Source organism: Castor canadensis, chromosome 2 (assembly GCF_047511655.1).
Source record: "Castor canadensis chromosome 2, mCasCan1.hap1v2, whole genome shotgun sequence".
In the NCBI taxonomy this organism is placed as follows: domain Eukaryota; kingdom Metazoa; phylum Chordata; class Mammalia; order Rodentia; family Castoridae; genus Castor; species Castor canadensis.
The window spans coordinates 177,380,051-177,450,756 of NC_133387.1; the positions used below are offsets into that span (position 1 = coordinate 177,380,051).

At 34.2% G+C, this 70,706-nt stretch overlaps 1 protein-coding gene and 2 pseudogenes across 1 annotated transcript; all 3 read right to left on the reverse strand.

Annotated features, from left to right (window-relative positions):
* Positions 1-17,736: 17,736 nt before the first annotated feature.
* Positions 17,737-18,665, reverse strand: LOC109678192 (olfactory receptor 8G1-like; annotated as a pseudogene).
* A 16,374-nt stretch (positions 18,666-35,039) lies between these two features.
* Positions 35,040-40,073, reverse strand: LOC109678194 (olfactory receptor 8G50-like; annotated as a pseudogene).
* Positions 40,074-48,412: 8,339 nt separating this feature from the next.
* LOC109678191 (olfactory receptor 8G50-like) lies at positions 48,413-49,348 on the reverse strand. Its single transcript, XM_020153837.2, has one exon. The coding sequence runs from the start codon at positions 49,346-49,348 to the stop codon at positions 48,413-48,415; it is 936 nt and encodes a 311-aa protein (XP_020009426.1).
* Between the last annotated feature and the right edge of the window lie 21,358 nt (positions 49,349-70,706).

Below are 70,706 nucleotides of genomic sequence, written 5' to 3' on the forward strand. Positions count from 1 at the left end.
TATTCATGTAGATATTGGGTAGAGTTTGTCTTCTCACTCCTTTTGATCACAGTGAAGGTAAAGATCAATTTGGGAGTGTTGCCATCTTCAGACTACTGAAGTGTCTAACCCAGAGATCTGGTATACCACAACATTTATTTATTTAGACTTTCTTTTAGTCATATTTTATGCTATCAATGCAGATGTCTTCTTTTTCTTGACTTACTGCAATGTGTGGAACCTCCACTAAAATGCTGAATTAAAGTGACAAAAGCAGACATTTTTGTTGTTATTGATGTTAGGGAAAACCATTCAGTCTTTCACAATTAAGTATGGCATTAGCAGAAGGTTTTTCTTTGTCAAATTGAGGAATTTCTAGTTTGTTGTAAGGTTAGTTAATCAGAAAAGATAGAGTATAGGAGGGTGAATATGGTGGAAATATTATGTACACATGTACAGAAATGGAAAAATGAGACCGTTTGAAACTATTCCAGAAATTGGGGTGGGATGAACAGGGTGAATTCAACTATGATATATTTTAAGAACTTTTGTAAATTCACAATGTAGCCCCAGTACCATACTAAAATAAATAAATTAATAAATAAAATAAATTTTTCAATGCTTTTTCTGAAACAATTAAAACAATACTTTCTGGTTTTCATTTTATATTTTTGATTACAATGATAAATATTCAAAACTTAAACCAATATTGAATTCTTGGAACAAGCCCTACTTTGACATAACATACTGTTTTCATAACATGTTGAGTTTGTTTGGTTTTGATTTTGCATCTATTTTGAAATCACACCAAATAAGGGGAGCTGCACCCAGAAAATATAGGGAAAGTAAAACAGATCATGACACAAAGCTTACTCTCCACAACAGAGTCAATTTTACCTCCTTACTTCTCAAGAAATATATCAAAGGATTCAGGAAAGAGGTGATAACCTTATTCAACTCCTGAACCACAGAATCCGGCCAATTACCAGAGGCATGTTGAATGGAAACGAGGACCACTGGGCCATAGAAGAGCAGGACAGGTGTCAGGTGGGTTAACATGTGGTTCATATCCTGATTAGCCTGTCATAGCTACCGTAGCATATGTCACCCTCAATACAACATGAGAAAAAAACAAATCCAAATGAGACCTTTGAGAGGAATCCTGAAGACTGGAATAAAGGAAATCAAACGCACTTGCTAAGGAAAAGATAACACAGTATAATTGGCTGCAAATCTAAGTCATATTCTTTAATTTAGTAATTATATAACTTAGTTATCAATAATTAAATTACCTTTTTGATACAATCAGACACTATGGTTTTACCTTAATTGCTTTTGGACATAGGAGAGAAATACAGGGCATCTTTGTATTGGTCCCTTTAAATATCGGTAAGTTAAAAATAATATCACATTTGGTAATTATATAAGAAATGTATCAAATTCTGGGCTTTTCCAGGGCAGAGAAATGAATGAACATATAAGAGGAATTTGTGGACACTTCTGAGTGACAGTGAGTTTATTTATGAGCTTCATGATGTGTGACTGTACAGGCTGGCATAAAGGATTTTATCTCAGGCTGACATAATGGAAGGGAGTCTCTAGTTATGGGTTGCAGAGGTAATTGTGACTTGTGAATCCTTTGATAGGCTAAATAGAGCCAAGTGTACCTTAGGACAGACAAAATGCTTTTCCCTATCCTGATCCAGAGACAGCTGGCATTAGATCTATCACTGGATTTAATGGTGATAGGATTCCTAAAGGTTACAGCAGATTACAAAGAACATTGTGTGAAGTAAATTAAAACAATGAATGTATATTCTGCATATTTTTTGACAACAGAAAGATAGCAGAGTAGTTGAAACATTGAATAACCTTTAAAAACCATTAAAATATTTGTTATTTTATATTTTAAGGAAAATTATTCCTAACCATGAAGTCACTGTCAACAGACAGCCTTCTTCCTATAAAATGAGCCCTCAGTAACAGGTCACTGTGATACTGAGCACTCTCGAGTATCTTACTACTATGTTCATCAGAGTTCATTTCTTAAGGAGTCATTTCACTCATTTCAAAAGTGCCATTTCACTTCATCTCACAATACCAGCTAGAAGGTTCAAGGGTGTTGAAGTCATACAAGTTTGACATTCAGAAGCAGAACTGGAATGATGTGTGCGATGCTTCTCATGTTTAAGAAAGCACTTTGGGCTTGCTCCGATGCCTATTTTCTGGGATCCTTCTTTCCTTGGCATTGGGATGCTTTTGCCCCATCCTTGCTGTTTGTTTCATGTCTACATTCTCCAATATCTTTTACTTCGTAAGTGCAGAGATCTTATACATCCTACTTACTACTATATCTTGTTTGGCTAACCCAGTGACTTATAAATAGTAAACTTCCAATAAATATTTGATGCTACTCTAATTACTGACTGAGCCACTCCACCAGCCCTTTTTTTTTGTTGTTTTTTTTTGTTTTTGCGGTGCTAGGAATTGAACCCAGGACTTCAAGCATGCTAGGCAAGCACTCTACCATGAGACTATATCCCAGCCCCAGTCTGACTTTCTGACTTACCTGTGTTGTAGAACAGTCAGTGCCTAAAATGTTAAATAACAATTTGGGATTTATGTAAAAATCCATTATAATGATAAAAAGTATTGTAATTTGTTCTATTTTTCAAGCAGTTAGCACTTATTATTTTTTACCATTGTACTGGATGTACACTGTGACATTTGCAAAACTTCTTATAATATATCATAGTTGAATTCACCTCCTCCATCATTCTCCTTTCTCTTTCTTCCCCCCATTCTGGACTGGTTTCAACAGGTCAAACTTATCCACTTTCATACATGAGTATGTAATATTTCCAACATATCAACCTACCTATACTCTTAAGTATTGAAATTTGTATTTCTTAATGACAAAATGGTTAATTTAAGCAATGAAAACTTTTAGGATACAAGAAAGATTATTGGAGGTTCAGTGGAAATGATAGGTGATGCACAAATATCCGAAGGTATTTGTAATACTCCCAAAGGCAGAGAGAATTATAGTAAACAAGTGTTACTAGCTTGTATGACTCTAGCATACCCAATAAGGCAAAAGACAGGGAGTATCCCTATATGTAAAATGCTTACATAAGGTAGAACTATATTTGAGGTGGTTGGAATGTGTTGACAAATTTTATGACACTCCCTCAACAAGAGGAGGGAATTCTTCTCCCACTGAATATGGAATAAACTTAGTGATCCACTTCCTAGAAATACAAAGAAAAGCAGGAGAGTAGTATGTGAAGCAGGAGACCATATGATAAAATTTTTGCATGTTTCTGCTCATATTTTCTCTATTATTTAAATTTTTATTATCATCTATTAATTGTATGAACTATGGATTTCATTATAACATTTTAATGCATGTATATCATATACTTTGATCATATTCACACCACATCACCCTCTTTTGTTCTCTCCATTATTCCTGCTGGTCCCCTTTCTCTTCACTAGTAATCCCCCTCTACTTTCATGGGTTTTCTGTGTTTTTAATCTAGATTCCCCCTATGAGAGAAACATACTTTTTTGAGAATCTGGTTTATTTTACTTAGCATGATATTCTCTCATTCTACCCATTGTCATGTAAGTGACATTATTCTGTTCTTTATGATTAAGTCATTTGTGTATGCACATATACATCACATTTTCTTTATGCATCCTCAGTTGATGTATAAATAGGCTGATTCTATGACTTGGCTATTTTAAATAGTGCCACAATAAACATGGATGTGAAGGTAAATTTATTGTATGTAGGCTTTGATTCCTTAAGGTGTATATGAAAGAGTAGTATAACTGGATCACAAAATAATTCTATTTTCAGTTTTGGGAGGAACTTCCACAATAAGTTCCATAGTTACTACAATAATTTGCATTCCCACCAGCAATGTATAAGGGTTCTGCCCCCTCCCCCCCCCACACACACACATCAGGCATCCTCACCAGCACTTGTAGTTTGTTTCCTTGATGATTGCCATTCTGACTGTGGTAGGCAGAGTTTCAAGGTAGATTTGACATGCGTTTATGTGATGTTGAATTTTTATGTATTTTTTGATCATTGCACTTTTTGTTTCAAAGACTGTATTCAATTCATTTGCACATTTGTTGATTGAATATTTTGGTGTTAAATATAAAGAACTCAAAAGTTCTTTATATATTCATGATATTACTCCCTTGTCAGATGAATAGCTAACTAAGATTTTCTCCTACTCTATAAACTGTCACTTTACTCTGCTGATTGTTTCCTTTGTTGTCCAGAAACTTTTAATATGATGTAATCCTATTTTTCAGTTTCTGCCCTTACTTCCTCAGCTATTTGGAGTCCTAGTCAGAAAGTCATTGTCTATGCATATAGCTTAGAGTGCTTTCTCTACATTTTCCTGTTTTGGTTTCAAAGATTCAAGTCTTAAATTAAGGTCTTTGATTCAATTTGGTTTGATTTGTGTGTAGGGTGAGAAGCAGAGATCTAGTTTTAGTCTCCTACATGCAAATATCCATTTTTTTTCAGTAGCGTTTGTTAAACAGGTTGTCTTTCCCAAAGCATTTGTTCTTGGCACCTTTGTTAAGAATCAGATGGCTTTACCTGTGTGTGTGTATTTCCACTTCTTCTGCTCTGTTCCAATGATCTACATGTCTGTTTTTGTGCCAGTACCATGCTGCTTTTGTTACTATGGCTCTGTAGCAAGGCTTGAAGTCACACATTGTGATAGCTACAACATAGCTCTTGCTGCTCAGGACTGATTTGGCTATTAAGGGTCTTTTGTGCTTCAATGTGAACTTGAGGATTTTTTTTTCTATTTCTATGAAGAATGTCATTGAAATTTTGATGAAGATTGAAGTGAATCTATGTAAGGTTTCAGTAGTGTGGATATTTTCACAATGTTAATTCTTCCAATCAACAAACATGGAAGATCTTTCCATTTTCTAGTGGATTCTTTGATTTCTTTTTTCAGTGTTCTTTCGCGTCATTGTAGAGATTTTTCAACTCCTTGGTTAAGCTTATTCCTATATATTTTCTTTTGTGAGACAATTGTGGATTAGATTGTTTTGATAATTAATTTCTCAGCATGTTTGTTATTGGTATGTAAAAATTATTAATTTTATATATTAATTGTGTATCCTGCTACTTTGCTGAAAGTGTTTAAATATCTAAGTATTTTCTAATAAAGTCTTCAGGGTCTTTTAAATATAGGACCATATCATTTATAAATAGGGAAATTTTTACTTTCTTCCATTTCTGTACATATTTTTTATTTATTCCTTTCTTTCTCTTTCTCATTTTTTTCTCCTTCTTACTGCTCTGGCTAAGAATTAAAGTATGATATTGAATAAAAATGGGAAAGTGGACACCCTTGTCTCATTCCTGATTTTAGGGAGAAAATGCTTTCTGTTTTTCCCCATTCAGTATAATATTGTCCATATAGTCTCCAATATATTGAAGTGTTATCCTTCAATTCCTAGGTTCTTCAGCACCTTTAACATGGAGAGATGTTGAATCTTCTGAGTCCTTTTCTGCATCTATTGAGATGATTATGTGATGTGCTTTATTCCGTTTATGTGTTGTATTTGTTTACTGATTTTGTGTATGTTGAACCATCATTGAATCCCAAGAATGAGTTCAACTTGATCATGGCAAACATATTGTTTTATTCATTGTTTTAGGGTGTTGCTGAATTGGGTTTGCAATACTGTACTGAGGGTTTCTGTACCATTGTTTACCGTGGAAATTGATGGACAGTTTTCTTGTTCATTTTTTATATCTTTATCAGCTTGCATTACCAGTGTAATAATGAATTTGAAAGTGTTTCTTCCCTTTATATTTATGGACTACTTTGAGGAGTGTTTGGTAGAATTCAGCAGTAAGTCTGGCTGCTCCCTGGGCTTTTCTTTGTTAAAAGACATTTTTATTACTGTTCAATTTCATTGCTGTTTATTACTCTGTTTAGGTTGTTTTAATGTCCTGGTTCAATTTTGGTAGATCATATGTTTTGTTTCATTTGTTTTAAATTTTCCATTCTACTGGAATATAAGTTCTCAAAATAGACCCAAAGAACCTCTGAGATTCAGTGGTATCTTTTGTGTTACTTTTTAACTCTAATTTTATTAACTTGCATCTTCTCTCTCTGTTTTGTATGTATATATCAATTTTGTTTTTCTTTTCAAAGAACCAACATTTTGTAATTTACCTTTTTTATTTCTTTTAGTCTGCTGTTCATTATTTATTGCCCAGGTCTCTTGCTTTTTAGTTTTTACTAATTTGGGGTTTGATTGTTTTTGCTTTTCTAACACTTTGAGGTGCATTGATACATTAGGTATTTACTAGAAATAGTTCTGAATTTTTAGTGTAGGCACTGATAACTATACACTTCCCTCTGGTACTTTATACACAGCATTCCACTGGTACTTTATACACAGCATTCCACATGTTCTGGTAAGATGTATTTCCATTTTCATTTGATTCTAGGAAATGTTTTAATTTCTCCATTGACCCACTGATCATTTAAAAATATAATGTTCAATTAGCATATGTTTGTTTCATTTCTGTTGCTTTTTTAATTTTGATTTCTAGTTTTATTCCTTTATGATCATAGAAACAAACAAAAAAGTAAGTTACATAATAACATAAATAATAATAATATCACTTTTGTTAAGTGATGGATAAATATCATAAACATATTTTCACATTGTATAGATATGTATAGCTATATCCTTATAAACATATAATTCTTGCTTTAACATAATTATAAAGTTTTTTCTTCTTTATAATTCCTGAATTATCTAAATTCGTAATGGTTTAATAAATTCTTTATCTTCATTGAAGAAGTAGTTCTGTTTGCTTCTGTTCTTGCCAAATCTGGTGTGGACCTGTACTTTATTGAATATGATGAAAATGAATTGCAAACAAAGAACTAAAAATAAGACACGAAATATATAACTTAATTTTTATTTTAGATCAAACAGATATAATAGTTCTGTTTTGAATTACTGTATTTCTAAATGTTTACTCTCTTTTTCTGTACTTATGTCATCCTGGGTTGTTAATTAACAGAATGGCACTGTGTAGCCCCAGTGCTATGATTAAAGACTCAAACTCTGGACCTCAGTTTTCTCATTTGTAAAATAAGCATGAAAATAATAGCTCTTATTGTGACTATTAAAAGAAATATCAGAGGTACAGAACTTATACCATTATCTGTAACATAGTAATCATTGTTTTAATATCTGCATATATTATCACTAGTATTTATTTTACTCAAAGAAATACAGAGTTAATAAAGCCAGTGACATAGCAAACAACCTTGAAACACTTTTCTAAAATGCAGAGGTGAAAAAAATCAGACACCATAATAGATATGAAAAAGAGATGAAAGATGCAATTTAAGAATTATTTTAAGAAAGAAAATCTGCAGATGAAATGGGACCAGTAATCAAAGATATAGCTGAAGAAAATTTTCTAAGTTGGAAAAAAGATAACTGAATATGCAAACAAAAGAAATTACCTTCAACACACTGGGAATACTAGCTGCAGGAGAAATGTGCATTTCCTACAAGCCTTAAATCCAGTGTGGGGTTTTGGTAGGACAGTGACTCTTCTTGCATGGCAGGCCTGCATGGAGAAAAAATGCATTGTGCTGCTCCCCATATGTTGGAGTGCTGTGGTGGTGCAGTCTTGAGAAGAGGCCTATTATTTGTGACTGAGTTTCTCTTTGGACCTGAAAACGGGGAATAACCACAAGTCAGGAAACCTGGGGACAGCCAGTCACAGTGTGTGGGTGGGAGATGGCCACAAGAGACAGTCTGGAGAGGAGTAGGGTTGGACAAAGACCCACTGAGAAGTTTAGGAAAAAAACAAGTTACTTTTTTCCAGGCAGCATATGTAAACAGAACATAGCTAGACTCATGGTAGCAATAATTTTAGATTACAAGAAATAAAAAATACTATATACTTTAGGAAAAGAAATAAATGTCAATACAAGATATTACTTTAAATTATATCTGGGTTCATGAAAAATACTACACTTTTTTCTCTGCATCATAAGTGCCAGCAGGTAGATAGAGAGCTATGGATTTACAGTGAAAATGATTATGTCCCAAGAAATGTATACTCAACCACATGCATTTACAGTAAAAACACTTTCTTAGCTATTCATGAGCCCAGAAAAGATACCGTATACATATGCTCTTTTTGAAAAAGTTATCTGAAAGTAGATGCTAGGAAACTGAAAGATGAATAAGGAAAAAAAAAGAGCAAAAGGATCAAATATTATGCAAAAGGATTTGTCACTTGACCTCTGTGAATATAACTAAACACAGCCCTTATCTCATAGTAAGTGTTATAAAATAACAGATCTTAATGCTGAGAATGGGGAGGGTTTTAAAGATTCTTTCTTAATGAAACTTCAGAGTAAACTTCATTTTGAGCTGTTATCTTACTATAGAAATCAACGTATGATTTGACAGGGAAAATCCTTATGGCAAACTGTTTCCCTAGGATAGGTTTCACAGGGTTTTTACCATCCAAAAACCCAGTTGAATATAATTACAATTACTCTAAAGAAGAAAAGAAAGCAATCAAGGGATAAAATGAAAAACACCTAAATCTTAATGTGATTCATTTTTTGTTATTATGTTATTGTTGTGCTGGGGGTACATTGTGACATTTACAAAAGTGCCTACACTATGTTAGTTAAAATCACCCCCTCCATCATTCTCCCATTTCCCCCTCCCCATTCTTAGCATACTTTCAACAGTTCCCATTTCCAAACATCAGTAAAAATTTACTAAGAGCTCATTATTGGCACCCATGTAGTTGTAAAACAGAGATTGCATGTGCTATTGATGCAGTTTCTCCTGGGGCACCATCATGGGTTTTTTTTTATTCATTTATTCACATGTGCATACATTGTTTGGGTCATTTCTCCCTCCTGCTCTTGCCCCAGCCCCCACCCTCTCCCCCCCTCCCCAGTCCTTTCCAGGCAGAGCCTGTTCTGTGCTTTTCTTCAGTTCTATTGAAGAGTAGAAATAAGTAATAATAAGAAAGGCATAGCATTTTTGCTAGTTGAGATAAGGACAGCTATATAGGGAGATTCTTAGCATTGCTTTCATGTACAAATGTGTTATAAACCAGTTTGATTCATCTCTAACTGATCTTTACACTGGTTCCTGATCTCCTTCTTGTGTTGACCTCTGTCGCTTTAAGGTTTCTGTATTAATTTCTCTGGCATGGGGATCTCGAATGCTTTCATGTTGTGGGATTTCTATCTAACCCCATACGTCCCACATATTTTCTTCCCTTGTCATGTAACCCAAGTCCTACAACATTGCTGTATTTGTCCTAGATCTAAAGACCGCATATGAGGGAGAACATATGGTTTTTGGTCTTCTGAGTCTGGCTAACAATACTCTAATGATGATCTCCAGTTCCATCTATTTACTTGCAAATGATAAGATTTCATTTTTCTTCATGGCTGAGTAAAATTCCATTGTGTATAAATACCACATTTTCTTGATCCATTCATCAGTAGTGAGGCATCTTGGTTGTTTCCATAACTTGGCTATTATGAATAGTGCTGCAATAAACATGGGTGTGCAAGTGCCTCTGGAGTAACCTGTGTTGCATTGCTTTGGGTATATCCCCAGGAGTGGGATTGCTGGATCATATGGCAGATCTATGTTTAGATTTTTAAGAAGTCTCCAAATTTCTTTCCAGAGTGGTTGCACCAGCTTGCATTCCCACCAGCAGTGTATGAGGATTCCTTTTTCCCCACATCCTTTCAAACACTTATTGGTCATGTTTTTGATGATGGCTCTTCTAACAGGGGTAAGGTGTAATCTTAGTGTGGTTTTGATTTGCATTTCCATTATGGCTAGAGATGATGAGCATTTTTTCATGTGTTTTTGGCCATTTGAATTTTTTCTTTTGAGAAAGTTCTATTTAGTTCAGTTGTCCATTCCATTAGAGACCATTTCTTTTGTTCTGCAGAAGCTTTTTAATTTTATGAAGTCTCATTTGTTCATTCTTACTCTTAGTTGCTGGGCTGCTGGGGTTCTATTCAGGAAGTCCTTGCCTATAATTATTAGTTCTAGAGGGTTTCTTGCTCCTTCTTGTACTAACATCAGAGTTTTGGGTCTGACATTTAGGCTCTTCATCCATTTTGAGTTGAGTTGATCCATTTTGCGTGATAGACATGGATCTAGTTTCAGTTTCTTGCAGATGGATAACCACTTTTCCCAGGAGCATTTGTTAGAGTCTGTCTTTTCTCCATCATATATTTTTGGGCCCTTTGTCAAAAATAAGGTGGGTATAGTAGTGTGGATTCACATCCGGGTCCTCTATTCTATTCCACTGGTCTTTAGTCTGTTTTTGTGCCAATACCATACTGTTTTTATTGCTATTGCTTTGTAATATAGTTTGAAGTCGAGTATTGTGATATTGCCAACATTGCTGTTTTTGCTGAGTATTGCCTTGGCTATTTGTGGTCTCCTGTGTTTCCAAATGAACTTTAGGGTAGATTTTTCAATTTCTGTGGTGCTTCCAAATGAACTTTAGGGTAGATTTTTCAATTTCTGTGGTGCTTCCAAATGAACTTTAGGGTAGATTTTTTTCAATTTCTGTGGTGCAAGTCATTGGGATTTTGAAGGGAACTGCATTAAACATGTAGATTGCTTTTGGTAGTATAGCCATTTTTACTATGTTGATTCTTCCAATCCAGGATCATTGGAGATCTTTCCATCTTCTATAGTCTTCCTCGATCTCTTTCTTCAGGGATTTTTAATTCTCGTTGTAGAGGTCATTCACCTCTTTTGTTAAGTTTACTCATAGGTATTTGATTTTTTTTGAGGCTATTGTAAATGGAATTGTTTCCATGTATTCCTTCTTAGTTATTTCACTGTTGGTGTATAGAAAAGCTAATGATTTTTGTAAGTTGATTTTGTGTCCTGCCACCTTGCTATACCTATTTATGGTGTCTAAGAGTTTTTGGGTAGAGTTTTTTGGGTCTTTAATGTATAGGATCATATAATCTGCAAATAGGGATATTTTGACAGTTTCTTTACCTATTTGTATTCCTTTTATTTCTTCTTCTTGCCTAATTGTTCTGGCTAGAAATTCCAGTACTGTGTTGAGAAGAAGTGGGGATATTAGGCACCTATGTCTTGTTCCTGATTTTAGGGGAAATGGTTTCAGTCTATCACTGTTAAGTATGATGTTGGCTGTAGGTTTGTCATATATAGCCTTTATAATGTTGATGTACGTTCCTTCTATTCCTAGTTTTCCTAGAGCTTTTATCATGAAGTGGTGTTGGATCTTTTCAAAGGTTTTTTCTGCATCTATTGAGATGATCATGTGGTTTTTGTGTTTGCTTCTATTAGTGTGTTGTATTACATTTATAGATTTGAGTATATTGAACCACCCCTGCATCCCTGGGATGAAGCCACTTGGTCATGGTGTATGAGCTTTCTGATGTGTTGTTGGATTTGGTTTGCCATTATTTTATTGAGGATTTTTACATTGATATTAATTAAGGAAATTGGCCTATAGTTCTCCTTTTTGGAGTTGTCTTTGTCTGGTTTTGGGATGAGAATAATGTTGGCATCATAAAATGAGTTAGGCAGTGTACCTTCCCTTTCTATTTCATGGAACAGTTTAAGGAGGATTGGTATTAGTTGTTCTTTAAAAGTCTGATAGAACTTAGCTGAGAATCCATCAAGTCATTGACTTCTCTTTTTTGGGAGACTCTTAATTACTGTTTCAATTTCATTTTGTGTTATAGATCTTTTCGGGTGATTAATATCCTCTTGGATCAGTTTTGGATGGTCATAAGTATCTATAAATCTATCTATTTCTTCAAAAATTTCAAATTTCTTACAGTATAGGCTCTCAAAGTAGTCTCTGATGATTTCCTGGATTTCTGTGGTGTTTGTTATTATCTCCTCTTTTGAATTTCTAATTTTACTGATTTGAGTTTTTTCTTTCCCCATTTTAGTTAGGTTTGCCAGGGGTCTGGAGGCTTCCTGTACCTAAATGGGCATAGTTTTGTCTATATTTGGGAAATTTTCTGTTATTTTGTTGAATATATTACAAATTCCTTATGCTTGTCCCTCATCTCCTTCTTCAATGCCCATGATTCTCATGTTTGGTCTTTTGATGGAGTCAGTGAATTATTGCATTTTCTTTTCACAGGTCTTGAGTTGTCTGACTAATAGTTCTTCAGTTTTTCTTTTAATTTCCATTTCATCTTCAAGTTCTGAAATTCTGTCTTCTGCTTGAAGTGGTAGTCTGTTGGAGTGGCCTTCTATTTCATTTTGTATTTCTGTTTCTTTTTTTTTTCTTGAGGTTTTGCATATCTTGGGTCACTTACTCCTTAATATCATCAATTTTTATCCTTAATTCATTTGTCTCTCTACTTATGGTGTTCTGTTGCATTTTGGTGTTTATTTAGGGCTCCTATGAGTTCATTTACTTGTTTTTGTGTTTTCTCATATTCTTTATTTTTATTGTCTTGGAATTTCTTGAGTGCCTCCTGTACGTTTTGGTTGATCATGTCTAGTAACATCTCTCTGAAATTCTTATTGATTACTTGCAAGATTTCTTCTTTCAGAATGTTCTTGTGGGCTTTGTTGGGGTTTTTGGTATAGTTTGTCTTTGTTTTGTTTGATTCTGGATCTGTGTATCCATTTTCTTCATTACCCTCTGAATCCTGTACTAATTTATTTTGGGGGAGAGAATGGTTTATATCCCTTTTATGTCTGCCCATCATTCCACTTGGTCCCATTTCTGTCTCTGGGCTATGTGTAAGTAAGTATTAGCTGAGTTACAATAGTAAAACTAATAAAACCAAGAAAGAAGGAGAAAAAAGAGAAAGAAAGTAAAAAAAGAGAAAAAAATAGTGAACCAAAGAAAACAATAGGGAGAGGTGGTGGATGATCAAACAGAGAAAAAGACAGCCAAACCCTTAAATAAAGTAAAAAAAAAAAATCACCAGTTCAGGAACGGTAGAATTATAGTCTTAGTTGTTCTAGTGTTACTCCTTTAGCATCCAGTCCTCTCTGGCTTTGTCTCCTAGGCAGGTTTGGAGCCAGCTTCTGGTGATGTTGGAGCCATCCTATGGCAGGCAAATGCCTGGCAGTCCAGCTGGCAGCAGTCTGGAGAGTCTATGGGTCTGCAGCCTGTTGGGGCAGAGGCCCAGCAAGCCTTCATGGTAAAGGCCTGGCAGACATGCGTGGCAGGGTCCTGGTGGAGCAGCAGCTTGACAGGCCTGAGGGGCAGCTGGGTGGGCCTGCGGGATGGAAGCCTGGTGGAATGGGGTTGATGGGCCTGTGGAGTAGGTGCCTGGTGGGCTCGAGTGGTGAGAGCCTGGCACAGCAGTGATCTGGCAGGCATGTAGAGTGGGGGCTTGGTGGGCTTCCAGAATGGGGGTCTAAGTAAGTTCTTGAAATACTGTTTACTGTTAATCATTAATTACAATAATTGTTTTAGCAGTTTCTTTTGCTTAGTCTTGTGGATTTTGTCACTACACCTTCACAAATTAGAATTTAGATTTTCATCTGTGGGAATTCTCTAATACTTTGTTACACAATCTCTAGCCACCTTGATGTTTCTGAAGTATGACATCTGTGTTTCCAAGTCTATGAAGTATATGTGCTATGTTTGGATTCACCGTTCCTATGCCCAATTTCAGACATTGTCACAAAACAGAGAGCCAGGGTCTCAGGGATCATAGTCCTTAGCTTCCTTTTAGCATCCAAAGCAATTTTTTTTTCATTTTGTTCAATTTTCTAGTAATTGACAGAGAGTAAGTTCTATCACAGTTAGTCCTCCATTTGTGGATGCCTCATTTTCTTCATGTATGACATCATTGAAATCTAAGTCTGGTGGGAAACCTTTGATGCATTATTTTCATAATTACATCGTTACAGTCTAAGTTTACCCTTTAGATTTTTTAAAAACCCTTCTTTTTAACAATAAATATCTGATCTCATTGAAATTAAAAGAGATGATAATGATGTTTGTGGCCTAGTTTATTTGAAAGGCATTTTGGTTTTAGATAAATCTGAAAGTGTAGTCAACATAGATATACCTACGTGAAAACTGGATTTACACCCCTCAACTTTGAAAATGGTCTTTTAAATATTGTAATTATCTAAATACTGTTGTTTCAATCTTCCAAACTTTGAATAGTATTACTTCATATGCTATTTATGAGAAGTACAGTGGTTAGTAGACTATTTATGAGAATTAGGGTGCTTGATACATTAGCTGGAATAGAGTACTTAACAGGTGGCTGTGTTTATTGACAAAGACCTTGACCAATTTAATTTTATCTTATATCAGTATTTTCTATTCCTGTTGTAAACTGTTAAGAACCTTGACTGCATGAAACTGTGTAGTTAAAACATCATTGTTGAAATCCATGTAATTCTTTTTGACTTCAGCTTTATTTTATTTGTGCACTAGTGTTTCAGGTAGAATCAGAAAAACACAAAAGAAAAGTGTGAATTTGTTATGAGGTAGATTGTACCTTGGGGTTTCTCTGAATTAATATGATCGTGGAGATGTTACTTACCCATAATGGCACTAATGTCCATATTTGAACAAAATGTGTATTCTAACACATGTTTTCAGTGGTTAATATGAGAGTTTAATAAAAAAATTTTATATGAAGTTCATAGAAAGATCATGGCACATAGTCAGGAGCTAAATAATATGACTTTTTTTTCTCCTTTTTCTTATAGAACCGATTATAAAGCTAATTATGATGCTATCATTCTATTTAATGTATTATTTTTACTATTACATATTAAATGAGATTAACAAGTCTCCTTTAAATACTTTTGTTACAGTTAGAATAAGAACTATAATTGGGTGTAAAATAGTGAGTGATTATGTGATCTATTAGTTTGAAGCATGTATTTTAGATAATTTTAGGTGCAATCAACTACAGAGATTTCAATCAGGCAGGTGGTTAATGACAGTGATAATTGGTGGTTCCAAATGGATGTCTGAGAAGAGAGGTGGCAATAGAGTCCAAAGAGTTTGGCTCCAGATGTATAACAAAGTAAGAGTCAGTGTCAGGATGAAATGAAATAATGATGAACAGTAGAATTTATCATTTATCATCATGACAGTAAATGTTAGGGGCTAGTGTGTTAAAATTCTGATGTAGAGAAAAGAAATTACAATTCTGGGCAAAGCCCCAGTTGTAAATGAAGGCAAAACACTTAAGTCTAACAAAAACAAAGATGTGGCATATTTAAAAGAATGTGGGTCTTAGGAATTCACTATCATTATAAGGGATAAGAAGAGTTTGATTACAAAAATTCTTATTTTTTATATCCTGTAATGTTAGGTTCTATAGGTAGAATAATAAACAGGATAGACAGTGTCCTGTCTGGGAAGTTGGTTACAGTGTGAGGGGGAGAATATAAGAAAAGGATGTGTGATGGTAATTATCATGAAAATATTATGTACTTATGTATGTAAATGGAAAAATGAGACCTGTTGAAACTATTCCAACAATTGGAAGAAGGGGAGATAAAGGAGAATGATAGAGGGGGTGAATTCAACTATGATACATTGTAAGAACTTTTGTAAATGTCACAATGTAACCCCAATACAACAAACTAAATAAATAAATACATAAATAAAATACAAAACCTGAATATTGGTGTGAATGTAGGAAAAAGCTACACTTGTACACTGCTTTGGGAAAGTCAGTACAGCAACCATGAAAAACAATATGGAAGTTTTGTAAACTGTTTAAAATAGAGATATGTTGTAGTCCCATACATAAAATTGAGCTCAAAGAACTTTTGTCTTTTTGTGACTAGCTTATTTCATTAATCATCCAGGTCACCCATATTTGTCATAAATGACAGAATTTCTCTTTTAAGGCTGAATAGCATTCCATTGTGTATATGTACACATTTTCTATCTTCATTCATCATTTGATGGATGTCTGGTTGTTACAATGTCTTGGTTTTTGTGAATAGTGCTGCAATAAACATGGGAGTGCAGATGTCTGTTAAAAATGTTTGGGAATTTGTGGAAAGAAAGTGAAAAGGTCATGCTTCAGGCTTTAATTGACATACCCTCAGCAACCTGACTTTACATTTAACTAGATGTGCCTCATGCTTGTTAAATGAGAGTTGATTGAAAGAATATGACATGGGAAAACAGGGGAGTTTGGTATAATCTTGAATTTGTATTTATGAGATTATTCTCTGCCCACTTGGAGCTTAGAGTCCATTGAGGTTAGGGAAATTTTAAAAAATACCATTTAAATTATCATAAATTACCAGAAGAGATACAATCCGAGAAGAGAGTCATTCTCTTCAACAGAGAAGAGAGGGGTTGATACAGAAAATAAATTGAGATGGAGTTTCCAAGATGAGTTTCCTGAGGAAATAATTTTAAGTACCTATGGCTTTGAGAGGTGCATTTTTCTAAGTAGATTCTGCCATATTTTTAATTTATTGTCCCGGAGTACACTAGTCATAGTAAATAAGCAAGTGACTTAGAGAAATCATTTATCTCAGCTTTCAATGGAAAAATAAGATTGTCAGACAAGTCCACTTAGGCTCAGATTCATAGGGCCCATGAATGATTGAGAATTTACTCAGACAAGAAGGCCCAACCTATATTGTATACTCAATATGATAAATGTCATAATTTTAGAGCTATGAACCCTTCACCTAACTTCCTCATAATTGAAGTCCTGGACAACCTACAGCTTGGATGACCAGGAATTTGTGAATAAATAGACATGGCATGTGCTGAAATTTATCAAGAAGGAACCAGGACAAAACTTCTTAAGTTTTGTGTACAAGAGTATAGAATGCCATTACTATCTTACATGTCTCTGAGAAATTCCCCAAAATTAAATTTTATAGCCTTGATGTACAAATTTGATTAAATTAAAACATATATGCAGCTCCTTGGAGATTAATAGATGCAGACTATATAGAATAGTTGAAGTTTTCCTCAAACTATTTCACAAAAGGAAAAATAACAAAATCAGCAAGAATTTATTAGGGGTTATGAACTGTTGTAGACTCTGGAGATGTGGCAGTGAGCCATGTAAATGGAGATCTCAGTCCTGTGCAATTTGCATAAAATATAGAGAAGAATAAACTAGAAAAATAAGGGAAAAGTTGGTATATAGAAATGGGCAAAACCTCAAAAAATACATGTGCTGGTAATGCAGATTTCAAATTAATGATAGTATTCTAAAGAAACAAAAGAAATAAGACAGAGCAGCATGATATGTTGAAAAAAGGGCACAGAGGGGGTTTGTTCAAGAACAAAGTAGCAAAATAACCAGAAATTATAGTCACTATTTTGCTATGTTTTATACAGTTTCAAATAGATAGAAGAAAGGAAGTTGGTAATTAATTACTCTTGGAAGATTTTTGTTTCATTGTAGTTGACAAATGAGTTTTCTTTCATTTTAAGGAAGAGATGTAAGCTGATGGTATTGGCATTAATGACAACATAGATCCACCTCATCCTTTAGCATTTCTTTTTATTATTATCTCTTTGATATATATGAAACAAATATGCAAAGAAAATGGCATCAAAAGACTATAGCAATAAAAATATTCAAAAATCCTAGCAAATGACTAAAAATATTTACAAATAGATTAAATGAATAACATCAATTCCCACCATATTGGTCAATGACTTCAGTCTACTAAATCATCTTTTCATTATGCTGTTTACAGAAATGTTTTTCTCTTTAGCAGTTTCTTTAGAGCATGATTGACATTCTTATTCCTCAGGCTGTAGATAAGGGGTTTAGCATGGGCACAATAATGGTGTAAAACATAGAGGACACTTTCCCTTGGTTCATGGAGCTGACTGAGGATGGCTGCAAATACGTGAATGTGGCAGAGCCAAAGACAGAAACAGCAGAGATGTGGGAGCTGCAGGTGCTGAAGGCTTTGGACCTGCCTTCAGTGGAGTGAATGCGGAGGATGCTGTCAATGATGAAGATGTAAGATCCAAGGATGGTCAGACTTGGGACAAAGATGTTAAATGTACCAAAGCATAGAACCAACAATTCATTGATGTAAGTGCTAGAACAGGATAACTTCAGAAGGGGAGGGAGATCACAAAAATAGTGGTTGATCACATCATTGCAGAAATGAATCTTAATTAAGCAGCCAGTATGAACTGATGCACAAACCACACCTACTATATACACCCCTAAAATCAGAGAAAAGCAGGTTTCATGAGACATAGCTATATTATAAAGCAAGGGGCTACAGATGGCAACATAGCGATCATAGGCCACTGCAGCCAACATGTGACATTCTGAAATAGCAAAATTGAGGAAAAAGTAGAGCTGAGTCAAGCATTCAGGGTAGGAGATGGTGTTCTTCTCTGTCACAAAGTTCACCAGCATTTTGGGGATAATGACAGTGGAATGGCAGAGATCAATGAAGGAGAGACTGGTGAGGAAATAGTACATGGGGGTGTGCAGGTGAGAACTGAGAAGGATAAGGGTGATCATGCCCAGATTCCCCACCACTGTGACCACATAGATTCCTAGAAAAAGAAAGAAGAAGGGCAGCTGGAGTTCTGACTTCTGTGAAAGCCCAGTCAAGATGAACTCAGTCACTGTGGAGTGATTTTCTGGAGCCATGTCCTCTGTTCAGATTCTGCAGGGGGAGAGAACATGATTGTTGGATAGATGTAATTAAGCTGTCTTTTGAAAGTAGTTGCCCCCTTTCTGTACAATCATTTCACTCTGGGTAAATTTACGTAGGTAAAATTTTAATGTCTATTAAAACTTCTTCACAAATATACAAATATTTTATATAAAATTAACTATCTTTATAGTAATTGAAAACCATTAATGTGTCTGTTTTCTAATGGAATTATTTCAATAATTTCAAGTCATTACTTCTAAGATGATACTTTTAAATTCTTAGAAAGGTCAACATACATAACTAAAACTGGCTCAGTGATACTTCAAAGAAAGCAAGCCTCTTCTAAAGAAAGTGAGTTCAATAAGATAAGTGTAATTTCTGCTAGGGGAGAACAGAGATATTATTATGTTTTTATTTACATTTAGAAATAAGAATATCTCTATAAAATCTTCAGTTTATTGCTTATTATTATTAAAATGAAGCAACATTTACAATGACTACTCTGTATAGCACCAGTTGAAGGGGCCCACAGTTAGATGGTGGTTGTTCTAAAAACAAGGACCTTTGCCTTCATGCAGGAAGCAGAATGAATACTGTTAAATGTCCATCCTCAAAGGCAAAATGCCTATGCTGACTCCATCACTTGTTAGCTATCAAGTAAAATCACCTATTTGCATCATATCTTTCAAACCTGTAAAACAGGACAGTATTATGTACCTTCTAATAAAATGGGCAAAAACTTATCAACTTATCAACCAGGAAGTGAGGATGACCACTTTGTGAATTATTCATGCTAATATGCTAATATCTGTTACTATTCTACTAGTTGGAAAATAAGTGATAACTACTGACTTCAAATTATGGGAAAAACTAACTAGTATCTTCCTGTTTCATTTCTTTTTCTTCAACTTCTGTAAATCACAAAGGAATATTGAAGGGGGCGTTGTTTCTCTCCCTCCCTCCCTTGCTGGAGGAAGGTTTTCTCTCTAGGTTCTTGGTTATTATTGGACCTAACTGGGCTTAACTGGGAGCAACTAGAGATTTTAGAGAAGATATAGGACAGACAGACAGTCAGACAGAAAGAAAGAAATTTGGAGTCAGGTGTGTTGTACGCTCGGCTGGAGACCACAATGCTCATTGCTTCTTTTTCTCTATCTTGATTCTTTTTTTTTCTTTTATTATTCATATGTGCATACAAGGCTTGGTTCATTTCACCCCCCCTGCCCCCACCCCCTCCCTTACCACCCACTCCACCCTCTCCCTCTCCCCCCCACCCCCTCAATACCCAGCAGAAACTATTTTGCCCTTATTTCTAATTTTTTTGTAGAGAGAGTATAAGCAATAACAGGAAGGGACAAGGGTTTTTGCTGGTTGGGATCAGGATAGCTATACAGGGTATTGACTCACATTGGTTTCCTTTGCGTGGGTATTACCTTCTAGGTTAATTCTTTTTGATCAAACCTTTTCTCTAGTACCTGTTCCCCTTTTCCTATTGGCCTCAGTTGCATTTAAGGTATCCGCTTTAGTTTCTCTGTGTTAAGGGCAACAAATGCTAGCTAGTTTTTTAGGTGTCTTACCTATCCTCACCCCTCCCTTGTGTGCTCTCGCTTTTATCATGTGCTCATAGTCTAATCCCATTGCTGTGTTTGCCCTTGATCTAATGTCCACATATGAGGGAGAACATATGATTTTTGTCTTTTGGGCCAGGCTAACCTCACTCAGAATGATGTTCTCCATTCCATCCATTTACCAGTGAACGATAACATTTCGTTCTTCTTCATGGCTGCATAAAATTCCATTGTGTATAGATACCACATTTTCTTAATCCATTCGTCAGTGCTGGGGCATCTTGGCTGTTTCCATAACTTGGCTATTGTCAATAGTGCCGCAATAAACATGGGTGTGCAGGTGCCTCTGGAGTAATCTGTGTCACAGTCTTTTGGGTATATCCCCAAGAGTGGTATTGCTGGATCAAATGGTAGATCGATGACTAGCTTTTTAAGTAGCCTCCAAATTTTTTCCAGAGTGGTTGTACTAGTTTACATCCCCACCAACAGTGTAAGAGGGTTCCTTTTTCCCCGCATCCTTGCCAACACCTGTTGGTGGTGGTGTTGCTGATGATGGCTATTCTAACAGGGGTGAGGTGGAATCTTAGTGTGGTTTTAATTTGCATTTCCTTTATTGCTAGAGATGGTGAGCATTTTTTCATGTGTTTTTTGGCCATTTGAATTTCTTCTTTTGAGAAAGTTCTGTTTAGTTCACGTGCCCATTTCTTTATTGGTTCATTAGTTTGGGGAGAATTTAGTTTTTTGAGTTCCCTATATATTCTGGTTATCAGTCCTTTGTCTGATGTATAGCTGGCAAATACTTTCTCCCACTCTGTGGGTGTTCTCTTCAGTTTAGAGACCATTTCTTTTGATGAACAGAAGCTTTTTAGTTTTATGAAGTCCCATTTACCTATACTATCTCTTAGTTACTGTGCTTCTGGGATTCCATTGAGAAAGTTCTTGCCTATACCTACTAACTCCAGAGTATTTCCTACTCTTTCCTGTATCAACTTTAGAGTTTGTGATCTGATATTAAGATCCTTGATCCATTTTGAGTTAATATTGGTATAGGGTGATATACATAAATTCTCAGTGCAGACTTTCTATCAACCCCTCTTTAGCATTTTTTTCCTTTTCCCTTCAATAATTCTTTTCACTTTCAAAAGCTTCCCACACCAAAAAGCCCAAAGTAAAGCCCCAAAAGGCAAAAGCAAAAATCAAAAGCCCCTCTTCCTCCTTCAGGGGTCTTTTATAGCAGCAAACAGGGTGGAGCCACGGGGAGGGGCGTGACATTGCAACAGAAGAAACCTGTGTTCCTGCATCTCTGAAGGCAACTTAGGAGAGGCAGCTATTCTGCCTTTCTTGTTTTGTGGCTGAGGACTGCGCCTACCTCTGCCTACAGGTAAAAGCAATTAAGTGTGTCTCTGCCTTGCTTGTGTTCAGTTTTCATAGGTTTTAATCTGCTCCCCACAAAATATAAGGCACAATTAGGAAACACAACAATAAAAATTTAGTCCACACTTCTGTTGGACAATGAGAAGATTTAACTATTGTATACACTAATGTAAAAGTAAAACAAATTTGATTAAAATTATAAAACTATCAAATATGGGAATCTAAAAATCACTAAAGTTTTAGACCAAAATAAATATGAAATGAATTAAATATGAGCATAAAAGATAAATGATAACCTATCTAGGAAAACCATTGAACAAACTTCTTGAGACCTTGGAATAGTTGAACATTTCTGAGAAAGGACATGCATGCATTTAAAAAGTAACAACAAAACAATAAACAAAACCATTCTAAATAATGGCTGCATTATATTTGATCACAAAATTCAAAGTAAAATTTAAGATTTTGTTAGAAAATAAAAAGGCAAACACAGGGATTTTATCTAAAATATGTAAAGAATATATACTATGTTTACTAGAAGACAACCAACTTAAAAATAAAGGAAATTTCCTATCAGATACCTTACACAGAAAGATAGATGACTGATTAATACATGTATGTATGAAGTATTTCCAGTGCCCTTTGTCACCAAGGAATGAAAATTAACACCATAATGAAATACCACATCAGTATTAGAATGGAAATGAAAAATATTAAAACAAAAACACCTGGAGAGCAAAGGAAAATTGAAAGCAAGGTTGTGAGAAGCAATTGTGTTGGTCAAATAAAGCCACTGTGAAGTTTAAAATCAGTCAATTTGTAATTGGCAAATTACATGGAAATGCCTTGTAAATTTAACAGAAATTTACTGTATATTATAAAAATTCCATTTCATATCATTTACTAAAGAAACATGTAAACAATTGTGTATTCAAAGATGGTACAAAAATGTTCTTGGCAGCTTTATTTATATAAACCAAAAATTAAAAACAATGCAAATATTCATTAAGGATGAATTGATGAATGAGTTGTAGCATCTATCTATCTATCTACCAATATCTATCATCACCTATCTATCTATCCATCTATCAGCTATTTTTCTCTCTCTGGATAATGGGTTATATTACAGTGCTTTTAAGAAGGAATAAATTGTAAATACATAAAGAATCTTGAAACATTGGTTATTTTTAGGACAGATTTCATAATCGAGAATACAAATTTATGGAAATATTAACCAGTCTTGTGCTATACACCTGTAGTTCTCTTTTTTTAGAATTATTTGTAATGGATTATGTTTCTTTAATGGATATCACTTATTTGGATTTTATCTTTCTACTCAGCTTTCCTAATTTAAAATTTGACTGTAATTGCTTACTTTTCAAATGATCAAATGCATTTCATTAAGATTTACTTGTTTTTTGACTAAAAATAATTCATAGTATGTGTGATGATTTCTGTTTCTTCTTTCCTGAAACAATTAAATGAAAGATTCTCTGTATGTCTCAATCCATGTGTCAATTTTATTAATCATTTTAAATTAACTAAATTTCAGCAATGTTAATTTTGAGGTATATGTTCATATATATTTAAATTATTTATAAATGCTTAATTATTTTATTCTCAATTTTTTGATTTCCTATGTTCTTGATGGTCAAGCTTGCATCAATATTTCAAATTTATTCTTTGCTGATTTACATATGAATTATAAATAGCCCTCCAATAGACATTTTAGCATCTCACAAGTTTTAACCTATAAAACTTACAATCTTATTCAATTTAAAATGCTCCATTTCATGCATTCATTTTCTGAAGAAATACATAGAAGTGATTTTTAATTTTTTGGCTTTTACTCTCTATTCCTTTTGTAAAATGTTTCTCTTAATTTCATTGTGGTCAATGGACACACTCTAAATTATATAAATTATTGAACATTTCTGAGATTTTCTTTGAAATTCAGCATACAGTCAGTTTTTAGAAACATGCCCAATGAATCTTAAAACAATATGTCATCTTATTTTGAGGTCATCACATTGTAAATACCTTTAAGTTATGCTCAGTTCACTGAATATGCTTTTGAAGTATTTTATGTGTGTATTGATTTTATTTATCTGTGTGTTCTAACATTTACTGAGTGAAGTATGTCAATGTTAGTAAAATTTCTGGTTTTTGAACTCCCTTTATTTGTTCAAATCTTGGCTCAAATCCTTTATAGTTGTGGAATAATGCCTTTAATGTTTAATAACATGTTTTACCTAACACCTGCCTCTTTTTACTGATATTAGCATATCAAGAGGTTAATTTTTGGTTAGTGTTTGGAAATCATATTACTCTTCATCCTCTTCCATTAGATCTATTTTCTTATATTAATGTTCATTTAGAGAGAAAATACAAATAAAATAAAAACTGAGAGTGTCATGTAAAATAGTAAAAAATTAACATCAAATACTTAAGAATAAATCAAACACAATTTGTGCAATGCTTATGCATTGAAACTTAAAAAATAATTCTCACATAGAGTAGAGAAACCTCTGTAAGGGGAAGGAATCACTATGCTCATGGTTTAGAAGACTCAGCTATTAGATCACTGAAATTTATGTATAGATGCAATATATTATAATTCCTGGATATAACATCTAAACAGAAAATTAATATCTTTCAAAAACAGTAAAACCCTGAAGGGATCATTTACCTGATTCTTTTCATCTTTTAGCATTTAGGGAATATATCAGTTCAGTCCAATATTGGTAAAGATGAAGATGTTGACTCTCAAAAGGTTACAAATATTACAACTCTAGAAACCCATTGTGTCTATGACAGTGTGTGATTGTTCATGCTATATACTGCCTTCAGCATGCATCTGCCATCATCTAACATCCATTTGAAAGATGAGTAAACACCTGACTTTCTAGCATACAGCTGTCTAAGGAAATTCATGTCAAAACCACTATTTCAGTTGCTCAGTATGGACATGACAGAATTTGTCTTCATTTCTTACAGGTGGATGGCACAAGCTATTATAATGTGATTATGGATAAGGTAGAGTTAAGGGAATTTGTTGCTTTGAAATTTAGATGTAGAAGACATTTAAGCACAAAGAGTGCTTATTAATTCAATAATTTCTCAGCGTGGTTGTTCATGAGAGTCATCTATGCAGATTATAGCATCAAACAAAAATGAAATATAATATAACATAAATATAACATAAATAAAAAGAGAACTTCCTGAGTGACCTCCCTGTGGCCTTAATCCATTCTCCAAACACAATTTAATTTCTATAGACAGTTCAAGTAAACTTATTTATCTTTTGGTGGCACTGAGCTTTGAGCTCAGGGCCTGGCACCTGATAGGCAGGGACTCTACCACTTGAATGCCAACATTTTTTCCTTTGGTTATTTTTGAGATAGGGTCTCACTTTATTACTAGGCTGGCCTGGACAACAACCTTCCTATTTACTCTTCCATTTAGCTGGGATTCAAGCATGCACCACCACACCCAACTTATTAGCTAAGGTGGGGGCTGGTAAATTTTTGGCCTGGCTATCCTGAACTTGAAATCTTCCCCATCTCTACCTACTGAGTAGGTAAGATTATAGGCTTGAGCCACTGCATTTGGCCTAAGTTTTTCTTTTCATTTCTCCTAATGACAACCCCCAGAGCTCTAAATACTTTCACCATAGTGGTACTTCTTGAATTGACAATTTTAAACATTGCATCAACTTCCCATATTGTATCTGAGGTTATTTAAGCTGGTATCACTTCTTCTTCTGTTATTTTAATAAACAATAAAAAATATTTTTTCTTCTTTTTTTGTTGTTGTGTTGTTTGGGGGTACATTTTGGTATTTACAAAAGTTCTTATAATATATCAAATGTATCATACTTGAATACACGCCCTCCACCATTCTTCTTCATCCCCCTCACCTCAATTTCTGGAACAGTTTCAACAGGTATATTTTTTCTTGTATTTTTTTTTCAAATGTTCTCAAAAGTCTTTGTTTATTTACTTTCACAATTCTCTTAATACATGTGAAAAGATTCTGTCTGCATATTTTTAAATATAGATTTTCTCCTGTTAACCAGACTAAGTGAAGCAGAACCACTGAGGATGTTTACAAAGTTGAACTCTCTATAAGTAAAGTACAGTTAAAAATAAATTGTCAAGTCTGATAGACATAATGATTAATTAGGTGTTATTAAATAGTTGAAGCACACTAATAAACACTTCAGGGAAGTATTTATTAAATTCTAAACTTAGTTTAAAGTTTTTCTTACACATAGCATAACTGATTTGAGTTCAACTCACAGGAAAACATATTGGCATAATTTCAATTATGCCCATCTAATAATAAATGTTGAATAAAGCAACTGGAGATTCTGAGTTATTTTATAAAAATATTATTTCTAGACTATAAGGGATAATTCTAGATTGTTCTGGTAGATCATGCCTGAACCCCAGCTACTCCAAAGACAGAAATGGGGAGTATCTCAGTTCAAGGCCAGCCGAGGTGAAACACAGTGATCCCTACTTCAATAAAACCAGCCAGGCATGGTGGTGTATGCCTGTCAACCCAGCTCCATGGGAGGCCTTCGGCAGGGGGATCACTGTCCAAGGTCAGTCCAGGGAAAAAAGAAGGCCCAACCTGGGAAATAATCTAAAAGGCAAAAAGAGCTGGAGGTGTGGCTCAAGACATAGAGTGCTTGGTAGGGAAATGCGAAGCTCTGATTTGTCACCTCAGTAGTGGAAAAAAAAATCCCATTAGGATCTGTAGCAGGATTTTCTGAGTCATGTGCCACAGAATTGGGGTATCACCGATGCATAATAGTGGTGCTGATCAGTTTGTCCTTAGCACTTGGTGTAGTACGGAGATGACCATAATCTCCAGAGCCTCTTAGGGGTCGCTGTCCACCACAAACTGAGCTAATCGGTTACCACACATGCTATAAAACTATTGCACTTTTTTCTTTGTGCCTTTACAATTAGGAAGCAATACTATTATGTTACTGTTTGAGCAATGCATTTGGTTCTGGTTTGTCCTTTCTAAGTGGGGACGCTGAGAAGATGAAACATAGAAGTTTTGAAAAGCTTGGAAAATATTTGAAGGAAGTGGGGTAGTTCACATGTATTTCCACTGTCAAAGGAAAACAAAAAGGAAGACATTTTATGTTGCATATGGTATTTCAAAGATTAAAGAATATACTCTTTAATAAATATAAGAAAAGTACTCTATCAATTAGAGATGTTAAAAAAGGAATAACCCATTATTCCTGGTCATGAAATATGTACACAAACTTAATAGTGACTGCCCAGCAAAAACACTACCAAAGAAAATTTCCTTAATTTTCTCTTGTGAAAATATAAATAGGCACTCTCCCTGTTCCACCCTTTTCTTCCTCTTCCTGTATTACAGGCACATTCATTTTACTTTATTTTCTGAAATATATTGTGGTCATTCAGAAATCTACATTTTAATTGCTGTTCAACTTCTAGAAATAGTCTTAACAACCACTTCCTCTCTGTTGTCTTTTAAATATTTATTACCTTTTGTGTCTCATTTAGTATTATAGTCATTGTGATGCTAAACTCCAAAATCTTGCAACTGACTGCCAGGTATAGGGAAAGGTGCTTTTTTGAACAGCACATTAACTTATAAGTTGGGTGAAATTTCAGACTTATGCCCTTCTCTAGTTCCAGTGACTAGCACATGTTTAGTACATCTCAGAAAGCTTAAAATGTGCTATGAATAAATAAAATGAATGAATGAAAGTGTTTGGGAACATTACCTTTACCTTTCATAGTAATTAATTCCAGATATATTAGTCTCAATTCACAAATGTGGAATGAACACACTCACCTTTGTTCTGTCTGAATGCAATATCAAATCTTATTTGTCACATGCAAATTGCACTAATGCTTGTTGAGGGAGTTACAGGTACCCAGTGTTCTGTAATCTTCAGTGCTGACAAGTGAGGGATAGTCCTTAGTCTTGGAGTTATTTTTGAAGGTGGTTTGCAGGTGAGTGTCTCAAATTTTAGCTTTCAAGTTTTGCTTTGTGAGCTGCAGGGTGCAAATAGTCACACTTTCACAGTCCCCTGAACAGTTCTGATTACTCAAACCTTGTCCTGGGTTTTAGATGCCTGGTACCAAATACCACAAAGACAAATACTCTCTATGGACTTTTCATTCCTTTGGGAACAAGCTCCTGAGCAAAAAAACCCAATTACCCCTGACATTTCTCCAACTGCTAAATTTCACTGCAGGTCAATTAGTGGCAATTCTAAATTAGCTAGTTAGAAATATAGATTGGTGCATATGGTTCTGCAACGACTTCGATAAAGTGCACATCTTAATCCAGCAGATCAGAGTGAGATTTTAAATTCTGGGCATTTCTTGTAAGATCCTAGACAATAAAATTGACTCATAGCTTACACTGTGATCAGCAGTTTTTAAGAGGACCAAGGAATGTCTTGTTAGTTTATATCTTACTAACAGAAGGATTATTCATTTTAAAGTAACAAATTAAAATATTGCTCTACAAAGCTCATTCATATGATCACCATCTTTACAAAGAACAAAAGGTTATCTTCCGTTATTTCTAAGGTGAAGATACCAGGAGAGTAATAGAATAGTTTAAACTTAGCTAATGGATGCCACAGCTATAACCAGAGAAGCAAAAGACCATGGTCTATCTATATGACTATTTTTAGCATATATTAATTGTAAAATGTGTTTCACTGTAATATTTCCATACATATAAGCAATGTACATTAATCAAATTCACTTCCACCTTTGTAACCTCTTAAACTATCCATCATCTCCCCTCCCTTGCTTAAAACAGTATTTAGTGGGTTTCATTATGAAATATTCATATATATATACATATATATAAATATACAAATATAAGTCCATGTATTTTATATATATATATAATATATTTTGATCATGTTCACCCCAAAGTACCTTCTTCTTTCTAACCTCACATGATCTACTACTACCAGATGGTTTCCCATTTATACCCATGAACCATTATGACTATAATTATTGTTGGTTTCAAATCTAAATTCCACATATGAGTGAATATATGAAATATCACATATATTCTTTGAGCTTAGATTATCACACTCAATATGTTTGTCTCCAGTTCTACCCACCTTTTTGAGAATCATAAAAATTCTCTCAATATTTATGTAGGAAATGATTTTGTTGATGGCAGCATAGATGAAATTAGGGTCACTATGTTATGAATAATTGTGTTGGTCCAAATTGGGCTATTTAGGACTCAATGATCACACTACCATAACATTTGCTGGGTTAACCCATGAGGTAACAAGTATACTTGGTATTTCTTAATGCTTCTATCACACATGCTCGAAAAATCAAGAAAAATAAATAGTGTATTATGGACTCCTTTGTTATTGAGAAGATTCAATGAAGTAAGAAATCAGGTATCACCAGTTATCACACTTGTACTAGCATTTTTCATAGAAGGCACTTATTCCTCTAATTTCAAAATCTCTGTGTAGATTTGGTCTGAATCCTTCATTATATAACAGATCTTAAAACATTCTCCAAAAGAAGAATTAGTGATTTCAGGTCAAGTAATAAAATTAGATTAAATTTGAAATAACCTTTTAAAAGTGTGTAGCTCTTTGTTAAGAATAATATGACACAAATTGATTCAGATCCTATGCGTTAATTGTGGCTTTCCTCAAAATGTTTCTCAAGAGGAAAGATAAAACAAAATTAAGGAACTGAACAGTATTGGGAACTGTTCTAGGTGTGGAAGCATGAAACTAAGGCACATAGATGTACAGAGGGATCCCTAAGGTCAGGGTATCCCAGTTCTAAGAGAGTAGAAAAGCATGGATATTATAGCCACTAAGTTTTATGTAGTTTCATATATATGGATAAAAAGGAAGTTTTTAATCGTATTAGGAAAATATTATCTTCATTATAGTTGGGGAATAACTTTTGTAAATTTTTAATTAGGATGTATTTATGGTACAGAGGGGATTCATTGTGACAATTCTGAATAGGATTATATTGTACTTTGGCTACATAGCCCTACCATCTCTCCCCCATGATCCTCTTCCACCCCACTTAAAGCAATTGCAAGGGGTTTCATTGCTCTATTTTGTATAAGTAAGTGAATTCCATAAACCATATTCCCTTAGGTTAATCTCCTTTGTTCACTCTACCCCTCCCACAAGTACCTCACACACTGTGAGTATTTTATAGGTTTTCGTCAATTGCATAGAAAAAGTGAAGACAGTGATGGAATACTATTAATTAATGTAATGATCCATGCCATCCTTAGTATTTCACCTAATGTTTGTCTGTATAACATATTGGAAGGACATAAATTACTATATAATGCAACATCAAAAGACCATAGTAATTTGAAATAACATAAAATAAATCTTCACAAATCAATAAAAAGTTCAGAAAATGGATTAAAATGAATAACTTTTGAAACCAATTGTCCTAAACCAACAATGCATACCTAATTTAAAAAATCTCATTTATCTGTACACAGAAATGTTATTTTCTCTAGAATTTTCTTCAGGACAAAACTGACATCCTTACTCCTCAAACTGTAGATCAGAGGGTTCAAATGGGCACGACAATTGTATAAAACACAGAGGGCACTTTGCTCTGGTCCATGGAGCTGACACATGATGACTACAGGTACATGAATGCTAGAGAATGGAGTGAATGTTGATGATGCTGGCATCGATGAATGTGTAAGAGCTAAGGATGGTCATGTTTGGGACAAAGATTTAAAATGTACCAAAGCATAAACCAGCAACTCATTGACATAGATGCTAGAGCAAGATAGCTTCAGTAGGGGGGCAAGATCACAGAAATAATGATTGATGAAGTCCACATTGCAGGAATGAACTCTAAATAAGCAGCCAGCATGAACTGATGCACAAACCACACTTATGATATGCACCCCTAAGATCAGGAAAAGCAGGCTTGATGGGACATGATGATGTTTTAAAGCAAGCGATACTGATGGTCACAGCACTCATAAGCCATTGCAGCGAACATGTAACACTCTGAGACAACAAAAAAGGAGGAAAAATTAGAGCTGAGTCCAGCCTTCATGGTAGGATATGATATTCTCTGTCTCAAAGTTCAACAGCATTTTTGGGGTAATAACACTGGAATGGCAGAGGTCAATGAAGGAGAGACTGGTAAAGAAATAGTATATGGGATGCTCAGAGCAGAACTGAGGAAGATCAACATAATATGCCCAGGTTACTTACCACTGTAAGCACATAGATTCCTTGGAAGAAGAGGGACAGGGGAGGCTGGAGCTCTGACTTCTCTGAGAGCCCAACCATGAGGAACACAGATTTCGTGCCATCATGTCCTTTGTTCAGATTTTGAAAGGGAGACTGAAGAACATGGTTATTAGAAGAACTTCATTATGTATTTACTTGAATGTTTACCATCTATCAGATTTCTGGCTTAGGTATCCCCTCAAAGTCATGAGACACATGCCAGCTTTGCTTCTGCACTAAATTGTAAATTAAACATTACTTTGCATCGTGCCTTCCAGATAGCAAATCTCAGTACCAACATGCTCAATAAAATTGTTGAAGGAAGGGTGCAGATAAGTCAAAGTAGACTTGAAATAATTAAACAAAACCCTCATACTGTCTCCGTAGAAATAGGTAAACCATGAAATGCTGGGCAATGATGAGAGATCTTGTGTTCTTAGAATGACGACGTTTAGAGAAAGTTAGTAACCATTTGCATCTCTGCTTAGACAAAGGGAGACTGCAGCAGGGGATTCTAATGTTTTAAAAAAATGCCTGGGATTCAAACATACTCTTGTTCTTTCTAGAGAGTTCAATATTGAGTACTTCTCTTCTCTGACATTCTAGATGGGAAAATGAGTTTGAGAATGACAATTCTTCATTATAAAAATGCTAATGTAATCCAGAAAATCAATGACTGGATAAAGAAAATTTGCTGTATATACAGAGCGAATATACAACAGCGAAATATTTGCTGTATATACAACAGAATATTCTTTACCCATAAAGAAAAATGAAGTTTTGTTTTGTCAGAAAAATGGATGGCACAAGAAATGATCCTGGTAAGTGAAATAAGTCAGATTGAGAAAGACAAGTATTGCATGTTCTCTTTCATATGTAGATTCTATACCTTAAAAATGAATGATAGGATTGTTAAAGAGGGCTGTTTGGAAGTGAGAACCAAGCCAGGGTGAAGAGTGAATAGGAGGGTGAACAGGGATGTAATAAGATCTAAGTACTTTATATTTCACTATTAGTATAGAATAGTTAAACCTGTTAAAATTCGTTTAATCTAGTGAAGAAGAGAGATGAAAAGGAGTAATAGAAGTGATGAATCTATCAAAGTAAATTACATGCATATATAGAAACTTCACAGTGAAGCCCCATGCACAGCGAATTAATGCTAATAAAATATTATTTTTAAATATTTAAATTCTGCTTTCTGATTAAGCCAGTGCCCAAAGTCATCTGTCTCTCTGGATGTTAGTTCAGATGACAATTTTCTATGCTGAGTATAGGGGATAAGAGTCTGATTAGTAACAAACAATGATAATGGCTGCCCGCTAGACTCTCATCCCATAAATACCAACTCTGGGGAAAGAAACAATTAAAACTTCCCTTTTCCCAGTTGGTTCTTGAGTTTTCAATATTGTCACTTAGGTGTGACTCGTGGTTCTTGTTAGATTGTGGTTTAAAATCAAAGTCATGAAAGCTCATTGTAGGGAGTTTAATGACACCCAATTAAAAAATTCAGCATTTTAGGAAAATTTTAAGAACTACACTGAGGGAAATTTGTTTTCTTTCTCACAAGGGAAAAATAGAAAAGAAGGGAGAACAAACTTTGTAAGATTTGAAAGCTTTTATTTCATTCAAATATATTCACAGTATCCAGATATTATGATGGAATTCTTGAAAATTTCAACTTCAGGGCTGCATAAAAGCAGATTTCATTTAGCATTCAAGTTAAATTCTTTTAAATATTTCCAAAGACCTGTAAGGAGTTCTCAACTGAACAGAGGAAACATTTTATTCCAGAAATAAAAGAGAGCTAGTCTCTGGTGGTTCACGCCTATAATCCTAGCTAATTGGGAGGCTGAGATCTGTAGGATTGCAGTTTGAGGCAACTATTTCATGGGACTCCCTCAATAAAAATAACCACAACAAAAAGGGCTTGGAGTATTGCTTAAGCTGCAGAATACCTGTGTTGCTAGTTCAAAGTCCTAAGTTAAACCCCTGTCCTACCCAAAAATAAATAAAGGGAAAGTGTTTGTAAGTAAATCACCTTACACATATCATGAATTAAACATATAATTTTGAGATAATAACTGCCTTGAGAATATTCTTAATTAAATTCACTTTGGAATGCTTCAAAGTTTTTGTTAGATATGGAGCATTAGTCTGTTTTTTAATCAAAATTGTGCAAATAGCTAAGGTTTTCCTTTTAAGTTTTAAAGATGAAAACTTTGTAAAACAAGACTCATGAGAATCATGAAAAATGCTGTTTATAAATACTTATCAAACCTTAGAAATGAAATATACAAAGAAAAGACAAATTTGTTTGCATATATTTGATCATTTTATTAACACCTACAAACATTCATTAACAGTAAACAATACCAGGAAAGACATCATTAATATAGTGAGTGAGATGCACCAGAGCCTGGACTGGTAAGATGAATCAGAAGGAAACATGTGTGGTTGTCAGTGAAAGACATGTAAAGTTTGGAAAGACTTGATAGAGTCAAGAAGCCATTTATCATGCAGAAGCAACAAGAATGAAGACAAACATGGAGATGTACCCAGAATTGTTGAGATCCCTTAGGGACTCCTCCACTCAACATGACATGTACCTTGTTTCCATTTCACACATGCAAAGGCAAACTTATGGTAAAGAAAGCACTGGTTTATGCCTGTTAGGTGAAAGAGATGATTTTGAAAATGCAACTCAACCAGACTTACGAAAGAGGTTGTTTACCCTCCAGGAGAACTAACTTGAGTGTTTTGGCTCCTATATTTAGTAGCACCAAAGAGAGCTTGACTTGATAATAGGAAGGGAAAGAAATTTATTGTTTGGCATTCTCCTTACTGCTACTCTAATGCATCATATTTTTCTCTAAAATAGAGAGTGACTTTGTGGGAGATGGCTACCTGTCATTAGTCAGAAAACAATTGTCCAATTTAAATTTTTCCATGTGAACAAATGACTCATACGAATGCAATAGTAAAACACTATCTGAATCTTAAATTCCATAAGGTGTGTGCAGGAAACATTATCTTCTTTAATAAGGAAAAAGTGAGTATAGAATTATCAGGAAAAGAGAGGATAGCATAGCCTCAAAAGAGTGACAAAAGGAGCCAAGTGTGGTACACATCTGAAATTCCAACTACTTGGGTGTTGGAGGTTGAGTTTCTAGCCAGCCTGGAAAAAGTTAGACAGACCCTACCTCAAAAACATGTATGGCTGAGGTATGACTAAGCCATACAGCTCTTGCCTAGCATGCAGGAAGCTCTAAGGTTGGTCACCACTAGTGAAAAAAGCTGTAAGGTTAGTCACCACTTAAAAAAAAAGTGGAACAAGAAATATTATGTAAATATGCATAGAAAGTGCATAATACATTTTGTTCTGTTTGTTATTGTCCTTCTCCTTCAAAATATTATTATCTCCTTGGAATACAAAATTTCTCTTCACTTATCACATGTTTCACTATTTGCTATTAAAGTTCTACATTCTTAGCAAAACTAAGAACTGAACTTTGTATATTCCAAATGGTTAAAGTACTAATTTAGAGATTTTACATTAGAATTGGTTGCCAACACAATTAGTTAAGAAAGTCAGAGACACAAAACATTGAGAATAATGAAAGATATTGAGCAAATGTATTTATTCCCTGATACAAGATTTTCCTAAAAGGTTTGAGGTTTGCCTAAAAAGGAGCCATGTTCATATCTATGTCAATCATAAAAAATATTCATGCTTATAGGCAATAGAGCTTCTGTGGGTGGATGGCTCTGGGATATCATAGAGAAGTGCCCCATATGTTTGAACCTGGGAATGGAATCCTGTCATTGACAACATCTAAATAATCAAGAACCTTCAATAACCTCATGACTCATGGACACACATTGCTGTCTCTGGCCTATTATCTACCAAACACTTGGAAGTTCTACATTTATTTATTTATTGTGTTTTTGCTTGTTTTCATTTATTCAGAAATGGAAATTAAACTCAAGGACATGCACTGTTCATAAGTCTGCTACATCTCGAGCGATGCCTTCAGTCCATTTTTGCATTCAATTTTTTTAGAAAAGTTCTCATACTAACTTTGTCAACTAACGTGGAAATTCTATACTTTGTACTCTGCTTCCTGACAGCTAGGATTTCAGGCATAGGGTTTCATGTGCAGCATAGAAATTATAATTTTTTTTTTTTGCCAAACCAAAATACTCTTTTTCACAAGTAACTTACTTAAGGCCACTTTGACATCCTTATTCCTCAGACTATAGATCAAGAGGTTCAGCATTGGTATAATAATGGTGTAAAATACAGAGGACACTTTCCCTTGGTCCATGGAGTTGAGTGATGATGGCTGCAGGTACATGAATGCTGTAGAACCATAAAAGAGGACAACAGCAGCAATGTGAGATCTGCAGGTACTGAAGGCTTTGGACCTGCCCTCAGTGGAGTGGATGCGGAGGATGCTGGCAATGATGAAGATGTAAGAGCCAAGGATGGTCAGACATGGGACAATGATGTTAAATGCACATAAGCAGAGACCTACAATGTCATTGATGAAAGTACTAGAGCAGGAAAGCTCCAATACTGGATACAGATCACAGAAGCAGTGATTTATTATATTAGCCTTACAAAAAACCAGTCTTAACATACAAACAGTGTGAGCTGTGGCACCAACCAAGCCCATGCCAAACACTCCAAATACTATCTATAAGTAGACCTGATAGGACATGGTCACATTATAAAGCAAGGGGTTACAGATGGCAACATATCGGTCATAGGCCATTGCAGCCAACATGTGACATTCTGCAATAACAAAAACACAGAAGATATAAAGTTGAGCTATGCATTCAGGATAGGAATTTGTGTCTTTTCTGACACAAAGTCTATCAGCATTTTAGGAGTAATGACATTGGACAGGCACATGTCAATGAAGGACAGACTGACAAGGAAAAAGTACATTGGGGTGTGCAGGTGGGAACTTAGCAGGATAGGGTGGTCATGCCCAGGTTCCCCAGCACTGTGAACACATAGATTCCAAGGAAGAAGGGGAAGAAGGGAAGCTGGAGTGTTGGTGTCTCAGTTAATCCAGCTAGGATAAACTGTGTCACTGTGAAATGATTTCCTTCTGCCGTTTTGTCTGGAAATTTTATGTAGGGGAAAAGAAAAAAACTGTGAGGCACTTACTTTAACTATCATGAAACAGAATTTAAGTTTTTAAGCAGATTTTTCCAGTTCTTTGAAATCACATCTATGTTGTCAACACTCAAAATCTTCAGGATGTCATAAATGAAAATATTGCACATATAAAGAAATGTCACATATTGCTATCCTTTTTTATTTTCTTCCTGAAATGTTACTGATCAAAAATATTTACAGTTCATTAGAAATAGGTTCAGACCCAAAATAGTACTCGTAAAAGAGGACAAAAGGCTAGCAACATTTTAGCATGGTCAACTTCAATAGTAATCAAAGAAACACAGCTACCCTTTTGTGACCAATGCTTTAAGAGGGGTAATTGTTAGGACTGCAGGTACTAATGCCCATACCACTTTTGATAACATTTGATTCAGTTTTACAATAACTTCTCATACCTTATTTGTAATATTCTCTCCTCTGTAGTGAAAAATGCATTTTTATGGTAAAATAACAACTGTGTCCACAAATACCCACAGCTGATACGATACTTAGTGATGACGTACTAAAAGACTTTCCATCTAATGTAATGAATGATACAACATGTCCACTCTCTGCTCTGACAATCAACATGATGCTACCTTTTCAGCCTAGGGCAATGAAGCAGAAAAATGAAGTCTAAGAACATCTAGATTAAATATCAACAAGGAAAATGTCTATTTGACAATAACATAAACTTGCATTTGTGCATTCTAAATGCATAAATTTTTATTGGAACAAATTAAAAATTAACCATGGTGAAATCAATGTATACATAAATTTCAACTGTATTTCCACATTCTTGCATAAATAATGAAATAAATTATAGAACATGTAAAAGAAAAATGCACTAAAGAATTGATTAAATAACTGAAAGGTTAAAACATTGCATGTAAAATTACATAACATTTTTAATATATGTATAGAGATATCACAAATCAAAAAATAGAGATGAATCAATTCCATGATAATACATATATGCATGGAAATGTCACAAGGAAATTTCCTATATAGCTATCTTAAACAAACAAAAATGTCATTTTTTTCTTCTACAAAATCAGAAAGCATGAGGGCCGAACAGCTCCTGTCTAGGGAACTGATATCAGTGGAAGAGAGGAGAATGTGGGGATAGGGTGCAGGAGGGTGAACATGGTGCACTGTGTACACATATATGTAAAAGGAAAAATGAGATATGTTGAAATTATTTCAGGAATGGGGGGATAAAGGAGAACGGAATGATGGAGGGGGTTAATTCAAGTATAATATATTTGATATATTGTAAGAACTTTTGTAAATGCCTCAATATTACTCCCAGCACAACAATAAAAATGGGAGGAAAAATAAATGACCAGAAAAAAAAGATAGAATATTGTAAAAATGCTCCTATTTCCCAAGTGGATCTGTAAATTCTGTGTGCCCCCTATCAAAATCCCAGATTTTTTATTTGCAAGTATTTCCAAGCTAATCATTAAATTCTTGTGAAAATGCAAAAACAATAGTTAGAAAAGCAAATTTGAAAGAGAAAAATAATCTAGGAAATCTTTCATTTCTCCATTTGAAAACTCAAGAGTACTTTACTGGTCTAGACAGTAGGTATTTTCATTAGCATAGACAGCAAATTAAGGAGTTATTAATAGAGGTAACAATCGTGAATAAACTCACATGTATGATGATTTGAGTTGTTATAAATTTTCATGACAATTTAATAGGGAAATAAGTTCTCAATGAATGGTATTGGGGTGGTTAGATAGTTATATCTGGAAAGAAAGAAATAAAAGGAAGGAAGGAAGGGATTGACTTGAGAATATATATCACATAATCCACAAAAGATTATGGAAAATACATGCAAGAATGCAGTGTAAGAACTAACACTGTAACAGTTTTATAATGAAACTATAAAACTGTATTTGTATGTGTCATTATGGCTTCTTAGGTATGATTCCAAAGGTATAGACTATCTTAAAAAGAACAAATTGATACCACAAAATTTTTTAAGAACTATACGCTTGAAGAACACATCAAAAATGGGAAAATGCACAACATCAGAACAAAACATTTTTAATTAATATATTTGAAGAAGAACTTATGGTCAGAATACATAAGGAATTGTTAATTAAAAGGACAAATAATCCATGATAAATCATCAAGGAGTCTGAATAAACATTTTCTTGTTTATTCTTTTTTATACTTTATTTTATCATTTTTGCATTTACACATGTGTACACATTGTTTGGGACACCTCCCCCCCTCCCCACTTCTAGACAGAACCTGTTGAATAAACATTTTCCAATGCTGATAAACAAATGACCAATAAGCCCCTGAAGATATTTAGATCACCATTATTTGTTAAGGATATTCAAATTAAAACAATGTACATTAAGATCAGAATAATGTGGCAACAATTCAAGGTTCTCAGGACAGTTACAACAAGATAAATAAGAATATGTGCTTGCATGAGTTTAAAGACGTTAGAGCCCTTATAGACTCCTGGTAAGATTTTAAAATGCATAGACTCTTTGTAAACAGTCTGGCCATTCTGCCAAGCATAGTTACCATGTGACCCAGCAACTTCTCTGCTGCCTCAACACCTAAGATTTGATAACATATATTCATGCAAAAAATGTGCGGCAATATTCGGAGCGACATTATTGATAAAAACTACAGAGGAAACCATCCAAATGTCCAGTCAGTGGTGAATAAAGCAAGCTAAGTGTAGCATATCTCTGCAGGGCAGCCCTATTGTACCATAAGAAGAAATGAAGTCTCGAGTGAACATGAAGCTTCGGATATGAAAGAATTTATATGAAGTGCCCAGAAAAGACAAATTTATATGTACAGAAAGTCTTCAGTGTCTGTCATGGACTGTGGGAAGGAAGAGACTAGGACTTGTGTTCTCATGGATATGTGGATGTATTTGAAATGAGGGTGAAAATATTGGAAAAGTAGAACACAGGGATGGTTGTATAAATCCATGAATATACTAAGAATGGCAGAATTGGCCAACTGAAAAGGGCAAATTTTATAATGTATTTTGATTTCCATAAATGTGTTATAGTTATGAGAATCACAACAAAATAACCAAGACACCAGGAAAACAACATAAAATATTCCATCACAACCTTCTACTTTGCCACCCTCCTGCAAGACTTTCCCATCTAGGTAAAAATTAGTACATGCCTGTGTGTATATGGGAAATATGTCCATTAAACTTTTCTCCATTAACATGGCATTTCTCTATCCCCCACAAAAAAGAAATTATTTAATGTTGACACAAAATCTACTTCTTTTCTATCAAAAGCTTTTTTCTTTCTAATACATAAATAAAAAAAGATAAGATGTATTAATATTAAATCTTAAAAGTTTACAAAGAAACACATACTCAATTAAAAATGTTCATTTTATGTCATTTAACAGGAAGAAGAAATCGATAGGAATGAAAAAAACCTCTAAATTTATCAAGGAAGAATGAAACCGCATAGTAGTTGAAGAGATTGTGAAAAAAGTCCACAGAAGATTTAAGTGAACAACCTGTTACATTATTTCCTGACCCCTTCTTTCTTCTCGCTTTCTTGTGGGTTATTTCCTGCAAAGGACAACCATTTCCAATCAGGGGTCAAGCCCATATTTCACTACAAAAGTTTAAGAATATTTAGAGGATGAAATTTTAACAGATGATCAAGCAAAATTATGGCTGTGTTGTTAATCCAGAAGTGGAAGTTTGCTAGTTATCTTTTACGAAATTCCGTTATTTATTTTAATGTATCTCTTGATTTTACTTCTATTAAAGAAGCTGAACTTCCATATTGCTATGGTTTGAATGTTTGAACTGTAGAGAAAGTTCATATGTTGGAAACTTAATCCCAAACACAAAATTACTGAGAGGTGAGGCCTTTGTGAGCAGAATAGCACATAAGGCAATGGTTTAATGGTGTTATAAGAGAGAATTAATTTACATACGCGCATCTTCCTTATATAAGGATAAGTTTGGCCCTTTCAACTTTCTCATGCGTGTGCTATTTTCTTCCTTCAGCCTCCTGCCATGGCATTATGTAGCCAGCAAGACTGTGCTAGAGGCATCTCTATGACCTAGCACTTCCCAGTCTCAAGAACCTAGAGCCAAATGAATTTTTAATCATTACCCATTTTGCAGCCTGTGTGCAACAATAGCATAAAACAGACTATGAAGCATATTCTTTAATACATAGACTATGAAACATATCGTTTCATACTCCTTACTTTTTAAATTAGTTCTTATTAACTCTTCTTTTTGTGTTCTTTGCATGTACAAGTAAATAGTACTCTGAATCACAGAAGCTCTATTTCTACTATTTAATCAGTAACTTTGTTAGTGGAACTCTGACTCATTGCAGTATCCAAATCCCCCAAAAGGCTGGTGCAGATATATGTCATTAATTCCCACTTCTTGCTCTTCTGCCTGGCTATCACCACCTGTATGCATGTCTTCTTCTCAGATTTTTTAAATGTTATATTTACACATTAACACATTATTTATACATTAACATATATTAATAACTTAAGGGAATCTCATTGTTATATGAGTATAGTGTACCCTTGAATAAGTTTACCTCCTTCATTTTATGTTGGTGGAGAATTCTCAAATAATCTGCCCTCCATGAGTTATTTTCGCCTCCCTGTCTGATGAATATTAGAGATGAATGAAGGTTAAACAAAATACAGAAACTGTAAAGTATGTGTATTTTGTTTATCTCTTAATAGTTACCTGAGATAGAATTTACATGCAAAGAACTGCACATATTTAATACACAATTTTATCAGTTTGAACATATGCAAACACTACCATTTTATAGTACCATTATAATAGTATCATTATCAAGATAATTGACAAACTTCTCACTTCCTGAAAGTTCCAAGTAACTCTTTGTGGTTTCAGGGTTTTTTTTTGTTTGTTTGTTTTTATTCTGTATAATAATAACACTTAATATTTTTATCTATCATCTTTAATTTTGAAGAACACAATACAACCTTGTTAACCACAGGCACTGTAATACACAGAGCATCACAAGAAGTGATTTATGTAATACAAACAAACTCATTGAACATCTGCTCCCTGTGTAACCCACCTACCTACTACTACTAATGATTATTGTGTTCTCTGCCTCTGAGATTAACTGTTATACATACATCTTATGAATGGACATGTATAGTCACAGTTTTTTTGTGTGTCTGGCTAATTTTTTTTAGCATAATGTCTTCCAGGTTCATCCATGTTGTTTCAATTGGCAACATTCCATGTAAAGAAAAGAGTGATATCACAGAACCATCATAATATTGTCAAAATACACCCAGAAGTTTTTGCTTCCTTACATTTGTACTGGCTTAATAGAATAAAAGAATTGGATATTTCCAAGTTATCCTGACTTTAGCAAATTATTTGTTAAGCTCCTTATAGTTGTCCTATGGACAACACATGTTATGTGCTATAGGTGAAAAGAGAGAACAGTATCTCACAGTGACATAAATCAGAGAACATTCAATGACTAGTCATAAAGTTTAACTTTTACATTATTATTTTACAGGTCTTCATATTTAGTCTTATCTTAAATAGTGAATGATATAAATAACTTGGATGTTGCATAAAAGTGCACTATGATATTTGTAGAAAATAGAAATGAATGCATATATGATGCTAATGATTCAAGGAGATACTGTTTGATAGTGTTGACTGATATTAAAGCAAATTTCATTCAAGTATGATATAATTGATATATTGTAAGAACTTTTGTAAAAGTCAAAATGCACCCTCATCCAGAAAATCAATAAAACAACAAATTTAATAGTGATAAGCAAAAACTTTCCTGTGGGGCCTTATGATAGACATAAATAATGTAGATCCTTTGCTCAACAGAACATTACAGGCAACAGATAGGTAAAATCGACAATGAAATGAATATCAGGACTGGACTAATCTTACAAAAGCACAGCTATTATGGTGCTAGCCCCAAATATGGTTAAATAAGGGCCTTTTATTAAAGAAACAAAGAGAAATTTTTTACTTTTATGATCCAACAATTACCACATAACATGATTCCAGGAGAAAACATTAATTAGGAACACAGTTTTAATTCATAACCTTACTTTAGATTTTTGTCTTGTAACTGTATCCTATTTAATAGGATTATTAACACTGCTAATAATGAAACCTCAGCTAAAAAGTCCATTTTCTGTTTTCCTGTACATATGAAACAATGTTTTATATGGCTACATGCAGCAGTTTCTTAGTTCTGCTTTATCATGAATCATATACCACCTTTTCTGCCACATTAGCTTGTAAATTCAATATAGTAATTGAAACAATGTCTTGCATACATTGTCTCAATAAAAATATGTTCAAAACTTGATATAAAAGGAAAGATAGGTCAAGTTAAAAATTAATGAACAAAATCCTGAGATTACCTGAGTTGAAATGAGCAAACAAGTTTTTGCAGTGATTTTGTAGTGCAGGGGACAGAACGATAATAACAGAGCCTGTGCACATCAAAGAGTGTGGTTCTTAGATTCAAAATGGGTTGAGACAAATAAACAGACAGGTAAATCTCTAATAATACTGGGAGAGAGACTATGAAAAGAGATTCTAAAAATTTTTAAAGACAAAGACTGGAATTCAGACATACCCCTGTTCTTCTCAGACAGCTCATGTTGGATATATTTCTTCTCTATTGCTAAGGAGAGAGAAATGATTTTGAAGATGGGAAGAGGTTATCCTCAGAAACTATCCTTAGACTCACTAATTCTGACTACTGATGAAGCTGTTGCCCAAAGCTATTAGTCCCTTTTTAAAGATTGGTTGTTATCAAGATTTTATATGCTGGGAAGAGTTAATAAGATACTGATTAGGTTCAAACAATGATAATGACCTCCCACTAGAGTTTTATCCCACAAGTATCAACTCTAGGGATACTTATATTTCCTCACTGCTTCTCATGTTTAACATTATCATATTGGTCTAGGTCATGGTTCTTGCTAGATTATGCAGCATAAACAAGGGCGTGAAGATATTATTAGAGCTCTAGATAGTTTCAAGAAATTTAAAACTTCAAAATTTCAGGAACATTTTATGACAAATAGTAAAGGACATGTCTAATGAGATTATGAACATGGAAAAACTAGAAAACCAGAGGAGGCAACCAAGTTGTCAAGAATTGAAACTGTTTATTTTCATTGATTGTGTTTATATATTATGAAATATTCATGAAAATAATTGTAATATTTAAATTACTATATTATTTTAAAGTGAAAATATTTAAATATTGCTAGACTCACAAGGAGTTTCTAAAAAACTTAATATTGGGGAACAATGAAAACTTATGTGTGGTAGAAAATATTTCCACACTTAATCATTGCTTTGGAAAGAAAATCATATTTAATATCTTTAATCAATAGTGTGACACAACTGTGAGACAGAACTTGCAATATATTTTTCCAATTGAATATATTTTAAGATGCTTTAAATTATTGTGGAGTATGGATCTTTAATCTGTTTTATAAATGTATTTTTATAAATTGCTAATGCCTAACCCTTAAGTTTTAAAGAAAATCACAGTCAGAGAATAAATCATAAACCCTAGGAAATGTATCCTTATCAATAATGATCAAATCTTAGAAATATGATAAGTGCAATTTTATAATAACCACAAACATTCATTAACAGTAAAAAATATCAGAGAAGACATCATGATTCTAGTACACGTAATGAAACACAGGTGCACCTGATCAGTCATTGAAGTGATGAGAAATGAATGAGAATAGAACACTTGTATCTATCATGATAAGTTGTGTAACATTGAAAAGATAGGATGGAGTCAATAAGCCATTCATGATGAAGAAACATCACAAATGAAGTCAGAATTATTGATAATTATAGTCTTGCATTTTGCTTTTTTCTAGTATGCCTTAAATTGTTATTAAAAGTACAATATATGTTATGTATTGCACATTTCATTTTAACCACAATTAACACTATTCTTCTTCTTAGATGCGATGCTAAAACCAAATGTTAGCATCCACATAAAATACCATGGAATTGGAATGTGCCAAAGAAACTGTTATTATTGATACTCATTCTTCCCTTCTTTCTCAATAAAACATGTCCTGATCCTCAGTTTGGCATGCCTCCAATTAGGTCACCATGGCATTTCTGTTCACTTCTCATAGCCTGGCTTGTCTATGTGACTAAATACTTCCAGAAGGAATATATCATTTTTCCTTCTTCGAGGTCCTTTATTCTCCTTTTTCTTGAGCTAGAGCTCCTTCTCCATTTTGGAATCTATCTGGTGTCTCTGCTAATATTTTGGAAGCATCTTCCCCCACTAGTTGTCAGATTCACTAAGGACATTTCAGACACTTTTACACTTACATTTTTAACAGCTTTAATAAATAAATAATTTTTTAGAAAGGTAACAAATAGCATTTGACAGTTACTTCTATATAATACTCAAAATATGAAAATTACTTCCACTTTCCAAGCCTCTGAAAAAAGGAGATTTACAAATCTTTCTCACATGAAAATGAAATTGAATAATGTCTACAATATGCTTAGAACAATTCCTGGCTCTTAGTAAGAATGTAGTACATATTATGGTTGTGTTTTCACTATTTTTATTGAACTACCTTTCATATTCCAACCATTTTCTTTTCCACAAAAGTTCCCTGTTTCTTATTTCCACATTAATAGACATTAAAATAAAGAAATTCTGAATATTTTAATGAATATTAATCTCTTTAAGTCATCAATATCTCCATGATCCACAATTTTATGTCCTTAAAGATTGTTACAACCTGACAGCAAACTACTTTATCTCCTTATTTTTGTTGCCTCAACAAGTATTACATATTTTAGCTAATCCATAAAAATACAAGTGGTAGGCTCAGTTAATTGAATGTGAAGGATGCTCATAATGGTGTTTATAAGATTACTAGGGGTGGCCAGTGTTGGTACAAAGATATCAAATGTTCCAAAATATAGGATCAACAACTCATTGATACAGGTAATAGAAGACAAGGGCTTTAGGAAGGGAGGGATATCTCAGAAATACTGGTCGACAATATCAGATTTGCTCAAAGGAACCCTAATATGCAACTTGTATGAGCTGAAGCATAAAACACACTCATGTACACCTATAATATTCATCTGTAAAGTCAGCAAAAAGCAGATGGAAAAAAGAACATCACAAAGTAAGGTGCTATGGTGGGTAAAATGGCATTCATTGTTTCACTGTTTTTCTTTGATAACTATGGCTTTGAAATATTTTAACTATTTCATTGTATCAAATGAAGTAAAAGTGAGAATAGCATGGAAATTATTCATGTTGGGAAGCAGGCTGCTTGACACATAGGAGGGAATTCTCATGAATTCTTACACTAACCCACAATGGGTTACATTTCTCTGAAATTCCCCTGGTCCTGAATCCAAGCACTCAAGGTTCATCACTTCTATGTTCAAGAGTATGAGTGTACGTGCAAATAAATAAGATTCGATAGGAAACAATACTGAGGCTTACAGTGAAAGACTATCAAATATTGAAAGAGGTGATCCATTAAGAATTGGCTCACCGCTTGATATTTCATGAATTATAAATAATATATGTTACTTCTATCATCTTAAACATCATCACTATATTATTAAATATAACCTGGAGCTTCTTCATTCTTCAAAAATCTTTTGATTTTATTCTTTGTATTTCTTCAGAAATAGGTATTCAATATAGTTTCAAGGAAAGTGTACTGCATGGGGTATTTTGGAAAAGTACTATATAGTAAAGCATCATGAATTTTCCAAAACCTAAAAAAATAAACCTAATGTATTCAATATCTAGACAAACTTGTTTCTATATGACAATGCAGCATTGATTTTATTCATGAATGTAGTTTCATAATATTGGATCTCAAGAAAAACGTCATTAATGTCATTGTTTAACATTGTGATCTATTGAGCTTCTATCTAAAACATATCTCATTTACCAACATATTGATAGGTGGAGAATTTTTTTATTTGTTTCTGTTTCATTTGTTTTTCACCCAGCACAGCAGAATTATTGTTTCCTCTTAGATTGATAGATTAAACAATGCAGCACTTACTATTTGAACAGAGTATTGGTGTCTTATATTGTCAATATTTTCCATTGTCTCAAAGTTCAAAGTAATATCTGTCATACTGAGATTGATAAAAGTTGGCTACCAAAGGAAAAAACTTCTTTTTCTTTGAGATCTTAAAATGTATCTTATGACATGACTATTACACAAAAGGATGTCTGATAGGCCCTAAGTTCTAACTCACAATTTTTCATTAGTGTTTAATTCATCATTTCTATTCCTTCCTTCTAGTATCTTTATTCTATGAAATCCTATCTAATTGTGAAAGTCCTTTAGCAAAGATCTGAGTTTGAACTCAGGGCCTGACACTTTTTAGGCAGGTGATCTACTATTTGAGCCATAGACCCAACCATTTTTCTTTGGTTATTTTTCAAATAACGTCTTGCATTTTTTTGCTGGGGCCAGCTTGGACAGTTATTCTTCTACTTTACCTCCTATGTAGCTAGGATAACAGTCATGTGCCACTCTTACCCACCCTATCAGTTGAGATGGAAATCTCACTAAATTTTTTCAGGGCTGGCATTGAACTGCAATCCTCTTGATTTCTACCTTCCATGTAGCTGGGATAACAGACTTGAGCATTCCAGCAGTAAAGATCCTTAGTATTAGAAATTCTAGTTGGTAAAACCATTTTTTATTGGCCTATGGATATGTTTCTTATGGAGCAAGTTATTTATTTATTTATTTATTGTCAGTACTAGTGGTTAAACTCTGGGCCTCACATTTGCAAGGCAGGTACTCTACCACTTGAGCCACTCCACCAGCTCCACATAGAGCAAATTCTTAATTCTGTACCAGTTATTGTGAGTCACTTAGATGCTTGTATTTTACACTGATTCTAAATTCAATATAGCACTTTGCATAGTGCTTGCATATGCCAAGTGTCAAAAACAATTTGTTCAATAAAATTGCCAAAAGAATCTTAGAGCTAACAGACTCAAAATAAATGAACACATCTCTTACACAATCTCAGTTGAAAAAGGTAAACAAAAAATTGTTTGCCTTGGTTTTGTACTGTAGGGGACAAGGAGATGATGAGGGAGTCCATGCTCACCAGGGAATATTACTCTTAGGATGAGGATGATTGGAGACATATAAAGAGCGATATTCATCTCTGTTTGGACTGGGAGAGAAACTGCAGCAGGAGATTCTAAGATTTTAAATGTCAAGGTTTGGAATTCAGAAATACTCTCCTTATTCCTAGAGATCTTATTGTTGGGGTTTCTTCTTACATATTCTTCTGAAGAGAAACATTACTTTGACAGTAGAATCCTCCCAAGTAGAGTCTGAGTCACCAGTTCTGGTTTCTGATGAAGATGATGCCCAAAACAATTTGTCCTTCTGTAAACATTGATTGGTATGATGATTTTGCATGCTGATATAGGTAATAAGATGCTGGTTCAGCACAAAATGAAAATGACCTTCCACTATAACCTTATCTCCAAAATGCGTATTGAATTTATGGGTACAAGGATGCCCTGTCATTAGTAAGAAGCCTGAAAATTTAAAATTTTCAATGTGAATAATTGACTCATATAAGTGCAATACTAAGAGAAGTGGGTGGGAAGAAAACATGATCTTTTTGTTGATAAAGAGAACAAGTATACAATGTCAAGAAAGAAAGTACATAAAAATGTGTAATATTCAGTCCTGTTTACTATTATCCTTCTCTTTCAATATACTATTTTCTCCTTGTGTGTGGGCACTCTTGCAACAAGCCACATCTTTCCTTATTGTCTAATGTAGTTCTACATGCTTAGTAAGAATCAGGGTTATATTTTATGTATTCCAAATGGTTAGATTATTTACTTAGGCATCATATTTTAGAGTTGTTTGCCAGCACAGTTAGCTTGAAAAGCAAGGTAACAAAATATTGAGACTATCAAAGGACGTTGATCACATGTATTTATTCCCAGATTTAATGTAAATGAACAATGAATTTAAAAAGCCATGTTCAAATACATAAACATAACCTATAGTATAATAAATTTTTTCAAAATTATTTAGTGGTGATGCAGCTGACTGTGGGTGGATGGACTCATAGATGCAATCCTCCAAATATCTGAGCTTGTGAATCCCTTGGAACCATTGTTCCACAAAATCAAGTACGAGCAGTAATCTCATGACTGATATGAATCCACTGGTATCTTAATCCTTTCTCACCACCAATCCTCCATAAATTATCATTCTTTTTCTAAAACAAAATACTCTTTCTCATAGAAAACATCTTTTTTTAAGAGACTTAGTTAGGGCCACTTTGACATCCTTATTCCGCAGGCTGTAAATCAAGGGATTCAGCATTGGTATAACAATGGTATAAAACACAGAGGACACTTTCCCTTGATCCCTGGAGTGGACTGAAGATGGCTGCAGGTACATGAATGCTAGAGTTCCAAAGAAGACAGAAACAGCAGAGAAGTGAGAGCTGCAAGTACTGAAGGCTTTGGACCTGCCCTCAGTGGAGGGAATTTGAAGGATGTTGACAATGATGAAGATGTAAGAGCCAAGGATGATCAGGGTTGGGACAACAATATTAAATGCACTGAAGCACAGAATTACCACCTCATTGATACAAGTACTAGAGCAGGAGAGCTCCAGTAATGGAAAAAGATCACAAAAATAATGGTTTACTACATCATTGTTACAGAAAATCAGTCTTAGCATACACACTGTATGGGCTGTGGCACCAACAAAACCCATGCCATACACCCCAACTACCATCCAGGAACAGACTTCATAGGACATGGTAACAGTGTAAAGCAAAGGATTACAGATAGCAACATAGCGGTCATAGGCCATTGAAGCTAGCATATAACACTCTGCAATAGCAAAAACACACAAGAAATACAGCTGAGTCAAGCATTCAGGGTAGGAGATGATGTTCTTCTCTGCCACAAAGTTCACCAGCATTTTGGGGGTAATGACAGTGGACTGGCACAAGTCAATGAAGGACAGACTGGCAAGGAATAAGTACATAGGGGTGTGCAGGTGGGAACTAAGCCCGATCAGGAAGATCATGCCCAGGTTCCCCCACACTGTGAGCACATAGATTCCTAGGAAGAAGAGGAAGAGGGGCAGCTGGAGCTCTGGTTTATCTGTTAACCCAGCGAGAATAAATTCAGTCACTGTGGAGTGATTTCTTTCTGCCATTTTCCTCTGAGAATTTTATGTAGGAAAAGAAAAAAATTTTGAGTTAACTTTTGATTGTCTTATTATGAAATGAAATACAAAACAGAATTTAAATCTTTCCAGCCAGTCATTTCCAGTTTTCTGCAATTTGTTCTTTTATATTAATAGTCAAATACTTTCGGATCCAGCCAATCTGGGAAATGTAAAAACTATCAAATAAAGTTATCCCTTTTTATGTCCTATGGTATAAGAGTGGTTGTTAATAGTATCCATTCCATTTAATCCAAAGAATATTCTAATACTTGATGAGTGTAAAGCATTCTCTATGCCTTATTTGTAATATGTTCTCCTCTACAAAGAAAATGATTTTTGTGATAAAATAACATTCACAAAATACCCAAAGTCAGTTTGAAACTTAATAGTGGGGGACTAAAGACTTTCCACCCAAGTCTTTCAGTGGAAGAGAGGTCCCCTCCCTGCACTTTAATTCAACTTGTTAGAATTTTAGGTAGGACAATCAAAAGAAAAATTAAATTAAAGATGACCAGATTGGAAGGAAAATTATCTATGTGTAAATAACATACATTTGGTTATAGAAATCCTAAGGAAACAATAAAAAAGAAATATTAGAGCTAATTTAAAATTAACCAAAGTGATAGAAGACAAGATTTATAGGAAAACTTAATTTTATTTCTGCACACCTGCTATCAACAACAAAACATTCATTTGCAATATCATGAAACAAATAAATTACTTAAAAATTGAATAAATAAAATAAATTAAAGACACTGCATAGAAAACTACAAAACATTGTTGAATGTAGTTACAAACTAATATAAATGGAAAGACATCCATGCTCATGAATCAAGAGTCAACATTATAAAAATGACAATATTTCCCAAGTATAGTGACAAATTCAGTATATTCCCTATCAAGCATTCATATCTTCTATTTGCATACATTGACAGGCTGATCATATAATCCTTTGAGATGCAACAACTAAAAATAACCAAAGAAAATTTGAAAGAGAAGAGCAAAGTGGAGGTCTAACATTTCTCCAATTGAAAACATTCTACACTCTTGTTAGTCAACAGTTTGTACTGTCCAAAGTACAGACATTCAGATCAAGGGAATAGAACTGAATCCTGAATAAATGAACATGTATCATGAACAGAATTTTCATGACAATTAAAAAGGGGAAATAATTTTTTCAATGAAGGATGATCAAAAATTTAAGTAGCTATATCTAAAAGAGTTAATTAGGACTTCAATCTCATATAAACCAAAAAATTTAACTCAAATGGACCACAATGCAAGAGTAAACACTACAAAAATTTTTTAGAAGCTTAAATCTCTCTGTTTGGATTTGATTATGCTCTGTTGATAAGATGGCCAAATCAGAGGCTCTTGGTGACAAAAATAATAAATTGGATGTCATGAAAATTTTTAAAATTCTATGCTTTCAGGAGCACATCCAAAAGGTGAAAAGAAAACACAAAATGGGAAAAATATTTAGAAGCAATGTTTCTGAGGATTAACTTGTACTCAGACTATCTAAAGAACTCTAGCTACAAAAACATTAAAAAAGACATTTCAATTTAAAAAATCTTTGAGTGTCTGAGTAAACATTATTCTACTAAAAATAAACAAATTATCAAGAAGCACCTGAAAATATGCAAATCATCATGATTTGTTACAGAAATTCCAATGAAAATTGCAGCCAAGTAAATTTCTGATTATTATATGTTATGCAGTGATAACAATTCAAATTTCTCAGGAAGATTCTTATGAAAAAGATAAACATAAGTGTAGATATGAAGGTAAAAAAGAAAAAGAACCCTCAGTGATTATTGCTGGGATGGAAAATGGATAAAGAACATGGAAAAACAGTTTACTACCCAAATGTCATTCAGTTGTGTGTGGACAAGCAAGGTTTAGTGTATCTGTGTAATGCAGCATTATTCTGCAATAGAAAGCTTGAACTTGAGATTTGCTACATTTTGAATGAACCTGAAACATGCGAAGTCAAAGAAACTAGTCACAACAGGCCACATGACTGTATGACCTGATATATATGAGGTGTCCCTGGTAGACAAATTCATAGCAACAGAAAGTAGCTTGGTGTCAGTCAGCAGCGGTGAGAATGGAGATGCTAGGATCTGACTACTCATGTATATTGTCTTTGAAAATATTGTACAAGTAGAACATGAGGATAGTTGTGCAACTCCAAAAATTCAATGAATTAAAAACTTGGAAATATATCAGTTTCTTTTCCACAAATGTTTTCATAAAAATAAAAACCAAAAAAAAAATGACACCATGCTGACCACACAAAATACTTCTATCACAACTTTGTACTTTGCCACACTCCAGGAAGCCTTCCCATCTAGAGTATGCTAGTGAGTATCTCTATATTTATGGAGAATAGATGCATTAAATTTTTCTCCAAACAAGGTGGCACTGCCTTCTCAACCACAAGAAAATTATACATGTTGACTCAAAAAATGTGAGTAACATTTTCCACCATGGGCTTCTTCTCTCTACTACACAAACAAGAAAAAATATAAGCCTTATTAATATTAACTCTTAAGATGTTAAAGACAAATGAAAACATATACTCACTTTAAAAATGTTTCTTCTGTGTCATTTGCCATGAAAAATAAATCAACAGGGGCAGAAACTAAAAACTAAAAATAATCATGAAGGATTGAAAGCACCATGTAGTTGAAGAGATTTTGAAAACAAATCCCTAGAGGATTTATGTTATGCACGCACTACATTATTGCCTAATCCCTTCTTTCTTCTGACTCTCCAGTGGGCCAACTCCTGTAGAGGACAACCAACCCTATCCTGGGCCAAATCTATACTTTACTCCAAGAATTTAAGAATGGCTAGAGGATGAAATATTTGACTCATGAACAAGCCAAACTCTTGCTGATTTGTAACACCAGAAGATACTTTGCAATCTAATCTTTATAAAATCCTAGTTATTTATTTTAATATCTCCTGTAATATTTAAGAAACTGAGTGTCTATATTGATATGGATTGAATAGATTTCCAAATTTTATTTTTTGGTAACTTAATCACCAGTGTAACAGTACTGAGAAGTGAGACCTTTAAGACAAGAATGGAACATGGACAAATTGTACAGATTGTTTTCAAAGCTTTGGTGGCTAAATGTGAGAGTAAATTGGGCTTCCACTGTCTATGTTACGTATATATACTTTTGTACTTCAGTCAATCACCGTGACACTAGGGAGCACACATTCCCTTGCCAATGCATCCTTGTATCTTCTAAACCTATTTGATCTTCTAAACCTCTAGAACTTTGAGTCAAATTTCTGTTCGTCACACATTATGTACAATGTGAGATCCTATAACAACAGCATAAAACAAACTATGACACTTATCCTTCCACATTTCTTACTCTTTTATTGCCCAGGTGATTGTTTTTTCCTGTGTTCCTTGCTTCTTATTGTCCCATTAAATACAAATCCCTATCACAGATTTCCTCATGTTTGTATGACTCATTTCATGTGCACAACTTCCTCTAAAAGCTGGTTCTGACACATGCTCTTAATTTCTACTCTTTACTCTTCTGCTCTGCTTACTACTTGTGTTTGTAAGTCTTTGACCTTGGTGGAGAATTCCCAAATAACCTGCCCTGCAACAATTTCCTTAGCTTCTCTTTGTCCTATGCATCTGAGAGATGAATAAATTCATACACCAAATATCAAAACACTTAAAAGTTTGTAATGCTTTATTTGCTTATATCTTAACAGGTAATTTATGTGCAATATGTATGCAAAGAACTGCACACATTTAATGTATTACTTTGATCAATTTAGATATATGTAAACACTCATGATAACAGCAGCAGCATCAAGATAATTGATTTATTATCACATCCCAAAGTTTCATTGTACACTTTGGGGTTTTTTCTTGATTTGGTTTTGTTTTAGTTATAAGAATAATATAATGCCTACTATCTTAAATTTTGAAGTGTACAATAATATATTATTAACAATCAGCACTACACTCCATAAAGAATCTTTAGAACTTATTCATCTAACACAACTGAACCCATTGAACATCTACTCCCTGTTTCCTCCACCTCCCAACTGCCAGTGGCCATTACTGTTTTCTCTGTCTCTGAGTTTTAGTGTTATAGATACTTCATGTAGGTAACTCATGCACTCTTTTTCCACTTGTGATAGGCTTATTTAACTTAGCATGGAATTCTTCAGGTTCATCCATGTCTCTCCAAACCCAAAGTTTCCTTTTGAAAGCAAAAAAATTTAAGATCTTATAAAAAGAAGCAGTAATGACTCAGAATCATCACCATATTGCTAATGTACTCCCAGAATTTTTGTTTTATTGGGTTTTTATTAGATTAATAGAATAAAAATAATGTGATAACCCTGAGTTATCTTGACTTTAGTAATGCATGGGCTGAATCTCATAGTCATCTTATGAACATCACATAGTCATGAGGTGTAGGTGAAAATAGAGAACATTATTTCAGAGTTATATAAATCACAGAATGTCTAAAGACTAGTCATAAAGTGTAAAGTTTCAAATTATTATTCCATGTGGCTTCATATTTAGACCTGTACTAAAAATTTGAACATAGCATTCTATCAATAACTTGGATGACATATGCAAGAAGTTACTATGACATCTACAGAAAATAGAAGTGAATATATGTATATATATGTATTTATATAAAATGATAGCGATTCAGGGAGATGTTGTTATGTTGATATTGGAGACTGATGTTAAAGCAAATTTAATAGGGAAAACAAACTTTGTTGTGGAACTTCATGATACACCATTGAATAATATATAATATAGAAACTCTGCTCTTCGGGACAGTTAAGGCAGACAAGAGAATGGGATCAACATCATGATTAAGCAGGTCCTACAGAATTGCAGCTTTTATGGTGTTATTCCCAAATAGGTGTTCATAAAGGGTTTTTCTTTTTGCAGTACTGAGAATTGATCTCAGGGCCTACACCTTGAGACACTACACCAGCCCTTTTTTGTAAAGGAATTTTTCGAGTTAGGGTTACGGGGACTATTTACTAGGACTGGCTTCAAACCTTGATCCTCCTCAACTCTGCCTCCTGAGTAGCTTGGATTTCAAGTGTGAGCCACTAGTATCCAGCTTCACAAAGTGAACAATGGAGAAATTTTCTTGTATAACCCAAGTAACAAATGCTATGACTATTACAGAAAAGAACATTAGTTAGAACCACAGTTTTAACTTATAAGCTTCCTTTAGTTTTTGTCTTCTATCACTGTATGCTGTATAATAGAATTATTAAAATCTTTAATAATGAAAACTCAGTTAATAAGAGTGTTTTCTGAGAGGAAAAAAAGGAGTATGTTTCTTATGGTTACATGCAGCAAGGTCTTTTAATTACCATGTGTCATATACCATATTTTCTTCCACATTAAATTGTACATTCAATATAGTTTTGGTACAGTGTCTTCCATATGGTAAATATCAATAAAATGTGTCCAGTATTGATAGAGGAAATTAGAGATAACTTGACAGATCAACAATAGTTGAACAGAGTCCTCACACTGCCTGAGTTGCAGTGAGTAAGCAGGATAGTTTGTGCCATAATTTTATACAGCAGGACAAAAGGAAATTATAAGGAATTCCAGAGCTGGGGGAGTGTCTCCAGTGGTAGAGTGCTGGCCTGGTAATAGCATGAGGCCCTGAATTCAAACCCCTGTATTGCTATAAAAAAAAGAAAGAAATTATAAGGAATTCTGTACTCATCTGAGAGTGCAGCTTTTAATATGAAAATGTATTGAGTCAGAAAAAATAAACATATGCATTCCTGTTTAGACTAAGACAGAAACTCCAGCAAGAGACTATAAAAATTTTAAAAATGGTTACTCGGATTCATACATACCCCTTCTTATTTCCAGAGAATTCAGTGCTGGGTATTTTCCTTCTTCATTGCTTTGGAGTCAAAACTGACTTTGATGAATGGAGGAGGTGATACTGTCAGTTTGACTCACTAATGCTGATGAATGAACTGATTTCCCAAGTCATTCGTTCCTCTGCAATGATTAGTTGATATGAAGTCTATGCAGATTATAAGAATTGAGAATTTGGGAACAAATAATGGTAATAACCTCCCAATAGATTTTTTTATCCCACAAGTATCAATTCTGGAAAAATGATACAATTATAAATTCCCTTTTCCACATTGATTCTCAAGGGATTAGTATTGTCACATAGGTGTTATTGATAGTTTATGTCAGATTAATTACATACAAAGGTTAAGAGATATTGTTAGAGCTCTAGAAAGTTTCAACCTAGGTATTTAAAAATTCAAAATTTTAGAAAAATTTTAAGACAGATATTAAAGGCATTTTGTTGTATGATTACTCAGAAGTGGAAATTAGAAAACCCGAGAAGGCAACTTGTGCCTTTAAGATTTGAAAGATTTTTTAAATTTTTCATTGACCTCTACTAACTATGTATTTAGATATAATGGTCTATTCATAAAACAGCATTCATTGTAATATTTTAAATTGGAGCCTGAATAAAAGGATTCTTTCAGTCTCCAGGTGAAAATATTTAGGTACTGCCAAAATGCCGGGAGGAATTTCCAAGACTAACAAGGAGATGAGGAATTTTTTCCTTTTAAAAATAAAAATGAAAACTATTGGGAGACATTGAAACCACATGTTTTAGAAAATATTTTCATGCAGATTTATGTGTTTAAAAGTAAAACTTAACTAAATGTTTCTCATCAATATTCACTAACTAAAGTATAATTTTGAGATAATACTGACAACAAATTTTTGTTATTACATTTACCTTGGAATGCTTTAAAATTATTGTTAAACCTGAAGTGTTAACTAACTCTGTTAGTTGCACAGAGTAAGGGAATTTAATTATGACATTTCGAAATGCATACAATGCACTTTGTACCTATCCCTTCCATTTCCCTTACTTATGCCCCACTTGCTCCCTTTTTTCCTTCCTACTCCTCTTGTCAAGTAGTTCCCTTTTCCTTTTTCAATTAGTTGTGGAAAATCGCTGGTCATCTTGTCATTTTTATACTTGTAGATAATGCACTTGGATCATATTGACCTCCATCATCCTCTCTTGTTCCCACCAACTTCCACTGCCTGGCTGCTTTCATGTCTTTTTTAAAAGTCCAGATTCCCCATATGAGAGAAAACATATGATTTTTATTTTTCTGAGTCTGGCTTATTTCACTTAATTTAATGATCTGATCACATTTTTATACCCATTCACTACTAATGAGTACCTATGATAATTCCATGATCTTACTATTGTGATTAGTGCTGCAATAAACGTAGGAGCGAAAATAATCGTATCATGTGCTAAGTTTGGGTATAAACACAGGAATGGCATTGTGGGATTCTGTACTAGTCCTTAGACTTTGGGAATTTTCTGTGATGACTTCATTGAATTTATATTCTATGCCTTTACTTCATGCCTCAGCTTCTTTTTTTATCCCAGGGATGCCTATGTTTGGTCTCTTATCATGTCTCAGAGTTCATGGAAGTTTCATTATGCTTGTTTATATTTTTTTCTTTTTGCCATCCTAATATAATAGTTCCTTGAACTTGTCGTCAATCCCTTACATTCGTCTGCTTGATTTAGTCTACAGATTTATTGAGTTTTTTTATTTCTAACAATTCTGGCATGATTTATTTTTCAGAATCTCAATTTCTTTTCTTTTCATGCATGTTACTGACTTTCTCATCTATGACTTTTAACAAATTTCCTTCCTTCATCAAGTTGTTTTTTTGAATCATCTTAAGGTCATTGATCATTTTTAAATGCACACTTTTGAATTCCTTTTCTGACATTTAAGTATCTTTGAACTCAATTATTGGGAAATTATGTGTTTATGTGTTTTTGGAGAAGTCCTCTTGTGTTTTCATATATCTTGGTTTTCTACATCATGATTTATGCATCTGTTGGGGGTGGATATCTCCTTTAGTACCCCTCAGAAGGGAGAAAGCAGTCAGCAATAACAAAACCAGCAATGCAAAATAAACTAGATATTTAAATGTAGTAAAAAAAAAAAAAAAAGAAAAAAGTTGGTGCCAATGGCTCACGCCTATAATCCTAGCTATTCAGGAGACAGAGATCGGGAGGAGCATGGTTCAAAACCAGCCCAGGCAAATAGTTTGAGATATTCTATCTCAAAAAAAAAAAAAACCTTTACAAACACAGGCTGTTGGAGTGGCTCAAGGTGTAGATGCTGAGTTCAAACCTCAGTACTGTAATAAATAAATACATAAATAAATATGTAAATATAGTAAAAATGTTGGAAAAAACAACTATATGCCCAATAATGTTATAGAAGAAAGAAACTAAAGTTTTTATATAAGAGATAAATGAGGAGTTTAAACATTATTAATGTTATAGGTATTAAAATTAAGTAATAATAACAAAGGAGTGTTGGGAAAGGGAAACTAAGAAGGACAATTGGAAAAGGGAGAGAAGTATGTGGAATGAAGTTACAAGAAGTAATGGTGTGAGAGAGCACAGTGTAATTATTGCAGAGAAAGGGAAATAGTAAAAGAGAAAAAAAGACAATATTTCTTTGCTATTAAAAGGAGAGTTGATACAGGCCGGGACCATCAGTGCAGTGAGTGTTTTCCTCCAATTTCTGGTCCTCAGGGTCTTGTCTGTGGCTCCCTCGATGTGTATACCTGGATCCTCTCTGGGTATAGACCCAAAGGCCTGCCCACTATTGCCCTGTAGAAGAATGCTGGCACGGTAGTGGACTAAGTTTCTGGGTGTGAGGCAGTAACTCCAGGGGATATGACTCAGCTCCTGGCACCCAGCAGCAGGTGGGGAGTGGGGAGGAATGAATGACACTCTGAACATGTGGTTTGCACTCTGCACCTAAGTTCATGAGGCAGCAGGTCCACGCACAGGGTAAATCAGGGTGGTCCTCATGATGTTTATACCCTCCATATGAGGGTGGGCACTAGGAAAAGGGTAGCTCCAGCCTTTCTGAGTTAGGTTTTTACTCTTGACTCAAGTAAGCTGAGTGGATACTCCACTTCTAGAATGGAGTCAGGCATCCAGCTTACCCTCTCCACCCAAGTTGTTCTTAGACTGGGTCCCTACCAATTCTCAAGGTGGTCACTAGCTGAGAATAATGAAGCTGGGAAGGTCTTTGGGATTTGGAGATATAAAAGAGCAAGATCTTCTGCCCTCACAGCCTGCAGGTTTCTTAAGACCTCTCATAAGTAGACTTCCCATTATAGCTCAGGTAAGTGAGTCAACAGTTGCAGGAGCCACTACTGGGGCACCAGCTCACTGCATGGGGGACACTTTTTTTTGTCTTAAACTTTATTTTTTGCAGGATACAAATGTGTGTGCCTGTGGGGTTTCTCAAGTGGGCTATCCTCTTTACTTTTGCTTACAACCTCAATGAGGGGATTCTCCCCTATTTGCTTACCATTTAGCACAGTACATTAGGATCTGTTGTTCTTTTATAGATTTAAAGTATATTTTGAGATATGCCCTGGTCTCTAACTATCAATTCTTCCATCCTATTCTGCCATTCTAAGCCATCCACCTCTCTTTATATGGCCACAACCCTGACACATTTCTGATCCAAGGAGACACAAGAAAGATTTTATCTCTAATGTGACATCTTGTTTCTTATTGTTTTAATCTACATATAAAGATATTTTTGCAAATTGATAAAGTCTAACATTTAAGATTTGAAGGGTAAAAACAGTAATTGAATTAATTATAACTATGTAAAACATGATGCCTATAATGATCAAACCCTAAAACTAGTATTGCAGTAAAATACAAGACACAATTTTATAATAGCTACAAGCATTCATTAACATTAAACATATCTGAGAAGACAATATTCATTGTCATATATGATGAAGCAAAAGTGTGCTTGATCAGAACTTGAAGTGGTGAGAAATGAATGAGAATGAAGAACTGTGTGTCATTGAACTGTGTGTAACATTTAGAAAGACAGATTGGAGTCCAGACACCACTTCTGGATAGGGAAGATTCACAAATTAACACAAGGGTATAGAATTGCACAGACATTATAAGGAATGCTCCACCCAGAACGGCATGCACATTTAATAGGACTTAATAGTTATTTCAATATGTACTATATTTATGTATTGCATATTTTAATCACATTACACTTTATAAAAATTCAGAATATTTGGGAGAAACTGTCAATTACTCCTAATATTCATTCTCCCTTTTTTCTCAGTAAAAAGTGTCATGAGTCTTATTTTTGTCATGCTCCCACCTAGATCACCAACAGCATTTCTCAATTCTCCTTGTAGCCTGGCTTGTCTGTGATACAAAGTCTTTCCCAAATTGGATATACATGGATACCACTTCCAGTGTTCTTCAAGTTATGGAAACTTTCACTTCTTCCATTATTTCTGACTGATGACCATGTTGTGAAAGTGACAGATAGATCTGGACCCATTATTTGACACTAAAGAGGAAAGCTTTTGGCAACACTGTAGCACAATAATTTAAAAGAAAGTTGCATCTGTGATGAACTACTGTAACACCCCTGAATCTTCTTACTGAAGGCCACGTAGTGTGTGTGTGTGCGTGTTTGTGTGTGTATTGTGTGTGTGATGCACAGACAATGCTACTCATAACAAATACAAAGAGTGAGAAATGATTCTACCTAAAGTCCGAAATTTCCTGTGACATCCTGATGGTTGCTGAAAATAAAAATTATAAGTGAAGAACTATTTTCTTTTGGAAATTTATATAAGTTAGAATCACAGAAATGAAAGACAAACTCTGTATGAGAACATTATCTCAGTTTGTCATAGTGCCTAGTGATTGAATACAATTACTCTATCATGTTCTTTTCAATTATTAAAGCTGTTAATAACATGTATTGTTCTGAAATGACATTTAACAAATCTTGTATATCTTTTCTTGTTTTCTCATATATAATAGCTCTTCTTAAAGGTGTTTCATAGCAGTTGCTTGTGCTAGAGCTCCTTCCCTCTCTCAGATTTTGGAATCTGTCAAACATCTATACTATTATTTTAATAATATATTTTCCGCTAGTTCTCTGAATCACTAAGGACAGTTCAAACATTTTTTTTATCCTTATAATCATGTAACTAATGGGTAAAGAGCCCCAGCATTACAAGATGAAGGAACAGTATAGTTGGGTACTAATAATGGTTGCATACCATTATGATTATATTTAATATCATTAAACTATTCAAGTATAATGTTTAAAATGATAAACTTTATTTAATGTATTTTTCCACAGTTAAATATTGGGGCAAAAAGAAAAGAATTTGACAATAATTGCACATAATGTTTGAAAATGCGTTTTATTGAAAAGTTTATGAGAAATGCTTAAAACATTAAGGAACAAAATTCCTTAATATGGAATAAGAATTATACCATCTGTAACATCAACCTGTGGAGGCAGAAGTAAAAAATATAGAATACAAAAATCTTGTACCTCTTAATTCATCAGCCTTCAATGACACTATCCCAGTCATGGTCACTGCAAAACTAATCCTTACCACCAGTAGTAGCTCAGTCAGAGAAGGTTTCTTACAATTAAATTCAGGGTGCAATCAGGAAACATTCTTTTCTCTCTGGGTCTCTTTCTCTGCCTCTTTCTCTCTTTCTGCAGTAATGGAGATTGAATCCAGGGCCTTACACATGTTAGGAAGTTCTCTAATTCTTGGGTTGTGCCCTGCGGTCTTTTGTTTGTGTTGTGTTTTTGAGACACCTCATTCTAACCTGGCATTGTCTGGCTCTGAACTTGAGACCCTCCTGCCCCTTCCTACGGAATCACTGCTCCTGTGCTAACATACCGGGACTTCGTAAGGTCTCAGTTTCAGCTTTTCTGTTTTATCTTGTTTTTGTGGTACTGGAGATCAAATTCAGGGCCTCGCATGTCCTAAGCAAGTGCAAATGACTGAGCTACATACTGTGCTTTAGGAATCACCCCTTCCAAAGATTATTTCCAGTGCCTGGAATTGAACCCAGTGCCTCAAGCATCCTAGATAAGTGCTCTAACACTTGAATCACACATCAGTGTTTCCCCCCCCCCCCAAAAAAAACCAAGAGATCCTACTACTTTCAAAAAGACTTTGTCATAATTTGTTTCATTCCCAAATTCTTATTGTTCACCCAGCTGCAATAATGAGGCTTTAATACCTTAAATTCCATGTGGGAATGACACTTGAAAAACATGAAAAATAGGATTAATTTACTTGTTTTCAGGTCTTCCTAACCTCCATTCTTAATGGTTCATTATCAAATAAGATAAACCTGTATCATATCCAGAGAAATCCTATAATCCTTAAATATTTACAGTGCTTTCAATAAGAGAAGAGAAAGCGGGAATTTTCATTTTCTCATTTTCTTCCTGCCTATAAATCTTCTTATTGAGTCTTAATGACAGATCAATATTTCTTCTCCATAACTTATCCTTCAACTTCTTTATTCCCTGCAAATGTGTTGTCATGTTCACTGGAATTCCCCAAAACACTTAACCTAGAGTTATCATGAGTTATAAATTTTGACAAAGCACCATGAACTATGGAGGGTAATTACTGGATTTAGCAAGTACTCTAAAGAACCACCCAAATTTACAATATCTTTTAAATGCTACTTAAATTTCCACACAGGTGTCTCTTATTTATAGGGTCTGGGTCTTTTATGGGTCCTGACCTATGAGTTCCACTCTCTGAAGTTTCTGTTCTCTTACATAAAAAACTCAGAAAACACTTTAAGTTCATTTTTCAAAATTCAGTTTCAATGCTAGATATGGTTGTACATGCCTATAATCCCAGAACTCTGGAGGTAGAGACAGGAAAATCTCCAGTTCAAGGTCAGGCTCAGCTACATAATGAGACCCTACATCAAAAAAACAAAACAAAACAGCATTAATGACAATAGCAAAACAAAACAGCAACAAAAAATCCCAAAACAAACATTAGTTACAAACTATCAAGGAGCCCATGCCTGCTATCTTGACTTGAATCAAACATTTCCCAACTATACTGGTACACCAAGCTTCCTTTCCCTCAAGAAAGAACTATCAAATGGTTTTCTCAAAAATAATAGTAATGCAACCAAACTCCTTATATGAATTAATGTAACATCATGGAAAAAACCCCACAACTTACAAAATAGAAATATTAACTTATATTTCATATTCAGTGAAATAAAGCTAACAAAAATGTAGGCAGAAGGCAGATGTGCTGGTTTATCTCTGTTAGTTAAATATACACATAGTATAAAACAATGCTTAGTACATACTATTTACAACTGCAAGGTAGATTGTATTCCAAAGTCTATGTCAAAACATTTATATCTTGAAATGCTGGCATTTGAAAGTCACATATCCCTTCTCACTGGAGAATGTAAACAAAAGCAGAGAAAAAATATCTCAATCAAACTTTATTACAAGAGGAAAATAACAACTGTCTGGCCCACGATATTTTGTCAACCCAGTGTATCTTTATTTACTCATTGGGAGAATCTTTCACTAGTTTGTAGTCTAAATTACATAATGACAATAAAAATAATTATTATATTGATATTAATGTCATTGTTGAACAGGTAAAATGGTGAAAGGAAATTTTGTAAAAGGTAAGAAAACCTACTAAAAATGAATAGGAAGAATGTTAATGTCCATATTTCACTCTCTGTGATAAGAAAGAAATAAGAATTATGACATTAAAAATTTAATAATTAAACACCCTAGATCTATCTGTGCTATGGGCACAAATAGATGCAGTTTCTGATCAAAACATTGTTCTACTCAGGACTTTTCTCAGAACAACTTTAACATCTTTATTCTTTAAGCTGTAGATTAGGTGGTTTATCATGGGAACCACAATGGTATAAAAGACAGAAGAGATTTTTCCCTCATTCATAGACCCAGATGAGAAGGGTCTGAATTACATAAATACACCAGATCCAAAGAACAGAGAAAGAGCTATTATGCGGGAATTGCAGGTGCTGAAGACTTTGGACCCATCCTTAGTGGAGCTGATGTTTATACATGCTGGAGGGAATGAAACCATAAGAAATCAAGATTGTGAGATAGGGCACAATGATGTCTTTTCCTCCTACATTAAATATCTATAGCTCATTAACATAGGTGCTAGTATAGGAGAGCTGGAGTAAAAGGACATGATTAGAGAAATAATGGTTGATGGTATTTCCATTACAGAAATTCAGTCTTAGGACACATCCTTGTGTGGATCATGGCATCAGAAAATGCTGTCAATTAGGAACAAAGTATAAGGTAGGAACACACTTTAGGGGACATGACAGTGTTATACAGAAGTGGATTTCAGATGACCACATAGCAATCATAGGTAATTGAGGTCAGCACATCCCATTCAGAAATAATAAAAAAAAAATGGAGTACAGCCCATGTAAGAGATAACATTCTTCCACAATTTGAAGTTCATAAGCATTTTGGGTGTAATTACAGAAGAATAACAGAAGTCTATGAAGGAAAGTTAAAGAGGAAAAAGTACATGGGGGTTGAAGGTATGAATTCAGCACAATGACGATTATCAAACCCATATTTCCCAATGTGATCACCATATATGTTGCTAGAAACAGGAGAAAAAGGGGTGTTTGGGGGTAAAGCTTGTCTGTTAATCCCACCAGAATGAATTCACTCACAAAACAGCTGTTTGCAGGACCCATTCCTCTGTAAAAGAACCTGTAGATATGGAAGAAAAGAGTGACATTAGAGGGGAACACAGATATTCTAAAATTATCTTTTCCCACAAGTTTGAGAGTTGGGCTGGAAATGTCTGAAACTAACCACCAGGAGTCCAGAGAGTATGCTTTTAATGATATCATGAGATGAAGTGGTATTTTATTTCCCTTTTCAGAGTTTTAAAATCTAAACATAGGTAAGAACATCATCAAATTAACTTAACCCTCAGAGCTAAGGGAAGTCCTGTCATATGCAAACAAGATTGTTGGGAAAAAAAAACACAAAGAAAAATGGACAAGAGATTAGATCAGGATGGCACTTCCCTTTTCTCATTTCATCATTTCCTCATTGCGTCAGCCCTCCCTTCACTAGTACAATTGTAAGGAGAAGACTTAGCAACCTGGTGTTGACCTCTAATACAGATCAGACTCGTGGAGTTGGAACCATGAACACTGTTTGTAATTTAAAGAAAATAAAGAGTCTAAGAATGGTTAAGTTACTGCCTCAAGTCCCAGGAGAATTCAGAAATATAGAAGAAGAGTTGTGAGACCAAGCTGTGTGCACAGAGAGGGAACTTACAGAGTAAAATAATGGAACCCCTGTGTCCACTGACTGAGTGTTTCTGTTCCTTTTTCGAAGAGTATCTTCTACCAGTTTCAGTTGAATCTTGCAGAAAATTGAAAAATAGCATGTCTTTACAACCCTGGACTTCATCTGAAAACATGAGGATATTATGTTACACATAATAATAAGTAGGACATTAAAAGAGAAATACTGTATTATGTCTTCTATATTTGTGATCTAAAACAATTATATTCACAAAAGCAGAGAATGTATTGCTTGCCAAGGCCAGTGTTAATTAGAACCAGTTAATTTTGGCCAAAAGGTTAAAAAAAATTCAATTGTATAACATGATTAAGTACTGTAGGTCCAATGTAGAACATGTTAGCAATAGTTAACAATATTCTACTGTTTTCGTGGAATTTGTTAAGTGGATACACCTTAAAATTAACTTCTTACTCTGTGTATGTTAATACATGAAAAGATAATTATGTAGAGGTGGTAGAATTGTCGATTAGCATCATAGTTCATTCACTTCACAATGTGCATGTTGGTAAAATTAACAAGTATGAATGGTCTTTATACTGAAGAGACCACCCACAGAGTGGGATAAAATATTTGCTGGCTATACATCAGACAAAGGACTTATAACCAGAATATACAGGGAGCTCAAAAAAACTAAACTCCCCTAAAAACAATGAACCAATAAAGAAGTGGGCAACTGAACTAAACAGAACTTTTTCAAAGGAAGAAATCCAAATAGCCAAAAACCACATGAAAAAATGCTCTCCATCTCTAGCCATAAAGGAAATGCAAATCACAACCACACTAAGACTCCACCTCACCCCTGTTAGAATAGCTATTGACAAAAACATCACCAACAACAAATGTTGGCGAGGATGCAGGGAAAAGGAACCCTCATACACTGCTGGTGGGAATGTAAGCTAGTACAACCACTTTGGAAAACAATATGGAGGCTTCTTAAAAAACTAAACATAGATCTGCCATATGATCCAGCAATACCACTCCTAGGAATACCCAAAGGAATATGTCTCAGGTTATTCCAAAGGTACCTGCACACCCATGTTTATTGCAGCACCATTCACAATAGCCAAGTTATGGAAACAGCCAAGATGCCCCACTATTGACAAATGGATTAAGAAAATGTGGTATTTATACACAATGGAATTTTATTCACTACAAAGAAGAATGAAATTTTGTCATTCGCAAGTAAATGGATGGAACTAGAGAACCTCATCTTAAGCGAAGTTAGGCAGGCTCAAAAGGCCAAAAATAGTATGTTCTCCATTGTATGTGGATTACAGACCTAAAACAAATGCAGTAATATTATTGGACATGGGTCACATACCAAAGGGAGATTGCCTACAAGAGGAATAGGGAAAGGGAAGGAAGCATAAAACTTGAAAATGTTTGATGTGCCCCTGTAGAGGAGCTAATAAAGTAATCTTAAACTGACAGAGGCCACTATGGGAAGGTGACCAGAAGTAGTGAAGAGGTCTGGTAGAGATGAGACAATTTGGTTTGTAATAAACATGTGCATGGAAGCAATGCTAGGAATCTCTCTGTATAACTATCTTTATCTTAAGCTAGCACAACTGCTATGTCTTTCTTATTATCTCTTATGTTTTCTCTTCAACAAAATTGGAGGAGAGGGCAGAACAGAGTCTGCCTGGAAGTGAGGGGGATAGAGGTGTGGAGGAGGGGATCAGAGAGATGACCCAAACAATGTATATACCTATAAATGTATAAACAATAAAAAAATCACAAACAATAACAACAAAATAACAAGTATACCATGTATACATATTTACATACTTTTATATTAAACACAATGGTAAATTATATATTTTATATATAATTTTATATTATATATTTTTACATAAAATTTATATTATATATTATATCTCAATGAAGGTGTTAAAAAAGTAAGACATTAATATAAGTAAAATTAATAGTTTACTTTCCTTAGCGATGAAAACATCGGTATTACTTTAGCATTGTTATTTAACCCTGTGAGCATGGAAGGGCAATATCAAACTCTATGGCTTTGATTCCTTTGAATATAAACAGAAGCAGCATAAACTGAATATCTCATACTCCATGGAAAACTTTCTGAGCTGCTGGTCATAATTTATAACAATAGATGTGAGTCCTCTAAAACATTACTGAAAAATATACAGCTCTTATTATGATCACATTCACTTCCTGATGAGACATTAGAAGGTTTTCCAGAAGTTTAAAACACAATGCAAGATAGAAACCTGTCCAGTCTCTCCCAGGGAACAGACTCCAGGTATGAAAAGGGAATGAGGTGATTGTGTTTACATAATAGACTCTGATGCATCCGTAGTTCCTTAGAGAGTCTGTATTTTACTCATGGTTTCCCTTTTCAATAAGGACTTTACATCCTCAATGCTTGAGCCAATATTACTCCCATCTCCACACGTCCCCATTACCTTAAGGGAAATCTATTGCTTTGGTTTTTCTCTTCCTTTCACATCTTAATTGGCAATGTTCTACAAAAAAACCTCCAGACTTCTTTAGTTCTTTACCTAAAATTTTTCAAGGAGAGCAGCAGCTCACTTCACACATTTTCTTTCCTAAGTTATCACCCAAATCACCTCCACTATTATATTGCATAGCTACTGAAGTTTCGAGGAGGCTTTTGTTCGTTTTAGGCTTGTTGAACATCTACTGGAAATTTTGACATTAGTATCCTGCTGAGTATTTAAATTTAACATTTCAGTGATGAGATCAGCACTTTTAAATCTCCCATGGAAAAGAAAGGGGACTATAGAGTTAAAGGGACTGTGTTTGAATCTTTCCCCTATGCTTCCTAATTATTATAGTTTGGACAAGTTGTTTAACATCTCTGTGCCAAAGGATGGTCTTTATATAATAGGGATATTAAAACTAGCATAGCTTTCAAAATTGTGGTGATTACAAAAAGATAAAATGGGATTGTGTATATGATCAAAGTATATCATAGATTTTTAAGTTGCATAAGAAGCCCAATAAGAGTAAAACTACATTACTGATTTTTCTCTATTAATTATTTTTTTCTCTTTCTTTTTAAATTATATTTTGAAAACTTATGGTTTATGTCATTTTTGCCCCCACAAAATTATAGTTGGATGTCATATTTGGTACTTATGTTTTGCTTTATTTCTATATCTAGCTCTTTTTTCTTGTTCCAGTTACTTGTCTTTACCTACCTAATCAGAGCTGTGGATTGAGCATGACACACTGAGGACGTAGTATAGATATTCTGCCATTGAGCTATACTCCCAGCACAGCAAAGGATCAGCACAACTTGCTATCCACAAAACCCACCGTCTGTTCTGAAACTCAGCAGATGGTTTAACTCAAAGAACAGAGGAAGTAAAAATCTCCAAGCTTAAGACCATATTCACATTAGGTACATATGAAGGGACTAAAGACCCACTCACAGTCATCCACCCCCACAGCAACAGTAGAGAGAAACAACAGAAAGACTGTGAATGCCACACCTATGAGAGAGAACAGCATTAGTCACTCTCATACATCTACAGCACAATGTGCACAAAGTAAGAGAAGTAATTATGGAGGAAACCCGCCATCACTATATTCAACTCTTTAGACGCATCTTCATGACTTATAAGAAGTACTGTACTCTTGTGAGAACAACAGAGAGCAAGACCCTTAAATTCCAACACAATATGAACTGTGTCAAAATATGCTAGTCTCCACCAGAGAATTAACAGAAAACTACATTATAATATCCAATTGGAAATATATTCAACACTTCACAACCATCTGATAACCCAGGGCACATCATTAAGTAAGGACTGTTCTTAAAATTTTCTCACATAAATCTGGAGCTGGAAAACTTATTCAGTCCAACAGATGAAAAACATTAATATAAAAATGAAAGAAAATTTTAAAAAGGCAACAAAACTTCTAAAAGCAAAATCTCATAGTTTTTTAAAGAACTGACAACATAAACATTGAAGTAAATGAAATGTCAGGAATAATTTAAAAGAAGAGCAATGAATTACAAGAAAATACCAAAACAACAGCTAAACAAATTATGGAAGACAATGCAGTGAGCAACAAGAAGTTTAATTAAAGCTAGAGATTTGGGGAAAGTAAAACAAATCATAGAAATGAAAAGCTCAATCAATAAAATTAAAAACTCAGAGTAAAACCACTCCAATACAACAGATTAAGCAGAAGAGTTTCAGTTCCTAAAAGCAAGGTTGGTGAACAAGAAAGTCTAAATAATAAAGGAAAAATAAGAAATTATGAAGAAAACATGCAAGTCCAGTTGAACATTAATGTAAGCCCAAACTTAAGGTTTTTGGTGTAGAAGGAGCTACTGACTAAAATTATAGAAAACCTAGTTAGTGAAAAGGTAGCAGAAATCTTTCCAACTCTTGAGAAAGTTATGGACATCCAGGCACAGGAGGCATTTAGAGTCTCACATAGGAATGCCCAGAAAACAACCTCCCCATAAAGAAGAATAAAGGAGGATGAATTTGACTATGATACATTGTAGGAACTTTTATAAATGTCACAATGTCCTCCCAGTACAAGAATAATATGTTAAAAAAAAGAACTTCCCCACAGTATATTGGAGTTAAAGTGCCAAGAGTATATAACAAACAAAGAATAGTGAAAGATGTAGGAGAGATTCACTTATGTTAGTAAATGCATCAAAATAAACAGATTTCTCAACAAAAACCCTACAAGTAAGAAGAACATGGAATGACGTAGTACAAGCTCTGAAATAAGATAACTGCTCATTTATATTACTGTACTCAGAAAATAATCTTTGCAAAACAAAGGAGAAGAAAGAAGTCTTTCCAAGACAATATAAATTAAGGAAAAAATGACTACTGTTTGATTATAGAAGATAATTGATGAAGATAATTCCAGAAGATAATAAAAACAATTAATAGTTAGATTACAGAAGATGAAGAATAATACAACTTTGTGAATAGACAAAAGAAGAAATCCCACTATAATGGCAAATAACCAAATGAGTATTAAGAAGAAATTGTCATTAGATGATCTTGGGTATGTTCAGGGTGGTATGGCTATAGACAGGAATCATCATTAGAAACACATTAAAATGTAGAAATTTGTATATATTTTTCTATTAAACCCTGAATGCAAATGGAGCAGACTATCAAAATAAAAGATGAAGACTAGACAATAACATTAAAAAATAAGATCCATTTCTTTGCTGCCTGGAAGGATCAATTCACTGACAAATATATATGGAGACTAAACATAAAATAATGGAAAATGACATTTAAAAATGATATGATAAAATGATATTCATTCTCAACACATGCAGGAATACCTATACTCATATCCAAAAACTAAAATCAGGAAAAAATTTCAAGCCAAAATTTGTCAGAAGAGAAAAAAATGAGGTTACTAAATATGGTAAAAGAACAATGCCCCAGGTAATATAATAATATAAAAGTATATGCACTTAATATTTTTGTCACAATTTCCTAAAAGAAAGACTAGCTGACATCAAGAGAAAGACAGGACCCAACACAAATCCATACGTGAACCAATAGATAGGTTATCGAGACAAATACTGAGGAAGGAAACATCAGACTTAAAACTACACTGTAGATCAAATGTACTTAACAGAGGCCTACAGAGTATTTTATCCAACAACTCTAAAATGGACATGTTTACAGCAGCTCATGGAACTTTCTCCAAAGTATAGGTCATTTTAGACCATGAAGCAAACCTTAACAAATACAAAATAATTGAAATAATTTCTGGTACCTTATCAGAACACAATAGAATAAAATAAGAAATCAACAGCTAGAGAAACTAAGGAAAGTATACAGAGTTTCAACAACATACATTTGAATGAATGGGGATTGCTGAAAAATTAGTAGGGAAATCAGGAAATTCTGAGAATCAAATGAAAATGTAAGCACAAGAAGTCACATATCACAATAGTTGAGATATAGCAAAGCAGTTCTACATGTATTTGCTTGCCTATATTTCAAAAATCAGAGAAATCTCAAATGATATATCT

Excerpts from the sequence above, each read along its gene's own strand:
- LOC109678191 (XM_020153837.2), bottom strand. The coding sequence starts at position 49,348 with ATGGCAGAAAGAAATCACTCCACAGTGACTGAATTTATTCTCGCTGGG.